Genomic DNA, 72089 nt, shown 5'->3' on the forward strand with positions numbered 1-72089 from the left:
AGTCAAAATCGGGAGTTCTGTGTTGAATCTCGCGGATGCATCAAACCCGTTCAAGGAGGGAGGAGTTCATCGCGGTTCCTTTCATCGTTGTCATGGAAAATGTCCCGGATGCTGTTTATCATCTCGTCTGAATGTGAGAATTGGAGGTGGTCATTCTGAAATTGGAATTTCATTTTTCCTCTGTTTCGTGAGTACATCGGCCTTGCATAAAAAGAGCTCCAACTAGCGCGGCATCTGTGTATTGAAAATCCCAGCTGGGTAAAATTTGAGAGTACAGTGACAATTGTTTTTTTCTTTCTTCATTTCTTTTGGGGTTACGTTTTTGAGATCTACTGTTGTGGTGAGTGACTGTGCAAATTTAATTATTTGATTATTTAAAGGAACACACAAAAAGAAAAAAATACACAGAGACAAAATAGTTCTGAGGAAAACAAATAAATACATTTGTTGAGTTCATTTTTCTTTCTTTGAATATTTGTCATTTCCAATTTGGAGGTAAACACAAACATCAAGTGAATATCTGAGATCTGGGTGTCGTGATTAATAGGAATAGTATAATTTAGAAATGTGTCTCTCTCCAGGTTATTGTTGATTTGTAAATTTCCCTAGACTTAATTCTCACATTTGAGCCACATTTATTGGAGAGAGGGCTACACATGAACTAGTGTTTCTGCATCATGTAATGACATTGTTTTATGGCAAGAGACCTTTCCTGGTTTCAGGCCCAAGTTGTAGATGCACAGTAGAACTATTATCTGCAAACGTCTTCACTTGTTTACATCTGAAACAATCACAGTCCTGCCCTGACATCTGAGCATATTGACCAGCTTATCTTTCTTCAGAAAAACCTTGACATTAAATAAAAAGACAAATATAAATACAAATCAAAGAAACCTGTAAAATCCAAGTTTAAAGGTTGTGAGAATGTACAACATCTGTAAATATTTTATTGTTTATATTTGTTTTGTTTTCTTTAGGAATCCTGCAAGCACTTTATTTTTTCATTGATATTAAGCAGATATAATTCTTTTGTTCAGATCAACATGTTAGGACGCTGCATGCTACAACTGTAAACTGAAACTGTGAAGCTTTAAAGGCAGGGTCTAAAAATATATATGGTCTGTTTATAACATTTAATACATTTAATTTAACACATTTAATACATTTAAGAAATCCTGCAAGCACTTTATTTTTCCCCCTTTATTCATACTGCACATAAAGTAGTTCAATCATATTGAATGTGTTCTGTGTTCTGGTTAAATAATAATTTTTTTTTTGCTAAGGTTTGCATATGGTGGTGTTCTTGACAGCTTCCCTAAAACTTTATCCTATAATTAAAATAAGAAATATCCCAATATATCGCCTTGCTTACAATATCGCAATGTATCGCAACACATCGTTTCGCAACCCCTTATCGTGATACGTATCATATCGCCAGATTCTTGCCAATACACAGCCCTAGTGTATAATACATGACTTGACTATATATATATATATATATATATATATATATATATATATATATATATATATATATGTCAAGTCACCTTTATTGTCACATTTCTTTATTGTCACACCTTTATTGTCACAGCGAGCTCCAGAAATTGCAGAACCATTTACATACAGTAGTAAGAAACATAAATAGAACAATTTACAAACAGGTTAAAAAAATGTGCAAAATGCTCAGTACCATTTGAAATGTGCAAATGTGGAAAGAATGCAATGTGCTCATGTATAGTCAGTACCCACAGTGTACTACTAGACATATATATATATATATATATATATATATATATATATATACCCACACATATATGTATGTATAAGTATGAATATGAATAATATATATAAGTATTATATACATGTAATATATGTATCATGTAAAGTGCAACAGACTGTATTGATACAGAAATGTCCTGTGGTACCGATAGCTTATTGTCCGATAAATTGTTATTTTAAATTAAATGCAGTGTGTGTGTATAGTCCCGTGTGTACTGATGCAGTACGAATGCGGTGTGCGTATGTGTGTGTATAGTCCAGTGTTGAACTGTTGAATATTGTGGGAGTATGCTGTATGCTGTTAGTTATGGTTGTTAATTAGATGTATATATAGATAATATAGATGTATATATGCATAATGACATTCCTTTTGTACAGCTATCTGTCATACCAGTAAATACTGTAACATACTTGTATAAAAAAAAAACAACAACAAAAAAAACCCGCTATATTTACCCTTATTCAGTTATATGTACATATTACTACACCTTCTGTATAACCTCATTTCCTTATTTATTACCCTGCCACTTCTGGTTAGATGCTAACTGCATTTAATTGACTCTGTACATGTACCTTGCACAATGACAATAAAGTTGAAATCTAATCTAATCTAATCAAATCTATTTAGCATTTTTTGTAGCCTTCCACTAAACCATAATGTTGAACAGTCTTACTTTGTTTTCAGGTCATTTGAGAGTTGTTTTAAGGCCTCCATGTTGCCGCTCTTCAGAGGAGAGTCAAAATGAACAACAACTTGCAATTGGCCACCTTAAATACCTTTTCTCATGATTGGATGCACCTGATTATGAAGTTCAAGGCTTAATTTGGAATTGTGTGTTCCAGTTAAATCAGTGCTAAGTAGTTACAGGTAAATTACAGGTATTAAAATTAACCAAATTTATGCATCTGTCTAATTTGGTTTTGAGGCATGTTGCACATTTACTGTTCATCTAATAAACCTCATTTCACTACTGAAGTATTACTGTGTCCTTCAGTTATTTAGTAGATCAAAATTAAATTGCTGATCCAAAACACCCAAATATGTATAAATGAAAATTGTTAGGGGTTCCTAAACTTTTGCATACGACTGTAAAACTACAACGAATCAAATAATCAACAAATAATACAAAACCTTCTCCAATACGCCCAGGTCCAAACCCTACTGCTCCACCCCTAACCACCTCGTTATGGAATAAAAACACTGTCAATAATAATCGTACGTAATTCAAAGCATTTGTGTGTAAATTTTAATTTTGCGGAGTTGGATCCCAAAATTTACGGCCACGACAGTTTACAGATACGAGATTTTGTGTGTTTGTTCAAATACAACTCCAAAATGTACGACTGTGACAGTTTACACACAAAGCTTGTTTTCACAACACCTCTTTTTCACACACGAAAACGGTCTGCGAAACAACTGTCAAAAATACGTCATCACGTTCACAGGCATTACTATCCGAGGGAAGATCAATCGATTCCACAAAATCACGCTACAGACTGCAGTGATGACCTCCTAAACAGCTGTATTCTTTAAGCACCTAATGTAACCTTACTCTGAGAGCTAATCTTACTTACTATAGTTAACCTATATCTGTAATATTACTCCTCTCTGTTATTAGTGATAACTAACCCTTAAACATGTCTGAATTTGGAAGGAAAAGCCAACTTACCTGAGACGATGAGCAGTGTTGTAATGTAACGGAGTACAAACACGTCGTTACTGTACTTCAGTAGAAATGTCACGTATCTGTACTTTACTTCGCTATTTAAATTTATGTCAACTTTCACTTTTACTCCACTACATTTCCGAGATAAAATATAAACTTTTACTCCGTTATATTCCCACTAAACATCTTCATTACTACAAAATAGAATCAGAAGAAATGTGTGTGACTGCAATAAGAAAGGTTTGGTGTATCACTGCTCCTAGATTGCATTGCACGCTGTACGGAGAAGCACAGGTACGCGCAGCGTGCACGCGCAGTCAGAGCTGGAGGCGTTTATCTATAACATTAATCGGAAAGCTGCAAATACAGCAACCAGTGAAATTTCGCTATTCTTATTACCAGAGTTGTAGCACAAACAAAATATTAATGCAAACAATCCATACAATACTAAATAAAAATAACATTTATTGATTTGGTCTTTGTGAATATTTGTTTATTAATGACGTCATTCATCGGACACACTGTTTGTAGAGAACACACACACACATGAACTGATCTGATTCAAGACTGACATCATTACATCATGCATAACATTTTGGTGTCCACTTTTACCATTTAATAATACCATAATAATACCATAACTTCTGGCTTACTATGTAGTCATATAATATAAAACTCTTCTTGTTTTAAATTCTCACTGAGGGCTAAAACCCCTAAAGATGAAACCCTAGAACTGCCCCTGATCTTATACCTACCGAAAATCACTGAAATTTTACTTTTACTTCAAATACTTAAGTACATTAAATATCAGAAAATGACTTTTGATACTTAAGTACAGTAAATATCAGATACTTTAAGACTTTTACTTGAGTAATATTCTAAAAGGTGACTTTCACTTCTACTAAAGTCTTTTTCTAGTATGATACTTGTACTTTTACTCAAGTATTGCTTTCTAATACTTTATACAACACTGACGATGAGCGAGCGCTTGGCTGCTGATCCGCCATTTCGCCAGTGGTTTAAAAGAGGGCGGGGCGCATGCGCACTTCGTGGAATCGATTCATCTTCCCTCGGATAGTGATGCCTGTGAACGTGATGACGTATTTTTGACAGTTGTTTCGCAGACTGTTTTCGTGTGTGAAAAAGAGGTGTTGTGAAAACAAGCGTTGTGTCTGTAAACTGTCATAGTCGTACATTTTGGAGTTGTATTTGAACAAACACACAAAATCTCGTATCTGTAAACTGTCGTGGCCGTAATTTTTTTTTAAATTTACACACAAATGCTTTGAATTACGTATGATTATTATTGACAGTGTTTTTATTCCATACCTCGTGCGCTTAGATAACGGTTAGCACATTTTTTAAACGTTTTTTTTTTTTTTAAACGTAATCATTTTAAATGTCCTTTTTTTTTTTTACAAACGTCAAAAAACAATTGTAATCAATGATAGATAAATAAAAGAGAAGAGACTGAAAACAACATCATTCATCACGTAATTATGAGGAAACGATGATAACATTGTTAGCATAAAGAAATTTGTTGTGTTTAATCGTGAGGGGACGAAACTACAAGTCGTGCAACATTAAAAGAAGAAATAAAAACATTGTATGTTCAAGTAATTCGTGTAATTCGCACTTTTTAAAATATCCCTTATGCTGTAAAACACTTTATTATACGATTATAATGCTCGTTCGTTCGTTCCAGTTACTGCACTTAACTATTTCATTAACATTAGTTTCAATTCGTATACGGTTGTAAATATAAGGATTAAAGTCTTATTTTTATTACACTTACCTCACCTTTATCGTCCAGATCTGACAAGAAGCTCAATTAACCTTCGACCAACGACATGCACCGTCCTCTAAACCACAATGTATCCATCCGAGCAACTGTGTGTGCGTGTGTGTGTGTGTGTGTGTGCGTGCGTGCGTGCGTGCGTGTGTGTAAATATATATATATATATATCCATTTTTTCAAATTTATATAAATGACAATTTCTGCTTTCTTGTACTTTCGTCTCTGGTCCGTATTTCATGGTCAGCTATTTAAGAATAAATAAATAATTAAAATAAGATAAGGGACTTTTCATAGGAAGGACACTATAACTAGTTCCGTTTGGGTCGTGAGTTGGTCGTCGGCGCTACTTTTTGACGTTGAAGAAGGTGGCACGAGCTTAAAAACAAAGATGGCAGCCATCCACCAGATGACGCTCAAACACAGATAAATACAAACCTACAGCACTTTTGCTGGGAAACCTCTTACGGGTCGCCGTGACGTGCACGGCACGGAAGACAAAGTGACCACTAGGGGATGACCCAGAAACAAGCTTCAATTCAACTTTAAAGCATCAAATCCTCCAAAAACACGAAAAAACCTATTTACCTAGTAAAGTTTATACTCTCAATAATTTTAAGCCCACACACAAAGCACAATATGATTCACAGCCTTCATACAATTAGAAAAAAATTTTGGACAAAACTGACCTAGGTGGCGCTAGACCGGTTTTTCCCTTACCTTTAGACGCGTCTCTTTCTTCACTGGGGTAATATATTCCAACACAAATAATCCACAAAAATCCACACAGGTCCAAGGAATTGAAATCTGTAAGCCTTTTAATCCAAAACGCTCTGGTCGCGCTGCAAATATTCCGTTAGTGTTCTGAAAACTGGAAACAGAAGTGCGCCATCATCTGGTTTTGCCGCTCTAACTTCTAATTGGGGTATTCAAAAATTTTATATTCATATTTATAGCCCAGGTCCTAACGAATCAAATAAGCCCTCATTTGAGCCAATCGGTGCTTGTATGGCAGAGATAGACGGCTGAGAAGCCAATGGTGGCATGACCTCATTTTTTGGGAACCCACTTTGACTGACAATTACTCCTTCCAATAGCAATGAAATGGGCCGGGACCTATACAGCTGTTTAGCCAATAAGCAGACGATTCCAACGGTATATGACATGCCGTATGCTCTTTGCCTGTGTCTGCGTGAACTGGATGCGCAGAAGAATTCTTGCGTAATCCCTGACCTTTTGTCCCTCTCACAGCTCAGGGTGACAAGTTACAGGCCTGTTTTCACACCAGAGTGATAGAGAGAGAGTCTAGGCTTATTTATGGCTTGTCAGACTGAGCCTGCAGCCTTTTATTTCAAAGTTATATAGTAAACAAGTACACAAAAACGCTGCACCAGACGACCAGGGCCAGAAAAATATTCATATAAAATCCATTTTTGGGTCTTTTGACTTGAAATTTTTTTGGTGAAAGCCAAGACATGTGGCTATGACTCTCAGTTGTTGTTTTGTCCCTAACATGTTCCAGAAAAATAAGATTAATCAGTTGATCAGGTAAACAACCCAGGCAGACATGAAAACCTGCATTCTAACCCCTGTAACTTTGTGTCAGTAAGGCCTAGAATCAGTCTGAAACTAGAGAATCTCTTCTTTCCAATGAGACCAGGCTCATCCCTGTGTGTCAAAGTATGTGGGAGCTGTACCACTTTTTGTTGGGCAAGTCATATAGGCGGAGATCCTTTTAAAAAGATGCTAGTTTCCAAGATTAAAAGTAATTTTCATTTTTAGTTATGTAAAAAAAGTTTCTTACTGACTGTAAGGAAATACTATATTACTGACCATGTTGGAAAAGACATAACCAAAATAAATGACAAAAAACTGTTATTTTCCATCAAATTCTTGATGTTTAATCCTAAGCTTCTATTACTGTCTGTTTGGACTTTCCAGAACATGTTTTTTTTCTGGCTGAACTCGAATACTCTAATACTTTGTGCCAACATGTCTATATTGTGGATTAACTGCAATGAACTATGAAACCACCTCAAAAACAATTCAATATCTGAGGAATGTTAAATCGGTGAAGCATTACCAGTAAAAGCAATAATAAAACCAAACCAGAAAATTACAATTAAACAGCAACATAACACAACATAGCCTTCTTTTATGGGTACTGTTTGGGACAACGTATTACATAAAATAAAATAAAAAAAATAATAAATGTTTAAACATAAAGCTCTTGAAGGTCAAGAAACTTCTTGAAGCTCAGCTCAGTCCCGATGAGGCCAAATCTCTCATACGATATGCACCAGAACATTGTAATTTCTAGCCCTATAACATTAGAGATGTTTGCTTGCATTTGAGACATTTTTGGCTCAGATTAAAGAAATAAATAAAAACAATGTTTAAAACAACGGAAATGTGTAACATGGCCTAAATGTGTCAGTAGCCAAAGCAAAACACATTATGCAACAACACAGACAACTAGAAACAAGCAGTTGTTCATATTTTTACTATTATGTCCCTTGTGTCATGCTGGTCATAGATGAGTCCTTTCACTGCACCCACATCTCAGGACGAGGAAAGGAAAACAACAGGGCTACCAGATACTTTTTGCACAAATAACATAATGAACACAAGACACACAAAACTCTCTCTAAAAACGATTCTAATTTTGTATTCCTCAGTAGGACACCTTCATGTATCATTTTTTTTAAATATACCATGAATAGCTGTGGAATAGCTGTGGTATAAGAAGAATAAAATACTTTGCTAGACGCGGTTATAGGAAGATCGCAAACATTTGTGAGGTAATAGTGACCACATCATTAACCCAGCATCAGTGATTACTTTCTTATAACAATTTGTATTGCGTAAACAATATGGGCGTGGCTTATCTTTAGGTGCTGCTGATTGGCTGGCGCGCACCGTTAATGCGACTGTCTCCGCATGCCGGCTTTTTAGAAATTCAAAAATAGAATGGAGGCTACGTTTTCAGGCTTGGACTCTTCATCTTCTTCGTCATACAACGTGCCTGTTTTTTCCCCGCGGCGAGGTGACGTGCGCGAACGCAGACGCATGCAGTCCATCAACGACAGGTTTGAAGGTTTGCGCTCGCACATCCCGAAACTGCCTTATGAGAAACGTCTTTCCAAAGTGGACACGCTACGCCTCGCCATCAGCTACATCAACTTCTTAGCTGAACTCGTGCAGGCCGACGCGCCGATTCGGAACTCACATGAAAGTCCAAAGCAAACCAAAAAAGTCATCATCTGCTACAGAGGAACAAGTGAGCATTGTTCAGACATGACCACACTTAACATGCATACGTAATTCAGTACTAAATATTTATTGCACGGACTGTGTGGGATTCTCCACTGTGTTTATATTACTATATAAATATTTCTTCTTCTTCTTCTTCTTCTTCTTCTTCTTCTTCTTCTTATTATTATTATTATTATTATTATTATTATTATTATAAATTGTTTTTTTCTTTCCAGGGTCTCCTTCTCCTGATGACCCAGATCACGGCCTGCCCCCTCTAGCCGGTCACACTTTGTCCTGGAAGGATGAGAAGCAGAACATCATTCGCAGGGCGAAGGTCTGGACCCCGGAGGACCCCCGCAAAGTGAGCTTCAAATCCGCGCTCACTAACATCGAGAACGAGCCTCCGTTTGAGCTGGCTGAGTAAATCCTGTTAGTTATCGGACTGTGTGGGATTCTCCACTGTGTTTATATTACTGTGTAAATATGTATTATTATTATTATTATTATTATTATTATTATTATTATTATTATTATTATTATTATTTCAGCTGTCCAGTCTGAAATTGAACTTAGAGCCTCTGGCAATCACTGTGTAGCTCATCGTTATTTAATTGTTGGTTAATTGAATTTTCTGATAATATATTTTTTATAATTTAACGTTGATTTCCACGAATGTCCAACGAGACAGAACCTAATTTTTTATAAAAGTGAAATGTACCATGTCTCATATGGTCTATATTTATTATGATGAAGATCCAATAAATTCTCCTATTGATTCATACAAGCCTGCCTTTTTTTCTGTTTCATTCTAACCTGTCATCAGTAATAAATAATACATTATACGTTTGGAAACTACACAAAATTAAAAATGGTTGTTCCTCATGTGTGTACAGTGTTGTTATCAGCCACATCCTGTTTCATTAGGAAATGTAACTCTTCTGTGCTTATAAAGAATAATAATGACAACACAACTGAGATTTAAGAACAAAAACACTTATTGAGATAAATGAGTTATAAAATAATAATATGGACAAACACAACTGTGATTTGAAGATAAAGAAAAAATAGTTTGTCTGTGTGAAAAAATAGACATTAGTGATTTACAAGAGATAACTTTTTATCTAAAGAAGAAATAGATGTTCGGTTTAGAAAAAAAGAAAATTGGTGTAACAAATTTATTAAAGCGTATATTAATTACTCATTAATAATGAGACAACTGGTTTTGTAAAGCATTTAATAAAGAATGTATTAATTGTTTATTAAGAAAGACAAAACAACTATGTTTTTGTGAAAGTGTTAAAGATAACTATTTAGTTTTTTTCAGTTGCTAACAAGCATTGTTCAATACCGAAACCACATTTTCAAAACTCTTCACACAGTCTGCATTACCAGCACCAATGTGTGCCAAATAGTTAGTCTCACCTTCTAAACTCAGACCAACAAACACTGACAAAAATTCTCATTCAGAATACAACAGGAAGCTTTACATAATTGATGAATTTTTCGTTTTTAAAGTTTCAATGATTTTCCACATAAATCAGTTCTTCATATAAAAAACAGTAACACAATGTCATTATATTGAAAGCATTTGTAACACGAATGAATCAGAAATTAATCCATTTTTATATGAATATAGTACTTTTGAATTACAGTTTTTTACAATGGCTATGACAGTTTTTTCAATACATTTAACAAGTTTCCTAAACTCTTAAAACACCAACACACCTAAAACACACAATTGGAATTTCATTATTAATTTCATGCTCAAAATCACACATTGTAAACTAAACCCTAAAACTCATTTTCAAAATACAATAATAAACTAACACAATACACCATGTCAACAAAACACTGCAATCATGTTTCAAAAGAAAATAATTATTCAAAACACTAACACATGTTCTCTTCCAACAGGAACATTTAGTCAATCATAACACAATGACAAAAACACTATCATCAGCTGAAATTACAGAAACTGCATTATTTTATGTGTCAGGTCTGTCATGTGTCAGGTCTGCCCTTATATGTGTCAGGTCTGTTCTTATATGTGTCAGGTCTGTTCTTATATGTGTCAGGTCTGCCCTTATATGTGTCAGGTCTGTCCTTATATGTGTCAGGTCTGTCATATGTGTCAAGTCTGTCCTTATATGTGTCAGGTCTGTCATATGTGTCAGGTCTGTTCTTATATGTGTCAGGTCTGTCCTTATATGTGTCAGGTCTGTTCTTATATGTGTCAGGTCTGTCCTTATATGTGTCAGGTCTGTTCTTATATGTGTCAGGTCTGCCCTTATATGTGTCAGGTCTGTTCTTATATGTGTCAGGTCTGTTCTTATATGTGTCAGGTCTGTCCTTATATGTGTCAGGTCTGTCATATATGTCAGGTCTTTCCTTATATGTGTCAGGTCTGTCATATGTGTCAGGTCTGCCCTTATATGTGTCAGGTCTGTCCTTATATGTGTCAGGACTGTTCTTATATGTGTCAGGTCTGTTCTTATATGTGTCAGGTCTGTCCTTATATGTGTCAGGTCTGTCATGTGTCAGGTCTGTCCTTATATGTGTCAGGTCTGCACTTATATGTGTCAGGTCTGTCCTTATATGTGTCAGGTCTGTTCTTATATGTGTCAGGTCTGTTCTTATATGTGTCAGGTCTGTCCTTATATGTGTCAGGTCTGTCATATATGTCAGGTCTGTCCTTATATGTGTCAGGTCTGTCATATGTGTCAGGTCTGCCCTTATATGTGTCAGGTCTGTTCTTATATGTGTCAGGTCTGTCCTTATATGTGTCAGGTCTGTTCTTATATGTGTCAGGTCTGTCCTTATATGTGTCAGGACTGTTCTTATATGTGTCAGGTCTGTTCTTATATGTGTCAGGTCTGTCATTATTTGTGTCAGGTCTGCCCTTATATGTGTCAGGTCTGTTCTTATATGTGTCAGGTCTGCCCTTATATGTGTCAGGTCTGTCCTTATATGTGCCAGGTCTGTCATGTGTCAGGTCTGTCCTTATATGTGTCAGGTCTGCACTTATATGTGTCAGGTCTGTCCTTATATGTGTCAGGTCTGTCCTTATATGTGTCAGGTCTGTTCTTATATGTGTCAGGTCTGTCCTTATATGTGTCAGGTCTGTCCTTATATGTGTCAGGACTGTTCTTATATGTGTCAGGTCTGTTCTTATATGTGTCAGGTCTGTTCTTATATGTGTCAGGTCTGTCCTTATATGTGTCAGGTCTGTCATATATGTCAGGTCTGTCCTTATATGTGTCAGGTCTGTCATATGTGTCAGGTCTGCCCTTATATGTGTCAGGTCTGTTCTTATATGTGTCAGGTCTGTCCTTATATGTGTCAGGTCTGTTCTTATATGTGTCAGGTCTGTCCTTATATGTGTCAGGACTGTTCTTATATGTGTCAGGTCTGTTCTTATATGTGTCAGGTCTGTCATTATTTGTGTCAGGTCTGCCCTTATATGTGTCAGGTCTGTTCTTATATGTGTCAGGTCTGTTCTTATATGTGTCAGGTCTGCCCTTATATGTGTCAGGTCTGTCATATGTGTCAGGTCTGCCCTTATATGTGCCAGGTCTGTCATGTGTCAGGTCTGCCCTTATATGTGTCAGGTCTGTTCTTATATGTGTCAGGTCTGTTCTTATATGTGTCAGGTCTGCCCTTATATGTGTCAGGTCTGTCCTTATATGTGCCAGGTCTGTCATGTGTCAGGTCTGTCCTTATATGTGTCAGGTCTGCACTTATATGTGTCAGGTCTGTCCTTATATGTGTCAGGTCTGTCCTTATATGTGTCAGGTCTGTTCTTATATGTGTCAGGTCTGTCCTTATATGTGTCAGGTCTGTCCTTATATGTGTCAGGACTGTTCTTATATGTGTCAGGTCTGTTCTTATATGTGTCAGGTCTGTTCTTATATGTGTCAGGTCTGCCCTTATATGTGTCAGGTCTGTCCTTATATGTGTCAGGTCTGTCCTTATATGTGTCAGGTCTGTTCTTATATGTGTCAGGTCTGTCCTTATATGTGTCAGGTCTGTCCTTATATGTGTCAGGTCTGTCATGTGTCAGGTCTGTCCTTATATGTGTCAGGTCTGCCCTTATATGTGTCAGGTCTTTATTTGTGATACACCTTTTGTCATTGTCATTTCTAAGAATCCTGAGACATCTCCAGTTAGACTCTGTGGTACTCAGGAGATCAGAAGTCCTTGAAACTTACACCAATACCACATTTAACTGACTGTATATTACAATCACACCCCCAGTGTCACCCATATGAGGATGAGGTTCCCCCTTGAGTCCGGTTCCTCTCAAGGTTTCTTCCTTTACCAATTTAAGGGAGTTTTTCCTCGCCACTGCTGCCTGAGTCACCTCAGACTTGCTCATAGGGGAATAAATACATACACACTGTGAACTATATACATCTAATAATAATCTAGAATTTTTATTCTGTTAATTCTGATTTCTTTTATTATTCGTTATTTCCTTTATCATTAATTATGTTTACCTTCTGCTCTGTGTTTATGTTCTGTAAAGCTGCTTTGAGACAATGTCTATTGTAAAAAGCGCTATGCAAATAAACTTGAATTGAATTGAATTGAATTGTGATACACACTGGATCTCAATCTTGACAACACACACTACTTATTTTATACAAAAGTCCTATGAAATCAATTACAGACTGTTATTATTTAATATAAAATTACACGTCTAACTGATTAAGCTGATTAACTGTTTTGTTGCAGCCAAACCAACCTGTGAACGCTTGATCTGGTCTGATCTCAGAAGCTAAGCAGAGTCAGACCTGGTTAGTACTTGGATGAGAGACTGCCTGGGAATCTCAGGCGCTGTAAACTTTTGACAAAGACATTTATTTACTTTACTGTTTGAATTATTTTTTCTTTTCTTTTAAAACTACCTGACAGCAGCTTAAAGGAGTCTAGAGGCTGATGTAAATATATTTATGTAATACAAATGTATATAAAATATTAAATATAATGAGTGTTTTTATATAATTATGTGCTTTTACAGTAAATTCTGTGTGAAAGACTAGTGAGAAAGAACAAGAGGCCCTTATTCTACCTGTTACATTTGTACATGCTAGAAAGATGGGAACTTTAGGGATGTGTGTGTGTGTGTATCTGTGTGTGTGTGTGTGTGTGTGTGTGTGTGTGTGTGTGTGTGTGTGTGTGTGTGTTCAATAAGAACTGAAGATGGAATGTGGCCATGGTGAGGTGATAACTCAGGAGGAGACATCTTCAGTAACTAGGGAGGACACATGAACACACACACATACACACACACCTGGGGTACAAATAAGAGCGCTGATTTTTAAATAAGAGGGTTAGATTTTTAATTAAACATTTTTACTGAAATATTATAGAATGGGAGAAAGAAAGAAAGAAAGAAAGAAAGAAAGAAAGAAACCAGAAATAACAAAATATCAGAGGATCAAATTTAAAGTATTTTTTTAATTAGAGAAATAATTGCAATAAATAAAGCAATATATGTGGTGGAGACAGGAAAATAAAGTAAATTTATATAAAAACAAGATGCAACCAAGATAAAAAATGTCATGAGGAAATTAAGAAAGAAGAGATTAAAATATAGAAAAATAGATCAACTACACAAAAAAGAAGATTCCTTTAATGTTTAAAGGGATTTTAATAAAGATTTTAAAAGTGTTTGGTGAAAAGGGTTTGAAAAGAAGAGACTTTTAAAGGAAAATAAATAAATCAAGATCACAACTGTGAGTCAATCATCTGTGGAGAAACAAATCTGAGTTACAATTAAAGAGGTAAAAATAATGTGTAAACATCTGTAACACATGGATGTGTATTTGTGTAATCAGTGTGATGATGTGATGATATCTCTGTGTTGTGTGTAGATGCTGAAGGATTTGACTTTGGATTGTAAAAGATGTTAAAGTGTGAAGTTGTAGCTGAGAGGATAAAAGGATGTGATCAGTCACAGTTATTGTTATGGATCTTCTACATCTGAATATGAATGATTCAGCTCCCAAACTGCTGGAAATGTGGGACGTGTTCTAAAGCTTCACCACCATAACTGCTTTATCCTGGAAAAAAGGTCTGAGGAGAGACTCCTGTCATACACCAGACCTGGTGAGTTTATTACCCTTAATGCTGAAAAACACAACAGGACAGAATTACAGACACATTTAAACACATTACTTATGAACAACAGAAGCATAAATACACACATTAGATGTGACATTTTACAGCACACAGTGAATATTACACAATATCATACAGTAAAGAGACAGTAAGTCAGTAACTCACTGTAGTGTCTCCAGTTTACAGTGTGGATCCTTCAGTAGATCAGAGAGCAGCTTCACTCCTGATTCTCCTGGATTATTATAGTACAGATCCAGTTCTCTCAGGTGTGATGAGGAGTTTGACCTCAGAGCTGAAGCCAGAGCAGCACAACCTTCATCTGTAATACTGCAGTTAAACATCCTGCAAGAAAGAAAACCTTCTCACACTTAACACACTCAGGTTTAGTATTGAAAACATGAACTACACAAAATCTTTATATACAGTACATTTACTCTCCATCTCACACACACAACAATGACAATATATCAGATCACTACAATTACAGTTACCACAGAGGAGAACTGGATGTTGTAGTGTTTATTAAAACTGTGTGTGTGTGTGTGAGTGTGTTTGTTTGTGTGTATGTGTGTGTTTGTTTGTGTGTGTGTATATGTGTGTCTCTGTGTGTGTGTGTGTGTGTGTGTGTGTGTGTGTGTGTGTGTGTGTGTGTGTGTGTGTGTATATGTGTGTCTCCGTGTGTGTGTGTGTGTGTGTGTGTGTGTGTGTGTATGTGTACCTCAGTATCTCCAGTGTACAGTGTGGATCCTTCAGCCCATCAGAGAGCAGCTTCACTCCTGAATCCTGCAGTTTATTGTAACTCAGGTCCAGTTCTCTCAGACTGGAGGAGTTTGAGCTGAGAACTGAGGACAGAACTCTACAGCTTTCCTCTGTCAGATCACACCGACACAGACTGGAAGAGAAATGATGAAATATCAGAACACTGATCTCAAACACACAAACACAGCCATAATCCAGCTAAAGTTGAAGCTGTAACAGAAATGTCAGTGTGTTTGTGTCACACACACAAATCAGAGGACAGGACACCACATCAGCACATTTACAGGAGCAGGGACGTCTTTCTGCACTCCACAATCTCTCAGCTACAATTTATTATAAGACCATTAGGTCATGTACATAACACACACATGTGAGAGCGAGCAGCCTACAAACACTACACTCTGATCTGTGTTCAAGTTTCTACACCCAACACTGCAGATACAGTGCATTTTATTACAGAACATAAAGAATTATACAGCTGTACACTACCAGGTAATAACATGACAATACTAGTCGTACTTTACACTCAGTTATATGTTGGATTTCACAGAGACACTAAAACAGTTGGTGTGTATTGTTCTCTGTGCTCGTACACGTACAAATCTGTCATCTCCAGACCTCTGATTTTACACACACACTGGTTCAGGTGTTTGGTGTGGACCTGAATACAGGTGGAGTGTTCACATACGTCCAAACACATCCAAACTAAAGAGAAAGGTTTTTAACGATTCTTGATCATGATTTGTATTTTTTATAAAATATAGATGTGTAAAAATCTCTCATCGATCATAAACAATGTAAATAAAGGATATTATAAAGAACATTGTACTGTTTACTACAGATGTCACTGTTACTATTTCAACACAACTTAGTGAACCCTTCTTTCTCCACAGAGTAAATGGGATCATGTCTTTCATGCCTCCACAACTGAGAAGTGAACGTGGGGTTTTCTTCTCAAATCTGAGCTCCTTCCCTGTTTACAGAGTGACGTCACATCAGCACGACTGCACACAGCATCAGAAATAAACAAAGTCAAACTTCTTACCTTTAAATGAGTCACACTGTATATACACAAGTATTAGCTTTAGATGGATCAACATACAGACATTCGTTTGTTCAATCTAAAACACTGACTATACACATAGCAGGAAATCTAACCCACCTTGTAGGTACAAATCTAACACAACATTACTGTGTGTCACTAAAGGATTTGTGTAGGTGGGCTTCAGGGGGCTATAAGTGACATGGTAGAATGTAGTGTACCAATGTGTAATATTTTATCAGTACATAATGATGAACAGAGAACAAAACCAGTCTGTTATTAATGTTGTACAACAAAAATATAGCTTCACTACAGCTGCTTATAAATACAAACACAGTCCACAGCTTAATGTCTCCAAAATCCACAGAAAGTTTCCAAAGAACGAAACCTGACGTCTCTTCAACAGTAACGGTGATAAACCTGACCGACCGTCACGTGCGACCGTCTTTGTGTTCACCGTCTGTTTTTACCACATCCACCATCTTCTGATGCAGTGAACCAGACAAAAAACTGTCTATAATTCAACCACAACAGATTAACAACAATCACGACCCAAGAACAAGAATGTGATCACTCATTAACCACTGATGATGCCATCGCTCACATCCTGCACTCTTCTCTCACACACATTGACAGCAATAATAGGAACTATGTAAGGCTATTATTTATCGACTATAGCTCAGCTTTCAATACTATAGTCCCCATCAGGCTGGCTTCTAAACTCATGGACCTCGGCCTGAATTACTGTATACATATTTTTTATATTTTATTCTTATATTTTCATTGTTTACTTTTATCTCAGCTCACTGAAAACGTCTGTTCGATTAGAAAACATGAACCTAGTGAGAAGAAAGATGGAGACACCTGAGACATTGTGTGAAGCATTGTTCAGCCAGAGTGTTTGTGTAAAGACGATTAGAGGAACTATTAACACACATTAATCCAAACAGTGCAGTTCAGTGTTACATTAAAATAATAAACCATGCAGTAATACAGTTATAAATAAAAATACTCACTCAGCTTTTCTGGAGGCTTTGACCACTGGCAGCAGCTTCAGAAGACCTTCATGTGATCGATCATATTTCCTCAAATTAAACACATCCAGCTCCTGTTCTGAGGTCAGTAACACAAACACCAGAGCTGACCACTGAGCAGGAGAGAGTCTGGTTCCACTGAGACGATAGACACCTTCTCCACCGTAAGTTTGTATTTCCTGCACTAGAGAATCATCATTCAGTTCATTCAGACAGTGGAACAGATTGATGGATTTCTCTGGAGATGGATTCTGCCTGATCTTCTCCTTGATGTACTCCACTGTTTCCTGTTTGCTGTGAGATCTGCTTCCTGTCTGTGGCATTAAGTCTCGTAAAAGAGTTTGATTGGACTCCAGTGAGAGACCCAGAAGGAAGCGGAGGAACAGGTCCAGGTGTCCATTCTCACTCTGTAAGGCCTTGTCCACTGCACTCCTGAGGAGATCAGACATGTTTGACTTCCTGAAGAAACTTTTAAGATCTTGCTTTTTCATATAACGTGTCTCAGCACAGCACAGTTGAAAATACTAGTAAAAAAATGTACTTTACTGCATAGTTTTTTTTTAAAAAAAAAAGAGTTTCACACCTTATCTTTTTTAAATGCATTAACAAATCGAAATATTATAAAAGTCTCTGGAAAAGAAAACAAAATCATTTCTAACAAATTAAGCACACACATTATTTGTTTATGAAATAAATTGATTATGGATGTATGAATGGGAAAAGAATATCTATTCATTATTAAAAAAAAACAAAGAAAAGTCCTTAAACTTGAGCCAGCAGCTGGATTTTAGAGATACAGTAGTGACGACAGCAGATTCTCAAATGCCAAAAGCTCTTTGCATAGATACACACAAACATGCAGTCATTTTGTTCCATTCCTCTGGATGAACATAAACATTACTCCTTTTCTCTTCAGATTTAGTAAAGTGTTTGTCTTGTGGGGCGACTTGTATGTTTTATGGAGGAATGTGTCATGCCCGTTTTCCTGCTTGAGGCCATGTCGTAAATTTTCTCTTTCATGAGTATGCCTCATTGCAATTACTTTATGATTAGCCATGGCCTGTGGGTGATAATATTCATGCTGTGCAGGTTTTGAGGTCTGCCTCCCTTTCTGTGTGAAAGACCGATCCTTCTCTCCTCCCTTTTCTTTAATCAAGGCCGACTTTCTGTCGTATTTTAAAGACCAGCCAAGGATGAGTTTAAAGCCGCCTTATGGCCATTGCCTTCACACACAAACACACACACACACACACACACACGTCAGCATAAACCAGACAAACCAGTTAGACCAGTGTCAGTAAGAGTGAAAGTCAGCAGCTCCATTTTGTGACGAGTGAACAGTAAAAGATTTGAGGAGTAAAAACACAGTGAGTATCTAAAGCTCTAATATATAAACACACTGAAGTGACACTAGATACAGAAGAGTTTTGTGGGTTTGTACTGAAGCTTTAATGTACACAGGTTGTTTTATAACTTGATAGCGTGACTATTTCCTGTAAGTGAACTCTGTGCTGATTCAGGGTTTAATTTAACACACCGATGTTGGAGTGAAGTAAACGTGTGTCCTGCTGTAATCTGGAGAAGGAGACATGACCTCCAACATGAGTGTGTCTGGGAAACAGGACTTAAAGAAAGACGAGAGGTGACTTACTTTTACATTCACCAGTAATAAATACACACCGTCTAATGGGAACACATCTGTATCTCTAAACACTCACTAGTTAACACAGGAAGTCAACTTTAAGGTGTTTAATAGCAGTGAATATATCACTGATCTGATCTAAGAACAGTTTAGACAAATCATTCACTGAGAGAAGAGTAAAAAGGACGGTGTAATGTGGAGCATAAGAGCAGCAGAGCTTTGTGTCAGTGAACTCTACAGGCTTTAAGACCCAGCTGAGTCAGTTAGCTGTGATTGGGACTCCTGATATCAGTGTAATTCCTGACTTATGAAGCCTGTCTCCTGTTTGAATAAGTGTACAGACTGGATCTGAATTAAAAAGATGGAATTATTGGTGTTTAATGATGAACACATTGTTTAACAGTGCTGAGTATTAATTATTTCTGATATTTCTGTTCTAGAATGATGAAGGGAAAGAGATCAGACTCACCAGAACCCAGCTGTGTGTCCATGAAGAGTGACCAGTCAATGGGACAGCCACTTCTCTTCAGCAACAGAGACAGTTCTACTGATGTGAGGTCAGTATAGTGAGGTGTTTTACAGCAGTGTTCCACCTGATCAAACTCACTCGTCTCATTATGAAGCCCTTCATGAGCTTTATCAGGTGTTGAAGCAGTAAAACACTAAACTGTGCAGTGCTGCAGCTCTCGGACTGGCAGTGAGGAAAAGTGCTTTAAGAGTTCAGTTCAGTCTGCAGTCCCTGAGCTGGATGGTCTGTGGTGCTACAGAAGAACATTTACACCTGGGACATTAATGACAATATAAAGATTTTATTCTTTTATTCAAACATTTGTTTCTAAACATGTTGGTGTCAGTTAGGAAATCCTGAAATCAGTGTATTGTGTTAAGAGGATAGTGTTAAATATCTGTGTCTGTATTTATTAGTGTGTGATTTGTGCAGCTATGAATACATATAGTCCATATTACATGATGGGTTTTGTTTGTTCACAGACCACAAAAATCAAACATCAGCACAAATCAGCTGGACTCTATATTCAAGGTGTGTTCAATTCAATTCAATTCAAGTTTATTTGTATAGCGCTTTTTACAATAGACATTGTCACAAAGCAGCTTTACAGAACATAAACACAGAGCAGAAGGTAAACATAATTAATGATAAAGGAATAAATGAATAATAAAAGAAATAAGAATTAACAGAATAAAAATTCTAGATTATTATTAGATGTATATAGTTCACAGTGTGTATGTATTTATTCCCCTATGAGTCTGAGGTGACTCAGGCAGCAGTGGCAAGGAAAAACTGCCTTAAATTGGTAAAGGAAGAAACCTTGAGAGGAACCGGACTCAAGGGGGAACCTCATCCTCATATGGGTGACACTGGGGGTGTGATTGTAATATACAGTCAGATAAATGTTGTATTGGTGTAAGGTTCGGGGACTTTTGATCTCCTGAGTACCACAGAGTCTAACTGGAGATGTCTCAGGATTCTTAGAGTCGGCCTCGGCTCAATGGACGTCCAAAGGCTTCGTCCCACAGAGGACATTGGGAGCTGGTACAGTGTCTGGATGCCTCGGGATGGGTACAAAGAGAGAAGCAGTGGAAAGGGATTAACATATCTGCTGTTCATAAAAATGTGCAGGTCTGATGTATTGGTGCATGATATTATGGGATGTATTATGTGTACGCCTGACTAAAGAGATGAGTTTTTAATCTACATTTAAACTGGGAAAGTGTGTCTGAGCCCCGAACACTATCAGGAAGACTATTCCAAAGTTTGGGAGCTAAATAAGAAAACGCTCTACCACCTTTAGTAGACTTAGATATTCTGGGAACTAGCAGAAGTCCTGAGTTTTGTGATCTCAGAGAGCATGAAGGATTGTAACGTGTTAGAAGACTAGTTAGATACATGGGAGCTAAACCATTAAGAGCCTTGTACGTAAGTAGCAGCAGTTTGTAATCAGTTCTAAACTTAACAGGTAGCCAGTGTAGAGATGATAACATTGGGGTTATATGGTCATACTTTCTTGTCCTAGTGAGAACTCTGGCAGCTGCATTTTGGACTAACTGTAACCTATTTATTAAAGATGCAGGACAACCACCTAGTAATGCATTACAATAGTCCAGTCTAGAGGTCATGAAGGCATGAACTAGCTTCTCAGCATCACATACAGACAGGATGTTTCTCAGCTTGGTGATATTTCTAAGGTGAAGAAGGCTGTTTTGGTAGTATGGGCGATATGATTTTCAAAAGACAAGTTACTGTCTAATAAACACCAGGTCTTTCACTGTCGAGCTACTTGTAACAGTACATCCCTCTAAATGGGAGTTAAGTTGTGAGAGTTTCTGTGCACTGGTTTTTGGACCTATGAGTAGTATTTCTGTCTTATCGGAGTTTAACAATAGAAAGTTGCAGCTCATCCAGTCTTTTATCTCTCTAAGGCACTGAGTTAATTTGGACACTGTGGCTATTTCATCTGGTTTTGATGAGATATATAACTGTGTGTCATCAGCATAACAATGGAAACTAATCCCATGTCTTCTAATAATGTTCCCTAATGGAAGCATGTATATAGAGAAAAGCAGAGGTCTGAGAACTGATCCTTGAGGGACCCCATAATTAACTGGTAATAAACTGGAGGATTCACCATTTAATTCTACAAAATGGTATCGAATCAGACAGGTAGGATCTAAACCAGCTTAAAGCCTGACCATGAATACCTGTGTAATATTGTAAGCGATCTAGAAAAATGTTGTGGTCTATAGTGTCGAATGCAGCACTAAGGTCAAGTAGAACTAATAGTGACATACAGTCTTGGTCCGAAGCTAAGAACAAGTCGTTTGTAACTTTAAGAAGTGTGTGTGTTGTGTTTAAAGTGTGTAGTGTGTGTTGTGTTTAAAGTGTGTAATGTGTGTGTTGTGTTTAAAGTGTGTAATGTGTGTGTTGTGTTTAATGTGTGTAACGTGTGTGTTGTGTTTAAAGTGTGTAATGTGTGTGTTGTGTTTAAAGTGTGTAATTTGTGTGTTGTGTTTAAAGTGTGTAATGTGTGTGTTGTTTTTAAAGTGTGTAGTGTGTGTGTTGTGTTTAAAGTGTGTAATGTGTGTGTTGTGTTTAAAGTGTGTACTGTGTGTGTTGTGTGTAATGTGTGTGTGATGTGTGTGTTGTGTGTAAAGTGTGTAATGTGTGTGTTGTGTTTAAAGTGTGTAATGTGTGTGTTGTGTGTAATGTGTGTGTAATGTGTGTGTTGTGTGTAATGTGTGTGTAATGTGTGTTGTGTTTAAAGTGTGTAATGTGTGTGTTGTGTTTAAAGTGTGTGTTGTGTGTAATGTGTGTGTTGTGTGTAATGTGTGTGTTGTGTTTAAAGTGTGTATTGTGTGTGTTGTGTTTAAAGTGTGTAATGTGTGTGTTGTGTGTAATGTGTGTGTAATGTGTGTGTTGTGTTTAAAGTGTGTAATGTGTGTGTTGTGTTTAAAGTGTGTAGTGTGTGTGTTGTGTTTAAAGTGTGTAGTGTGTGTGTTGTGTTTAAAGTGTGTGTGTTGTGTTTACAGTTTTTTTTGGATTGCTTAAGCACGATTTTCAAAACATGGCCCGTGTTTTCAAAACACTACACACAATTAGCACAACCACACACACAATTAGCAAAACACTACAGATCCCTTGCATAATTAAACACTCTTGTAAAAACTATACACTTCTGTTTCAAAACCACACTTTGTTACCATATGAAACACACACGTTTCACATTACTATACTCTGTTTGCACGAGTAGGCTACATCAATAAAGTACAAATATAATGTAAATTCACCAAACACTACACAAGACCAATGTTGCAGATTGAAGAAACTCATTTATTTGTCAACAAGCCCAAAATGTTGACATGTACTGTAAGTTTACTGTAAAAAATACAAACAAAAAAAAACCTAGACATTGTCTCTTCGCCTAGTTGGATCTGGCCAGAGAATTTCATCAACATCGCAGGCAATGTTGTCATTAGCAGGACACCTTGGAAAGAAACGTCGTGAATGACGAATCCATCCTTGCATTGCTGCTACCTCCATCTGGTCACAGGCCTCCTCCATGGCTTGGATGAGGGGTACCTCAGCCTGGAGACTGAGATCATAGACCTTCCACCGCCATGCCGAGAAAAACTCTTCTATAGGGTTGAGGAATGGAGAGTATGGTGGAAGATATAGGACGGTGAAATGTGGATGTTGCTGAAACCAGTTGTTAACCAGAGCAGAGCGGTGGAAAGACACATTGTCCCAAACAACAATGTATTGCATATGATCGATTTGATTTGCTGCTGTTATCTTGTGCAATTGGTCCAAGAATGTATGTATGAGTGCTGTGTTTTAAAGGCCCATATGGACATGGCGGTGGAGGACTCCATTCTGTGTAATGGCTGCACAGAGTGTTATATTACCCCCACATTGCCCTGTGGCCAATGATGTTTCTTCCCCTCCTTCGTGTTCTCGCCAGGTTGAACCCAGCCTCATCTACGTATATGAACTCATGCTGGATCTCCTCTCCATTCATTCGTAAAACTCTCTGAAGAACAGGGTCATGCAAAATTGTGTAGTTTAGTGTAGATCTAGTATACATATTACAGTACAGTAAAAGATTATGAGACAGTATGCAAGAACACAAAAAAAAGTGAATACATACCTCTGCAGAATCATGCCGCAGTCGTTTCACCCTTTCGGAATTGCGCTCGAAAGGCACTCGATGAATTTGCTTCATTTGAATATGTTTATTTTGTAGGATGCGTGCCAGTGTTGATGTTGAGACCTGATGGATATTGTTGAAACTGGTGTGGTTATTGACGATGTTAGCTTGGAGCTGATTGAGTATTATTGTTAGGCGAAGTGAGGGAGGCGGAAGCCGAGGCACCAGCAAAACAGAGTTTAATGAAAGAATACGCAGAGTATACACACTGGAAACAGTAAACAATAACGGACGCTGGAATGGAGCAAATGTCGTGCTTATATAGGCCAGTGAAATGAGGAGCAGGTGTGGTAATCAGTACGCTGGTGATGCGCTCCGCGCAGGCGGGGCGTGCACAGGAGAAGAAGCTGGGTGCTCCCTGACACCACCCCCTCCCCCAGGGGTGGCACCGGACACCCTGACCCGGCGACGAGGCCGGCCCCTCGACCGGGGCGCCGGGCAGCGTGGATGTGAAGCATGGAACTCCACCAGCAGCGCCGGATCCAGCACGTCTCGCCGAGCCACCCATGACCGCTCCTCTGGCCCGTACCCCTCCCAGTCCACCAGGTACTCGAGGCGACCCCTGCGCCGCCTAGAATCCAGCACCTCCTTCACCACATAGATATCGGGCTTGTCCACGATCTCCGGTTGTGCGGGCGCCGCGGGGCCACCTGGGGGGCGAGACACAGGAGAGGCACAAGGTTTGAGCAAGGACACATGGAAGGTAGGGTGAATGCGGTACCTTGGCGGCAGTTCTAGCCGATAGGACACGTCGTTGAACTGGTCGGCGATTTTGAAGGGCCCAATGAACCGAGGGCTCAACTTGCGGCAGGGCAATCTCAGTTTCAGGTCCTTGGTAGATAGCCACACCAGGTCCCCGGGACGGAAGCGTAACGCTCAACGCAACTGGGTGTGTGCAGATTCCCACACCCTACTGCTCTCCCGGAACCATGAATCGACTGCAGGCACATTGCTAGGCTCGTCCGACCAAGGGAACAGGGGTGGTTGGAACCCCAACACACACTGGAAAGGGGTAAGTCCTGTAGTGTCCTGGCGGAGCGAGTTCTGGGCATACTCAGCCCATGGCAGAAACCGACACCACTCCTCTTGATCCTGGCTGCAGTAGGTCCTCAAATAACGGCTCAGTTCTTGGATCTTTTGCTCGGCCTGGCCATCAGCCCTCGGTCTGAGACGATTTCCTCGGGGAGTCCGAAGTTCCGGAAAACGTGATGGAACAGGGCTTCGGCTGTCTCGAGGGCGGTCGGCAGGCTCTTCATCGGGATGAAGCGGCAGGCCTTAGAAAATCGGTCTACCACCACCAGGATGCAGGTGTGGCCCTCTGACCGGGGCAAATCAGTCACAAAATCGAGTCCTAGGTGAGATCAGGGGCGCTGAGGGACAGGGAGCGGCATTAGCTTGCCCACGGGCAGGTGGCGTGGGACCTTGGAAATGGCGCAGGTGGGGCATTCCTGCACGTACCGTGTGATCTCCTCTGTCATGCAGGGCCACCAGTATCGAGCCTTGACGAGCTGGACCGTCCGTTTTCCACCCGGGTGGCCTGTGCCCGGTCCTTCATGGACCGATTTGATGAGATCGCATCGGCAGGAGGTCGGGATGAAGACACGTCCATCTGGGCATCCCGCAGGCGTGCCTCGTGGAGCGATGCCGTGCGAATCTCATGGTCGATCTCCCAAACGATGGGCCCCAGGATGAGCGTGGGAGGAAGGATGGGTTCCGGGTCACTGGGTCCCTCCGGCCCGTACATCCGGGATAGGGCATCGGCTTTGCCGTTGAGTGTACCGGCCCGATAGGTGATGTGGAACCGGAACCTGGTGAAAAAGAGGGCCCAGCGTGCCTGTCAGGGGTTAAGCCTCTGTGCCTCTCGTAGGTACTGGAGGTTCTTGTGATCGGTGACTACGGTGAATGGGTGATCGGCTCCCTCCAGCCAGTGTCTCCATTCGTCCAGGGCCAGCTTGATGGCCAGAAGCTCACGGTTGCCAATGTCATAGTTCTGTTCAGCTGCGGAGAGCTTGTGGGAGAAGAAGGCACACGGGTGGAGCTGAGCAGGGGTTACCGATCGCTGGGAAAGAGTAGCCCCCACTCCAGTAGAAGACGCGTTGACCTCGACCACGAAGGGCCTCCGGGGGTCTGGGTGACGCAGAACAGGAGCGCTACAGAAGCGTTGTCGAAGCTCGTGGAAAGCCTTCTGAGCCTCCCTGGTCCACCTCAGGGATCGGGCGTTACCCCGGAGGAGTGAAGTGAGGGGGGCGGTGATCCGGCTATAGCCCTGGATGAACCGGCGATAAAAATTCGCGAAACCCAGGAAACGCTGGAGCTCCTTGATCGATTCAGGGACGGGCCACTGTCTCACTGCCTTTACTTTTCCTTCGTCCATCTGTATCCCCTCTGCACTGATGATGTAGCCCAGGAAGAGAATAGTATGGTGGTGGAACTCGCACTTCGAGAGGTTCAGGTAGAGCCGGTGTGAGCGCAGTACCTCCAGGACGGCACGCACATGTCTCAAATGTTCCTCCCGATTTCGGGAGTAGATCAGGATGTCGTCTATGTAGACCATGGGATGTAGACCATGACGAACCTCTGGAGATAGGGCCGAAGTACCTCATTCATGAACCTCCACCCGGGTGGCGCCGATCATAGCCCCTTGGACTTGCGCCGGAAGCTGGGAGAGACAGTGCTCCTTACAGTAGGGACTCCACTCCAGTATGTCACAGGGATCCCAGGAGCACCTGGGCGCGTGCCTTTGTAACCATGGTCTCCCCAGGATCACGCTGACGGTGGAACACTCCAGGACCAGGAACCTGATCTCCTCCCGATGGAATAGCCCCACTTGGAGTGTCACCATCGGGGTGCAGTACTTCACCCACCCCTTTCACAGCGTGCGTCCCTGGATGGTGTGCACCTCTAAGTCCTGGGAGCTCCTCTCTCGGGGGAGGCGTAAGCGGTCGAGGCAGGCCTGGGAGATGAAGTTCCCCGCTGAGCCGGAGTCAACTAGGGCAGGTACAGAGATAGATATAGCGGGGGTTAGAAGAGACACCATGAGCTTGGATAAGGGTGAGATGTCAGTGGGAAGCTCAACAGTACTCACCGCAGCATGATCGGGACGTGTGGGGCACCGAGTGATGGAGTGTCCTGGCGATCCGCAGTACAGGCACCTTCCCATAGCCAGGCGGCGGTCGCTTTCTCTCCGGGTCAGTCTCTGGGAGCCCAGCTGCATAGGTTCGGTGTCTAGGGCGGCAGTTGCGCCTTGCAGCGCGCCTGGTTGAGTAGGAGTGGTAGTGGGATGACAGGCTGCCAGGCGCTGAGAGAGCCCGATGGATTTCTGAATGAAGCTCTCCAGCCCCACTGTGTCCTCGTGCACTGCCATGGCCTGCTTGATCTCAGGATTCAATCCCTGCCGATAAACGCTGAGAAGTGCTGACTCGTTCCAGAGACTAGATGCCGCCAGGGTGCGGAAACGGAGGCTGTAATCTGAAATGCTGTCGTTCCCTTGACGTAAGCTGAGCAGCTGGTCGGCCGCGGTGAGGACACCGGAGGTGGCGCAAAACACCTCCAGGAAGTGAGCAGTGAACCCAGCGTAAGACTGCGTAGCCGGGCTAGCCGCGTCCCACAGTGATTGTGCCCAAGCCAGCGCTCTCCCGGAGAGGAGGGAAATGAAGAATGCTACCTTGGATCGTTCGGTGGGGAATCGCTGTGGTTGCATCTCAATATAGAGATTCACCTGGAGCTGGAAACCGCGGCATTCGGAGGCTTCTCCGGAAAAGGCAACCGGAAGTGCCATGGGGCTGCCAGTGGAAGCGGGAGGGTTTTGTCGAGCCGCGGAGGAAGGGAAAGCGGCTCGGAGCGCAGCAATGAGGTCCCGAACCGAATCGGAAGCCGTGCCGGGTTGTTGATCCATCGCAAGGTAAGAGCCGGGCGGATCCTGTTCTCTGTCTTTCGGTCCGTTATTCTGTTAGGCAAAGTGAGGGAGGCGGAAGCCGAGGCACCAGCAAAACAGAGTTTTGCTGGTGCCTCGGCTTCCGCCTCCCTCACTTTGGAAACAGTAAACACTGGAAACAGTAAACAATAGAAACACTGGAAACAGTAAACAATAACAGACGCTGGAATGGAGCAAATGTCGTGCTTATATAGGCCAGTGAAATGAGGAGCAGGTGTGGTAATCAGTACGCTGGTGATGCGCTCCGCGCAGGCGGGGCGTGCACAGGAGAAGAAGCTGGGTGCTCCCTGACAGTTATAGCATTGTTGGCCAAAACCATGTTTACTATCTCCCTCTCTTGCTGTTCTGTGAACACAGGAGGACTTCCCCCTTGTCGTTCCTGACCCTCAGTCCTATGTAGGAAAAAAAAAAACAGTATACAATAGTACAGTAATTTCACAGGAAAAGGTAACAGAAGTGTTGATAGTGCATAGACTACAGAACTGTGAGCAGTTACTGAAACTATGCAGATGTTTTTGATATGATGATATTTTTACAATACACTGTACCTATTTTCCAGTCGAAATGTTCTTATCACACTTGCCACTGTGTATCGGCTTAGATTTGGCTGTACTTGCAGTCCAGCCTCCCTCAGCCTCAGGCCGTGGGTGACAACGTGGTCAACCAGTGTTGTGTGGATCTCATTTGTCAGATTCGGTCCTCTTTGAGCACCTTCTTGTCTTCCTCTTCCTCTTCCTCTACCTCTACCTCCAGCATGGCCTCCATCTCTTCCTCTGTTGATTCCTCCTCCTCCTCCTCCTCCTCCTCTTCCTCCTCCAGCATGGCCTTCATCTCTTCCTCTTCCTCTGTTGATTCCTCCTCCTCCTCCTCTTCCTCCTCGTCCTCCTCCTCCTCCTCGTTGTCTTACTCTTTCTCTGATTCTTTCCATTGTGCTTGAAGACCGATGAACTTGCTGCTTTTTATAGTGCTTATACACCTGATTGGTGTGTCTACAATTAAGCAAACAAGTATTTACACACCTGATGACTGTGTTGAACCGACTGGTTGGACGCTGCAGTAATTTGACAGTCAGTGCTTTGGTATTGCAAGGAAGTGACTTCATGATAGATTTTTGTGTGTAATGTGTGTTAAGTGTGTTTAGTGTTTTGCAAATCACTGTGTGTAGAGTTTTGCAACAAGTGTGAGGTTGACAATGTGCTTATAGTTGTGCAAATATGGGCTGATGTTTTGCCTCTTGAGTGTAAGGTTTTGCTAATAGTGTACTACTGTTAATTTTAGTGTGTAAGCAATCCAAAAAAACTGTAAAGTGTGTAATGTGTGTGTTGTGTGTAATGTGTGTGCTGTGTTTAATGTGTGTGCTGTGTTTAAAGTGTGTAATGTGTGTGTTGTGTTTAAAGGGTGTAATGTGTGTGTTGTGTTTAAAGTGTGTAATGTGTGTGTTGTGTTTAATGTGTGTAATGTGTGTGTTGTGTTTAAAGTGTGTAATGTGTGTGTTGTGTTTAAAGTGTGTAGTGTGTGTTGTGTTTAAAGTGTGTAATGTGTGTTGTTTTTAAAGGGTGTAATGTGTGTGTTGTGTTTAAAGTGTGTAATGTGTGTGTTGTGTTTAAAGGGTGTAATGTGTGTGTTGTGTTTAAAGTGTGTAATGTGTGTGTTGTGTTTAATGTGTGTAATGTGTGTGTTGTGTTTAAAGTGTGTAATGTGTGTGTTGTGTTTAAAGTGTGTAATGTGTGTGTTGTGTTTAAAGTGTGTAATGTGTGTGTTGTGTGTGTAATGTGTGTGTTGTGTTTAAAGTGTGTGTTGTGTTTAAAGTGTGTAATGTGTGTGTTGTGTTTAAAGTGTGTAGTGTGTGTGTTGGCGTTTAAAGTGTGTAATGTGTGTTGTGTATAAAGTGTGTAATGTGTGTGCTGTGTTTAATGTGTGTGTTGTGTTTAAAGTGTGTAATGTGTGTGTTGTGTTTAAAGTGTGTAATGTGTGTTGTGTTTAAAGTGTGTAATGTGTGTGTTGTGTTTAAAGTGTGTAATGTGTGTTGTGTTTAAAGTGTGTAATGTGTGTGTTGTGTGTAATGTGTGTGTAATGTGTGTGTTGTGTTTAAAGTGTGTAATGTGTGTGTTGTGTTTAAAGTGTGTAATGTGTGTTGTGTTTAAAGTGTGTAATGTGTGTGTTGTGTTTAAAGTGTGTAATGTGTGTTGTGTTTAAAGTGTGTAATGTGTGTGTTGTTTGTAAAGTGTGTAATGTGTGTGTTGTGTTTAAAGTGTGTAATGTGTGTGTTGTTTGTAAAGTGTGTAATGTGTGTGTTGTGTGTGTTGTGTTTAAAGTGTGTAATGTGTGTGTTGTTTGTAAAGTGTGTAATGTGTGTGTTGTGTTTAAAGTGTGTAATGTGTGTGTTGTGTGTAATGTGTGTGTTGTGTGTGTTGTGTTTAAAGTGTGTAATGTGTGTGTTGTGTTTAAAGTGTGTAATGTGTGTGTAATGTGTGTGTTGTGTTTAAAGTGTGTAATGTGTGTGTTGTGATTAAAGTGTGTAATGTGTGTTGTGTTTAAAGTGTGTAATGTGTGTGTTGTGTGTAATGTGTGTGTTGTGATCCCTTGTCATGTCTTGATGTGCAGCAGCATTATGGGTAATCAGTTGTATGAGTTTTAAATGTGATAATAAAAAGAGACTTTTATTCTTGTGATAAAATAAAAGTCTCTCTCACTGTAACATGATAATATTTAGATCTGTTCCTGTGTGTTTCTAACCAGGAGCTGGAACACAAAGTCATCACTCTGATAAAGAACGAGCTGAAGAGGTTTAGGAAGCTCCTGAGTCCAGATTACCCAGCATGCACTGAGAGGGAGGGGGAGGATGAGGAGGATCTGCACAGTGTCAGAGACGGAGCGCTGAAGATCACACTGCACGTCCTGAAGAACATGAACCACCCAGATCTCGCTAACACACTGCACAACAGTAAGAGCTCTGAGTCATGACTTTATTCCATCAGCTTCACTTTAGAGAGAGGAAATAGTTTTAGATGTGAAGACTTTTAGTTTTACATTTAATTTTAATATCATGTTGTATCTGTTCATGGTCCAGCTTCAATAATATTTAGTCCATCAGTCAGGAATTAATAGCAGCGTTTGTATGATTTTGCATTATAACTATTTATTACTAAACTAGATATTACTTTGTTTATTAGAACTCGCCTCTGTGTATCAGACAAAGTTGAAGTCCAATCTGAGAGAGAAGTTTAAAAGAATTAATGAAGGAATCTCACAGCATGGAAGCTCAGCACTTCTGAATGAGATCTACACTGAGCTCTACATCACAGAGGGTTGGAGTGGAGACGTCAATAATGAACATGAGGTGAGACAGATTGAGGCAGCGTCCAGGAGACCAGCAACACAGGAGAAACCCATCAAATGTAATGAGATCTTTAAAGACAAGTCCATCAGAACTGTGCTGACTAAAGGAGTTGCTGGAATTGGAAAAACAGTCTCTGTGCAGAAGTTCATCCTGGACTGGGCTGAAGGAGAAGTAAATCAGGACGTCACCTTCATGTTCCCACTTCCCTTTAGAGAGCTGAATCTGATGAAGCAGCAAAATCTCAGTCTGATGGAACTTCTTCATCACTTTTTCCCAGAAATAAGAGAACTAGAATCAATAGACTGTGACTCCTACAAAGTGGTGTTGATCTTTGATGGTCTGGATGAGTGTCGACTTCCTCTAAATTTCCAGAAAAATGAGATATTCTGTGATGTGACAGAGTCAGCCTCAGTGGATGTGCTGCTGACGAACCTCATCAAGGGGAATCTGCTTCCCTCTGCTCTCCTCTGGATAACCACAAGACCAGGAGCAGCCAATCAGATCCCTCCTGAGTGTGTAGACCAGGTAACAGAGGTACGAGGCTTCAGTGATCCTCAGAAAGAGGAGTACTTCAGGAAGAGGATCAGTGATCAGAGCCTGGCCAATAAAATCATCACACACCTGAAGTCTTCAAGAAGCCTCTACATCATGTGTCACATCCCAGTCTTCTGCTGGATCTCAGCTACTGTTCTAGAGAGAATGTTGGGTGGAGCAGAGGGTGGAGAGATCCCCAAGACTCTGACTCAAATGTTCACACACTTCCTGATCTTTCAGATCAAACACAAGGACCAAAAGTACCATCAGAAACATGACACTGATCCTCAGCAGACCAGAGAGACTATCATGGCACTGGGAAAACTGGCTTTCCACCAGCTGGAGAAAGGAAACCTGATCTTCTATGAGGAAGACCTGAGAGAGTGTGGCATTGATGTCAGAGAAGTGTCAGTGTACTCAGGAGTGTGTACCCAGATCTTCAGAGAGGAGTTCGGGCTTCACCTGGGGAAGGTGTTCAGCTTCGTACATCTGAGTGTTCAGGAGTTTCTGGCTGCTTTATACACATTTCTGTATTTCATCTCAAAAAAGAAAAATGTGTTAGTGAAGCAAGATCTTAAAAGTTTCTTCAGAAATCCAAACCTGTCTGATCTCCTCAGGAGTGCAGTGGACAAGGCCTTACAGAGTGAGAATGGACACCTGGACCTGTTCCTCCGCTTCCTTCTGGGTCTCTCACTGAAGACCAATCAAACTCTTTTACGAGACCTAATGCCACAGACAGGAAGCAGATCTCACAGCAAACCGGAAACAGTGGAGTACATCAAGGAGAAGATCAGGGAGAATCCATCTCCAGAGAAATCCATCAATCTGTTCCACTGTCTGAATGAACTGAATGATGATTCTCTAGAGCAGGAAGTACAAACTTACCTGAACAGAGAAGGTTACAGTCTCAGTGTAACCAGTCTCTCTCCAGCTCAGTGGTCAGCTCTGGTGTTTGTGTTACTGACCTCAGAACAGGAGCTGGATGAGTTTAATCTGAGTAAATATGATCCATCACATGAAGGTCTTCTGAAGCTGCTGCCAGTGGTCAAAGCCTCCAGAAAAGCTGAGTGAGTATTTTTATTTATAACTGTATTACTGCATGGTTTATTATTTTAATGTAACACTGAACTGTACTGTTTGGATTAATGTGTGTTAATAGTTCCTCTAATCATCTTTACACAAACCTCTGGTACTTTTACAGAAGATTGTGTCACTTTTTACACTAACATGTTATATCTGAACTGAGGGCTGGGCCACATGGACAAAATCTTATAACATCATATGAGGCATTTTATAGCTTTTATATATGAATCATGAAAAATTAAGTGTTCTCTAAAATTTATGTAAAAATATCTCTACAAAATAACTGCATGCATTTAAGAACTAAAGACATTTCTGAACTAAACACCAGTGAAAGACTTTTTCTGTTCTGTTTATATTGAAAGTGACATTTAACAAAACTCTCACAGATGAGAAAAACATCAGACTGACAAAATGGGATCAATATGGATAGAAACTATAAAAAGTAAATATTAAAACACTCTAATGTCCTTCAAGTATGTCTTTATGTTGAAGTTCCTCATCTTTTGTTGTGTGTGACACAGTGTTGTGGGGAGATTCACTCTGTCATGGCTTTTTTACTCAATTGTTCTTTCTAATAAAAATAAAATATAAATGCTTTTTAAAACTTTAACCCAATACGAAGGAAAAACAAAAGTCTCCTTCAGTCTGCACTACTGCTAAACTTTACCAAGGACTGAGCTCTTGGTCAATAAAACATCAACCATCATTTTGGACCTCGACACATTGGACAAACGAAGTGGGAAAATGTTCAGCTTTATCTTCTTATTATGTTAGAAACAAGCTAGGCAGCGAACTCAGATGTGTGATGAAGATTTTCTTTCTCTAACACTGACTTGTTTGTAGAGGATGGAGTTTAAATGGGACTTATATGAAGACTTTTATTTTGATGGGGTTCTTTGTTCTTTGCTTATCAAGTGTACAAGCAGGTAAAAAGAGAGAGGATGAATAATGTGTCACAGGTGAGTGTAGTGTCGTGACCGCTGTTATTAAAAAGTCCTGTTTTGTTCTACTTGGAGCTCGACAAAGACACCAAACTGTTAATGACCACATTCTTGTTCTTGGGCCGTGATTGTTGTTAATCTGTTGTGGTTGAATTATAGACAGTTTTTTGTCTGGTTCACTGCATCAGAAGATGGTGGATGTGGTAAAAACAGACGGTGAACACAAAGACGGTTGCACGTGACGGTCGGTCAGGTTTATCACCGTTACTGTTGAAGAGACGTCAGGTTTCGTTCTTTGGAACCTTTCTGTGGATTTTGGAGACATTAAGCTGTGGACTGTGTTTGTGTTTATAAGCAGCTGTAGTGAATCTATATTTTTGTTGTATAACATTAATAACAGACTGGTTTTGTTCTCTGTTCATCATTATGTACTGATAAAATATTACACATTGGTACACTACATTCTACCATGTCACTTATAGCCCCCTGAAGCCCACCTACACAAATCCTTTAGTGTAACACACAGTAGTGTTGTGTTAGATTTGTACCTACAAGGTGGGTTAGATTTCCTGCTATGTGTATAGTCAGTGTTTTAGATTGAACAAACGAATGTCTGTATGTTGATCCATCTAAAGCTAATACTTGTGTATATACAGTGTGACTCATTTAAAGGTAAGAAGTTTGACTTTGTTTATTTCTGATGCTGTGTGCAGTCGTGCTGATGTGACGTCACTCTGTAAACAGGGAAGGAGCTCAGATTTGAGAAGAAAACCCCACGTTCACTTCTCAGTTGTGGAGGCATGAAAGACATGATCCCATTTACTCTGTGGAGAAAGAAGGGTTCACTAAGTTGTGTTGAAATAGTAACAGTGACATCTGTAGTAAACAGTATAATGTTCTTTCTAATATCCTTTATTTACATTGTTTATGATCGATGAGAGATTTTTACACATCTATATTTTATAAAAAATACAAATCATGATCAAGAATCGTTAAAAACCTTTCTCTTTAGTTTGGATGTGTTTGGACGTATGTGAACACTCCACCTGTATTCAGGTCCACACCAAACACCTGAACCAGTGTGTGTGTAAAATCAGAGGTCTGGAGGTGACAGATTTGTACGTGTACGAGCACAGAGAACAACACACACCAACTGTTTTAGTGTCTCTGTGAAATCCAACATATAACTGAGTGTAAAGTACGACTAGTATTGTCATGTTATTACCTGGTAGTGTACAGCTGTATAATTCTTTATGTTCTGTAATAAAATGCACTGTATCTGCAGTGTTGGGTGTAGAAACTTGAACACAGATCAGAGTGTAGTGTTTGTAGGCTGCTCGCTCTCACATGTGTGTGTTATGTACATGACCTAATGGTCTTATAATAAATTGTAGCTGAGAGATTGTGGAGTGCAGAAAGACGTCCCTGCTCCTGTAAATGTGCTGATGTGGTGTCCTGTCCTCTGATTTGTGTGTGTGACACAAACACACTGACATTTCTGTTACAGCTTCAACTTTAGCTGGATTATGGCTGTGTTTGTGTGTTTGAGATCAGTGTTCTGATATTTCATCATTTCTCTTCCAGTCTGTGTCGGTGTAATCTGACAGGGAAAAGCTGTAGAGTTCTGTCCTCAGTTCTCAGCTCAAACTCCTCCAGTCTGAGAGAACTGAACTGACACACACACTACTCCTATTGTACAGTGAGGACAATAAATTAATTTCTCTGCTGTTATCTGTCCTCATGGAGCTGCTTATAGACCTGTTTCTGTTGTTCGATGGGAGCAAAACTATTCAATTAAATTCAAGTTTATTTGTATAGCGCTTTTTACAATAGACATTGTCACAAAGCAGCTTTACAGAACATAAACACAGAGCAGAAGGTAAACATAATTAATGATAAAGGAAATAAGGAATAATAAAAGAAATAAGAATTAACAGAATAAAAATTCTAGATTATTATTAGATGTATATAGTTCACAAAGTGTATATATTTATTCCCCTATGAGCAAGTCTGAGGTGACTCAGGCAGCAGTGGCAAGGAAAAACTGCCTTAAATTGGTAAAGGAAGAAACCTTGAGAGGAACCGGACTCAAGGGGGAACCTCATCCTCATATGGGTGACACTGGGGGTGTGATTGTAATATACAGTCAGTTAAATGTTGTATTGGTGTGAGGTTCATGGACTTCAGATCTCCTGAGTACCACAGAGTCTAACTGGAGATGTCTCAGGATTCTTAGAGTCGGCCTCGGCTCAGTGGAGGTCCAAAGGCTTCGTCCCACAGAGGACGTTGGGAGCTGGTACAGTGTCTGGATGCCTTGGGATGGGTACAAAGAGAAAAGCAGTGGAAAGGGATTAACATATCTGCTGTTCATAAAAATGTGCTGGTCTGATGTACTGGTGCATGATATTATGGGATGTATTATGTGTACGCCTGACTAAAGAGATGAGTTTTTAATCTACATTTAAACTGGGAAAGTGTGTCTGAGCCCCGAACACTATCAGGAAGACTATTCCAAAGTTTGGGAGCTAAATAAGAAAACGCTCTACCACCTTTAGTAGACTTAGATATTCTGGGAACTAGCAGAAGTCCTGAGTTTTGTGATCTCAGAGAGCGTGAAGGATTGTAACGTGTTAGAAGACTAGTTAGATACATGGGAGCTAAACCATTAAGAGCCTTGTACGTAAGTAGCAGCAGTTTGTAATCAGTTCTAAACTTAACAGGTAGCCAGTGTAGAGATGATAACATTGGGGTTAAAGGTCATACTTTCTTGTCCTAGTGAGAACTCTGGCAGCTGCATTTTGGACTAACTGTAACCTATTTATTAAAGATGCAGGACAACCACCTAGTAATGCATTACAATAGTCCAGTCTAGAGGTCATGAAGGCATCAACTAGCTTCTCAGCATCAGATACAGACAGGATGTTTCTCAGCTTGGCAATGTTTCTAAGGTGAAGAAGGCTGTTTTGGTAGTATGGGCGATATGATTTTTAAAAGACAAGTTACTGTCTAATAAACACCAGGTCTTTCACTGTCGAGCTACTAGTAACAGAACATCCGTCTAAATGGGAGTTAATTTGTGAGAGTTTATGTGCACTGGTTTTTGGACCTATGAGTAGTATTTCTGTCTTATCGGAGTTTAACAATAGAAAGTTGCAGCTCATCCAGTCTTTTATCTCTCTAAGGCACCGAGTTAATTTGGACACTGTGGCTATTTCATCTGGTTTTGATGAGATATATAACTGTGTGTCATCAGCATAACAATGGAAACTAATCCCATGTCTTCTAATAATGTTCCCTAATGGAAGCATGTATATCGAGAAAAGCAGAGGTCCTAGAACTGATCCCCCCATAATTAACTGGTAATAAACTGGAGGATTCACCATTTAATTCTACAAAATGGTGTCGATCAGACAGGTAGGATCTAAACCAACTTAAAGCCTGACCATGAATACCTGTGTAGTTTTGTAAGTGATCTAGAAGAATGTTGTGATCTATAGTGTCGAATGCAGCACTAAGGTCAAGTAGAACTAATAGTGACATACAGTCTTGGTCCGAAGCTAAGAACAAGTCATTTGTAACTTTAACAAGTGCAGTTTCTGTGCTATGATGGGGCCTGAAACCTGACTGAAACTCTTCAAGGATGTTGTTCTCCTGTAAGAAGGAGCTCAGTTGAACAGACACAACCTTTTCTAGTATTTTAGACATAAACGGGAGGTGTGAGATAGGTCTGTAATTTGGTAGTTCATTAGGATCTAAGTTAGGTTTTTTTGATGAGTGGCCTAATAACTGCCAACTTAAAAGACTTCGGGACGTAACCTAAAGATAACGAGGAGTTAATGATATTAAGAAGAGGCTCACCAGCTTTATGTAACACTTCTTTCAGTAGTTTAGTTGGGATGGGGTCTAGTGAACATGTTGTTAATGTAGCTGTAGTAATAAGTTTATCTAACTCTTCCCGTCCTGTACTTGTAAAGCTGTGTAAAGCCTTAGGTGAGATTGTGTCACTGGTTGCTCTCGTATGTTGAGCGTCACCTATTTTATTCCTGATACTTTCGATTTTATCAGTGAAGAATCTCATAAAGTCCTCACTACTGAAATGTGATGGAATAGTGTGTTCAGATTTCTGATTTTTTGTTAAACTAGCCACTGTGCTAAATAAAAACCTGGGATTGTTCTGGTTATTTCCTATGAGTTTGCTCAGGTGCTCAGAGCCCTAGCAGCTTTTAGAGCCTGTCTATAGCTGGACATACTGTCCTTATACGCAATTCTAAAAACCTCTAATTTAGTTTTTCTCCATTTCCGTTCGAGGTTACGGGTCTCCCTATTGAGGGTGTGAGTATGACTATTATACCATGGTGCAAGTGTTTTATCTCTAACCTTATGTAATCTTACTGGGGCAACAGTGTCTAATGTGCTAGTGAATATAGCGTCTATGCTGTTAGTCATTGCATCTAGGTCGTTTGAGTTTGAGGGTACATTAAGAAGTCCAGACAGATCAGGCAGGTTATTTGTGTATCTGTCTTTAGTGGTCAGAATAATAGTTCTACCGAGTCGATAACGTGGTGAGACACAGTTAGTCTGTACTACTGGTAGTGTGTACAGTATGACGTAATGGTCTGTGATGTCATCACTTTGAGGTATGATATCTATATCAGTGACATCTATTCTGTATGATATTATTAAATCTAGCGTGTGGTTACGTCGATGAGTTGCACTAGTGATGTTTTGTTTGAGCCCAAGTGAGTTTAGTAAGTCCATAAATGTGAGTCCTAAAGCGTCGTTTGTGTCGTCAACATGAATGTTAAAGTCTTCTACAATTAATGCTTTGTAAAAGTTAACTAATAGGTCTGAGAGAAAATCTGTGAATTCTCTAAGAAAAACTATGCCTGAAAAATGTTTGTAACACAAAGTAAAAGTGTGTACAATGTACACAGATCTACACACTGAACACACTGTAATGAAGCAGTAAAGGACAGTGTGTTAATGTGTAAATGTTCTCCAGCAGAACTTTCCCCAGAGCTGCTGAACACACTGTATGAACATCTCTCTGCTAGAAATAAAGAGACGTGTTTGTTCAGAGTGACGTCTCTGTTATTATCTTCTTACAGAAAGTTAAATACATCTCAGTCTCATATGAGCTGAGACACATGGATCTGTCCAAGAGCAGTCCAACTTTATACACAGATGTTCATGTTATATTTTTATCCTGATATTAGAACCTTGTGTTCAGGTCCACACTTTATTTCTCACTGATGGAAACACCTCAATTCACTATCAGAGAAATAAATCAAACACTTCATCATTTCTCTTCCAGTCTGTATCAGTGTGATCTGACAGAGGAAAGCTGTAGAGTTCTGTCCTCAGTTCTCAGCTCAAACTCCTCCAGACTGAGAGAACTGGACCTGAGTCACAATAAACTGCAGGATTCAGGAGTGAAGCTGCTCTCTGATGGGCTGAAGGATCCACACTGTACACTGGAGAAAGTGAGGTATACACACACACACACACACACACACACACACACACACCATCCACGCACACACACACACAGGACCAAATGTGTACATTATGAGTTCTGCATGAGGAATAAAAGACAAAATCCAGATGTAAGTTAATGTCATCATCTCATGGGTAACAACAACTTTGTCAACAATGTCTTTCTTAACAAAGACCTGCTGCAGATATTTTAATATTGAACATACTGAAATGTGCTGGTCTGTTTTTCATCATGACATTATTCAGTATTCCACAACACTAAACTTGTCCTGGTAAAGCTGCTTGTACTTATGGGCAACATAAATGACCCCCTCTGCCTATGGCTGAATGCAGTGTAGCTGTAATGATGGGAGTTGTGATTTCATTCATAGGTTCATCAACATTGATATTATGTTCCTTAAACACATGCTGTGAGAGGAACTGACAGACTTTACATAGTAATGCAGTTCATCTAAAAACACCATCAATAGCTGAAGAAGGTTCATGTACAAGATGTTCTAGTTTTAATAACATTGCACCTCAATTCTGAACAACCAAATCAGGCAAGTCTTCATCCATTTCACTGCAGTCATCATGTACTAAATTATTACTGACATCACCAGTCAGCATCTTCAGGCTCCTGTAATTGTTCAGAGATGTTACTAGGCCAAGATTAAGGTAACTTAGTGAATGTTGGTTGTGTTTTTATGTGATTTAAAAGTTCCGTAAATATTTGACTGGAAATCACAAACAGAAAACATGCAATGGACGTTTCATTCTTCTTTAAATGGCTGTTTATGTGAGAAAGTCATTTCTTTATGAGGAAAGTCCACTGTACTCAGTCACAGACAGTGACCCCTTTTGCACCTTTAACTCTTCCAAGGATGTGGAAAGATTTCTGAACTTGACATCAGAGCAGAGCATCGACCTCCAAGCTAACCATGGACCACTAACAATGCTTTGTATGTGGAGCTGCAGCCTTTTACAAAACTTGCTCCATACTGCAAGCCGGCCATCCAAAATGCAGCTGCACGGCTTGTTTTCAACCTGCCAAAGTTCTCGCATACCACCCCGCTGCTGCGATCCCTCCACTGGCTTCCGGTAGCTGCACGCATTCGATTCAAAACACTGATGCTGGCCTACAAAGCCAAAAATGGACCAGCTCCCTCTTACCTCAAAGCCCTCATCATTCCTCGCACTGCACCCCGTAACCTCAGATCTACAGCACTGCTCGACTGGTTCCACCATCTCTCAGGGTAAGAGACAAGTTTTTTACAAGACTCTTCTCTGTTCTGGCACCAAGGTGGTGGAATGAACTTCCCCTAGAGGTCCGGACAGCTGAGTCACTGGCTATTTTCAAGCGGCGGTTGAAGACCTACTTATTCAGGAAACATTTCAACTAGCACTTCTTTCCTTATCCTTTGCATTTAAAAAAAACAAAAAAACCCTTTGACACTTTTTCATTGTAACTTTGAACAAAAGTTTTAAACTCATGGTATCTTAAGTCTGTAACCTTGTGAGCAGCATTAATGTATTCAGTGTTAGAGATTTAAGCACTTATGTACGTCGCTCTGGATAAGGGGTCTGTCACATGCTGTAAATGTATATGTAATGTAAATGTAATACTGAACTTTAGACCAGCCAGGTCTCATACATCATAGTGCAGTGAATTAACTTTTCTTTTGTCTTTTATTCATAACATTTGTTAGTTCAGGCTGCTATAGGTTAATGCCTAGCTTTGGCCTGATACAATAAGAATGCTTGATACACTCATCTATAAGTGTTTAATAAAGGCCTGGACTGGTTCTAGCACACTGGGCTGACTGGGCTTTACTGGACCTGCTAGCTGGGGTCACTATAGAGTGGAGAACTGATCAGCTCCTTATAAACACTACAGTAAACTGACTTTTTATTGAACCTTTGTAATGCTCAGCTCCATGTACATTATGATTTGTGTCACTCAGTTCAGTACTCATAACATTAGTAAGCAGCTCTCAGCTAAACCATGAATGCTATTGTTAAGGTAGCTAGTTTATTTTGGTCATTCCATTGTACTGTATTTCACTGTATGTAGTTTTATTATACAGATCTACCTCTTACAAGTTATTGGTTAGTTTACACTGTTGGACTGGAACCTTTTTGAGTGGTCCATATTGGTCACAGTCCAGTTTGGGGTTATTATGTAGTTTACATTTCTGTTGTTGTTTGTGTTTTTTATGTTCTGACTTGTCTTTTGTGTGTGTGTGTGTGTGTGTGTGTGTGTGTGTGTGTGTGTGTGTGTGTGTGTGTGTGTGTGTGTGTGTGTGTGTGTGTGTTGTTTAGTGCCGAACAGCAGCTTGCTCAGTTATGTTGATTCACTCACCTTATATATTGTTTAAAAGCACTGTCTCATTTAACCCTCCTGTTTTCCTTTCCTAATACAAATTAGGAGCGCTGAGTCAACTTGACCTTGTCTGTTTTGACTGCTTATAAAAAATGAAGTATATATGATAGCCATTTTTTTTCTTTTAACTTTAGTCTAACTTGTTTCCAACATATTAACATATATTTTGCAAAGATTTTTTTTTTTGCAAAGATTTTTTTTTTAATATTTGGTATAATAAACCTCATTAGTATGCAAAAACGCCTAATTTTTAGTAAAAAAAAAAAAAAAAAAAAATTTGAATTATTTTCACTATAGAGGCACAAAAGTTGATGCACAATTACAGACTGGTATATTTCAAAGCCAGGAGATTGTTCTGAAACCATTTTGACCATTTTTAATGTCAGCAAATAATAAAACCAAATTGACTTGTGTGTTTATAAATCAAAAATGATAAAATGATCACCTCTGTGTGATCAACCTTACATTTGTGAAAATTTTACACTTGTAATGTCTATATTGTCTGTGTGTGAATGTACTGTATGTGTATGTGTGCGTGTGCGTGTGTGTGTGTGTGTGTGTGTGTGAAGCTTGTTGGTAAAGAAGCAATTTCCCCCAGCTGGACAAATGCATATAACAAGTATGAAATATTTATAAATGAGTAGCTTTTGTTTTTTCTGGAGGCCTAATGAATTGCAATGCCCAATGCTTGTGTGTGTGTGTGTGTGTGTGTGTGTGTGTGTGTGTGTGTGTGTGTGTGTGTGTGTGTGTGTGTGTGTGTAGCATCATGTTGGTAGATCATATTTTGCCCTCTACTAGGCAAGGGCATAATAAAAGTGTGAAATATTTACAAATATGTAGCTTTTTTTTTTCCTGGAGGCCTAATGAAATGCAATGCCCTATTTGTGTATGTGTATGTGTGCATGTGTGTGTGTGTGTGTGTGTGGTGTGTGAGTGTGTGTTTTGGGTGCGTGTGTTAGTGGACATTTTGTGTGCATTTTTGTGTCTGTATGTTCATTGTGCTGAAAAAGGCAAAAGTTTGACCTATTGCCCCACTAAATGTGGCCGGGTCCAACTGACCCCCCGGTTTAATGGTACAAACAAATGGATCAACGAAAATAGACAAAATTTTACTTACAAAGATCATAATTTTGAACAATCCTGGTAAATTTCAGGCAAATATGTGGAAGAAAACCCAAGTTATGACACATTAAGTTTCCAGCAGAGGTCAAAATTGCATCAAATAGAGGTTGAACTCCTCCTTGCTGAAAAAATCACGTTTGTTAAAGTTTATGACTGAATTTGATGAATTTATTAGCCCTATCAAGCCATTAACTACATCCCATAATAACATACAGTCCTCCACAAAGTTAATCTGTTAATATGTGTAAAGATAAATCTGTTAAACTACAAAACCTTGAGGAAATAAGATTAGACAGTCATGTAGAACTCCTCGTACTCTAAAACACATTTTGTTGTTCTGCTTTTAACGACATTATACAAATGTTTTAATCTTTAGGATCTTTTATGGAGATTATTGATAAAGTAACATTTGAGATTAAAAATGTTTAGCACAAATTAATTAAAAACATTCATACAGATGCTCAAGTTGTAAAATGTTCCTTTTTTTTTAAATCTGGATTCAGTTACTGTTTGCTCCAACATTCAACATCCGTCTCACAACCCTGATCACCAGCTGGTTTATTTTAATTCTCTCTCTCTCTCTCTCTCTCTCTCTCTCTCTCTCTCTCTCTCTCTCTCTCTCTCTGTCTGTATTAGAGCATGGACTCTGTCCTATATAGATGTAATCTGCATGGAACTCTCAACAGCCTGAATTAATGTTGTTAATGAGGCAATCAATGTCCTGGAAAATCTAATATAAAAACTTTAACACTTGTGCTTCCATCGCTCTCTCTTTATATTCTAAACAGTAAACTCATCCGACCATCAATCTATCCATTAGTCCATCCATCCATCCATCATCCACAAAACTTAATCGATCAAATGACTGTTTTATTAGAACAAATGTCTGATTAAACTGATGTAACTGATTAAAACATATACACATGTTCATTGTGAGATGTTAACATGTCACTGTACTGTAGACAAGAGAACATCTGAAAACATTTTTACAGGTGAAACTCTGTCACAACTGTCACGATGTGATGTCCAGTGTGAACAACCTTCATGTTATTAATGAGAATTATTACATTAATAATGAGAATTATTACAATAATTCAGATCATCAGTAATGTTACAAAATGAATAAGTTCTACAAATGTTTCAGTTGATGATGGTCTCAGTATTGGTGGGTTGTAATAGTTAGTTCTGTGGTGTCCTGTCCTCTGATTTGTGTGTGTGACACAAACACACTGACATTTCTGTTACATCTTCAACTTTAGCTGGATTATGGCTGTGTTTGTGTGTTTGAGATCAGTGTTCTGATATTTCATCATTTCTCTTCCAGTCTGTGTCGGTGTGATCTGACAGAGGAAAGCTGTAGAGTTCTGTCCTCAGTTCTCAGCTCAAACTCCTCCAGACTGAGAGAACTGAACCTGAGTGGCAATAAACTGCAGGATTCAGGAGTGAAGCTGCTCTCTGATGGGCTGAAGGATCCACACTGTACACTGGAGATACTGAGGTACACACACACACACACACACACACACACACACACACACACACACACACACACACACACACACTATATTAGTGATGTATAAAGTTTAGTCTGTAATACTCGACAGGGTTCATGCTACGTTTCCTTCAACAAACACAGTAAACAGAAAAGCTGTAATTTTTTTAGAGACTAAATAACACTAAACTTTCAGTTCTGTCATCTGTCCTTTTGTATAATTAGTACTTTTTATTATACTACGTGTGCTCAATCTATCAACTTTTAGTTCCTTCTACAAACACATTTTATGGAAAAACAATGATGGAGTAAATAAACCACCTCGGTCACTTTCATTACACACATGTGACTGTCTGTAACACGACTGCTGATGACGTAAACCAGACACATCTCTGAAACAGGATAAAAGATTATAGTCCTAATTAAGCTCTAATTGTAGGGGGCGTGTCCTCTGTGTAATCACCATAAACACACACAATTTATTAACAAAAAAACAGCAGTGTGCAATCAACATGACGGCAAGGCCGAAGCCGAGCAACAGAGCCGAGCGACGTCCTCAGCTGGGCAGAAGGTTCGGTAAAGTCCAGAACCGAGACAAACAGCCTGAGCGATGCCTTCAGACCAGTCGGGTAGAGGAACTCTGTCACAACTGTCACAATGTGATGTCCAGTGTGAACAACCTTCTTGTTGTTGTTAAAGGGGCAGTAAAACACGATTTCACTTTTCTAACTTTAGCTAGTGTGTAATGTTCCTGTTTGAGCATAAGCAACATCTGCAAAGTTACACCGTTCAAGGTTTTATGCAAAGGGAGATATTTGCTTTTAAAGAAATCCATTTCTAAGGACTACACGACATTCCTCCAGGGTTGGTGATGTCACTAACCCCGATATTTACATAAACCCCTCCTCCGTGAATTTAAAATGAGGGGGCGTGGCCATTTACATTTACGTTTACAGCATTCGGCATATGTTACATCTTCAACTTTAGCTGGATTATGGCTGTGTTTGTGTTCTGATATTTCATCATTTCTCTTCCAGTCTGCGTGACTGTAATCTGACAGAGGAAAGCTGTAGAGTTCTGTCCTCAGTTCTCAGCTCAAACTCCTCCAGTCTGAGAGAACTGAACCTGAGTTACAATAAACTGCAGGATTCAGGAGTGAAGCTGCTCTCTGATGGGCTGAAGAATACACACTGTACACTGGAGAAACTGAGGTACACATACACACACACACACACACACACACACACACACACATATACACACACACACACACACACACACACACACACACACACACACACAGAGTTTTAATAAACACTACAACATCCAGTTCTCCTCTGTGGTAACTGTAATTGTAGTGATCTGATATATTGTCATTGTTGTGTGTGTGAGATGGAGAGTAAATGTACTGTATATAAAGATTTTGTGTAGTTCATGTTTTCAATACTAAACCTGAGTGTGTTAAGTGTGAGAAGGTTTTCTTTCTTGCAGGATGCAGGACTGCAGTATTACAGATGAAGGTTGTGCTGCTCTGGCTTCAGCTCTGAGGTCAAACTCCTCATCACACCTGAGAGAACTGGATCTGAACTATAATAATCCAGGAGAATCAGGAGTGAAGCTGCTCTCTGATGTACTGAAGGATCCACACTGTAAACTGGAGACACTACAGTGAGTTACTGACTTACTGTCTCTTTACTGTATGATATTGTGTAATATTCACTGTGTGCTGTAAAATGTCACATCTAATGTGTGTATTTATGTTTCTGTTGTTAAAATGTGTCTGTAATTTTGTCCTGTTGTGTTTTTCAGCATTAAGGGTAATAAACTCACCAGGTCTGGTGTAGGACAGGAGTCTCTCCTCAGACCTTTTTTCCAGGATAAAGCAGTTATGGTGGTGAAGCGTTAGAACACGTCCCACATTTCCAGCAGTTTGGGAGCTGAATCATTCATATTCAGATGTAGAAGATCCATAACAATAACTGTGACTGATCACATCCTTTTATCCTCTCAGCTACAACTTCACACTTTAACATCTTTTACAATCCAAAGTCAAATCCTTCAGCATCTACACACAACACAGAGATATCATCACATCATCACACTGATTACACAAATACACATCCATGTGTTACAGATGTTTACACATTATTTTTACCTCTTTAATTGTAACTCAGATTTGTTTCTCCACAGATGATTGACTCACAGTTGTGATCTTGATTTATTTATTTTCCTTTAAAAGTCTCTTCTTTTCAAACCCTTTTCACCAAACACTTTTAAAATCTTTATTAAAAGCCCTTTAAACATTAAAGGAATCTTCTTTTTTTTTTGCAGTTGATCTATTTTTCTATTTTTTTTTTCAAAGAGGAAAATATATTAATAATAATAATTATAATGACAATAATAACGATGAAGACACACAAGACAAAATGTAAAATTGGGTATGAGGAAGGTGACAATATCAACAGTAATAGCAATAATAATAATAATAATAATAATAATAATAATAATAATAATAATAATAATAATAATAATAATATTGAAAAATCCAATTAATAAGAAATAGTAATAATAGTATTAGCAGTAGTAGTAATGATAAATATATTTACAAATATACTCCTTTCATCCAGAATGAAGGGGAGGTTAAAGGATCAGAAAGAGGACCAATAGAACTAGTAGTAGTAATAGCAATAATAATGCTTCTGCAGCCATTAATAGTAATGATAATAGTAGTACTTATAATAATAATAATAATAATAATAATAATAATAATAATAATAATAATAATAACAGTAATATTGATACAACTATTAATGATAAGGTATTATAAAGCTGCCGCTGATAACCCTCATGGCCATGGCATAGCATAGACCAACGCAGGCGTCATATTACAATGGGCTATAATATTACATGGTCCCAAAATCCATACCCATCCCAAGCCGTCCCGCACATGCCACGCTTACCCTGTTTGTGTGTGTGTATTTTTTTTTTTTTTTTTGTGGAATAAATATGGCTGCTTTCATTGTTATACTCTATTTTTCTATATTTTAATTTCTTCTTTCTTAATTTACACATGACATTTTTTATCTTGGTTGCATCTAATTTTTATATAATTTTACTTCTTTTTTTCCCTCTTTCCACCATTTATTTTGCTTTATTTATTCATTTTGCCCCCTCAAGTTCTTTCTCCTCCCTTTTTTATATTTTTGTCTCTTTGGCCAATTCATTCTCTAATTTTGTAAAATGTACTTTTACTTGTTATTTCTCTTCTCTCTTTTCTTTCTTTCTTTCTTTCTTTCTTTCTTTCTTTCTTTCTTTCTTTCTTTCTACAATATTTAATTAAAAATCTTATCATTATCACTAAAACATTATCTTCCTCATTCATTTAATTTTTCATTCATTTCTAATGTTTTCACTCATTAGATCCTTTAGTTCTTTTCTCTCTGTATCTGATTTAATAACCATCCCATCTGCCATATGGAGTTTGCTGTAAACAGTCACTGCAAGTCCCATCATTATTATTTCTTTAAGCTTCTTTAAAATTCTTTTTAAAGGATTAAATAATTCTTTCTTTTCTTTTTTATCTGTTGGGTCATGTACATTTACTAAACTGACAAAAAGGAGAGCTAAAACTTCACTGTGTAGAGGCAAATTCTACTGTTTCAGCGCTCTTATTTGTACCCCGTGTGTGTGTGTGTGTGTGTCTGTGTGTGTGTGTGTGTGTGTTCATGCATCCTCCCTGGTTACTGAAGATGTCTCTGAGTTATCACCTCACCAAGGCCACATTCCATTTTCGAGTTCTTATCGAGCACCTGCGCGCACACACACACACACACACACACACACACACACACACACACACACACACACACACACACACACACACACACCTAAAGTTCCCATCTTTCTAGCCTGTACAAACCTAACAGTTCGTATAAGGACCTTTTGTTCTTTCTCACGGAATTTACTGTAAAAGCACATAATAATTATATAAAAACACTCGTGATATTTTAAGTTTCCTCTACACGAGCCTCTAGACTGCTTTAATCTGCTGTCAGGTAGTTTAAAAAGAAAAAACAAAGTGAAATGGAGGAGAGCTTCACTGTCCTGACTGCTTTCACTGAATAATAAAATGATGTTACAGAATTCAAACAGTAAAGTAAATGAATGTCTTTGTCAAAAGCTCGCAGCACCTGAGATTCCCAGGCAGTCACTTAGTCATGTAATTTTCTATTAAATAATAACAGTCTGTAATTGATTTCATAGGACTTTTATATAAAATAAGTAGTGTGTGTTGTCAAGATTGAGATCCAGTGTGTATCACAATGACAAAAAGTCTAAAACAAATAAACATCCCATAATAACCTGTTAAAATGTCCAGCAATGTTTACAGTGTTAAAAGTCTTATACAATATTTATTCTTCTGCATGAAGTGTTTTCTGTAGTGTGGGTTTATCATTTTATAATAAAGAAATCTTTATACACTGATGATACTATTCCATATTCCTGATAACCAGTACAATAAAGATTAAAGGCTCGGCTCAATCCTCATAGCAGTGTTTAACAATATACCAACACTCTTTTGTTGGAACCTTTCTGTGTGTCTGTCATTTCTGGTCCTATTAAATATACCAAGTCCTTGAATCCTGAACTGATTACTCTGTGAAATCTAACCCTAGACTGGCTCTTAACTCTGTACATCTGTGTACATCATGTCATGTTCAACCACAGCTGTGGATCTGGAGTCTATCCCAGGAATACTGGACATGTGACAAGAATCCACCATGGATGAGATAATATCAATCACAATGAAGTGTATTATAGTAGATAAATAAATCTTGTGTTGTCTCTCTGGCTGTTCGGGATGTAACTGAACATTAATACATCATTTGGATTAAACAGACACAGTGACCAAGAGCATCACTACCAGAGATATTATGTGACGATGGCTGGGGGAGTTTGTGCTCTGTGGTAAAGTGTTTAGGCTTCACAGCTGACATTAGTGATGATAGTGGAGACAGAAGCTGACCAGTAGGGCTGAGGGGGGAAAAATCAATTCACCAAACTATTGCAATTCTTTTTAAAACAATTCTAAAATCGATTGTTTTACACCAGAATCGATTTTCTTATTTTACTTTTCCTAAGAGGTGGTGGAGGGAAGTTACCAATTTAATTCCAGCAAATGGCGCAATGTATTTGTTGTTATCTATAGTATATGACATCATGTCAGTTTCAAGCTGGGGCGAGAACTAAAACCCTGGTGGATGCAGAAGATTCTCTTTGAAGATTCATGCTGCACCTTCACGGTTTAAATATCAAGTTTGGAAACACTTTGGATTTTACACACTGCTGCAAAAACTGCACCAGACATGACTAAAACTGTATGTAAACACTGTCATATACTGATTCCATATTGTGACAATACGACCAACTTGAGTGGCCAACCTGCTCGTCACCATCCAGAGGTGAATGTCGAGCTAAACACCAAACAATCTGCAGCAACCCAGCTGACAGTGTCACAGAGTGTAATGCACATTTTTACTGCAAACACATTCGTCCGTATAGCGTTGTGGAAAATGCAGGTTTTCAAATCAGGTATAGTATTGAATCAGCAGGTAAGGGTATCTTTCCAGTACTTCTAACCAGGTACCCAGTTTAGTGCAGGTGAACAGATCAGGTCAAGTGTGTGATCATGAGAGTGGGTGTGAAAGTTTACATGTTGCATAAGTTAAAGTTTTCCAGTATTGACAGAAGTTCCTTGGTTTTAACAGAATTATTGTCTACATGGGCGTCGGAACCGTTATGTGTGGGTGGGACAGGACACACCCACTTTTTAAGACCAATAATATTGGACCCACCCAGTTTTAACGTCTCTATTCAGCGCATATGTCTTTTTTTAATTACTTTTCAGAGCGCCACCAGTCAAATCCATTCTGCTTGAGGAATGCCCTAATAAATTAAACTCCATTCCACATTTTACCTACAGCTTTGACCACGCTGCTGCGTCCTGAGATCCATGGGCGTCGGAACCATTATATGTGGGCGAGACAGGACACGCCCACTTTTTATTTGCTTCCGACACCCATGATCCTAACCTGGGTTATTATACACAATCCTAACCTGGGGCCTGTTGCACAAAATAAGAATTAAGACATCCAGGATAAATGACTGAGCTGAGCTCAATGAAGCCAAAACCAGTGCTTCCGGGCTTAATTGGATGCACAAAGACGATGCCAGGATGAGCAGACATGGATTCATCAAGCCAGGTGAAACCAATCCTGGATATGTGCGCGCTCACGGCTCACTCAAACAGACCCGCCACCGATCACAGATTCACTGAGTCACCATGGCAACTAGAGCGGCGTACTTGTCCCCGCCACAGCAATTACACACTCACCTCTCCGCTGAAACATCACAATTACAATCCAAGTAGTTAATTCACATCTCCAAAAATGCAGTTGTACTCTGATTAGGAAACAGTTGAATTTTTAATTGAAATGGACTGCAGATATGAGTGAAGTTGTGTACAGTAACTCCATCACACTGAATAAGGCTTTGATAAATTATTATCAAGCGTTACGTTATTACTACGCTCACTAGTACGGTTTAATCTTAGCCATTGTACTCTGCTTATTATGTTGTCCACAGATTTTTCTGTGTTCTCCTGCTTTTATTAATGTAAAGCTGCTATGAAACAATGAAACAATTGTGAAAAGTGCTATATAAATAAAATTGAATTGAATAAGTAGATGAGCTAATAATAATAAATCACTTTAATTTATATAGCACCTTTGAAAAGAACCCAAAAAAAGCCAAAAATGGCGTACGCCAAAAAAAATCCCTATTTATAAAACGGTGCGTACGCAAACCTGTAAGCAATGTTCCCTTTATAAATCACAGATCACCTGCAGATGTGCGTATGTGAACCAGCCTCAAGTCCCGCCCTGTACACGCCCATTTTTAACCATAAATAGTCAATGCAAATCAGTGCGCGGGCACGAGAGTGATCGTTATAATGAGTTTCCTCTGTGTGTTTAATAATGGTGTGAGGAGCAGCGTCTCAGGGGTAGTCACTGTCACCTGCAGGTTCTAATTATATTAAAAACTAAATTGTTTTAATTATTTTAAAAACAAAATTGTTACATTTTCTACTTTTTAATATTGTTAAACTCACCAAGAAGCCAGCCATCACGTACTGCGCCTGCATTTAGTCTGTTCCCTACACTGTTATGTGTCTAGATAAAGGTATCATGTGTTGAACCAGGCCAGCGTGCCACAATGTTTGTGAGGGTCGTGTTGGAGTCACATATGATTTGCACATTAATAGAATGCACATGCTTTCTGTTAACATAAGCAAATTCATTTTCAGATGGTGCCCTTATAGCAACATGAGCGCAGTCAATTGTGCCGATTACATTTGGGAAACCAGACATTGCTGCAAATTGCATTAGAATTTCGGCCTGTTCTCACACAGTGTAGGGGAACCTGATGTATCTCACACAGTGTAGGGGAACCTGATGTACCTCACACAGTGTAGGGGAACCTGATGTATCTCACACACTGTAGGGGAACCTGATGTATCTCACACAGTGTAGGGGAACCTGATGTACCTCACACAGTGTAGGGAACCTGATGTATCTCACACAGTGTAGGGAACCTGATGTATCTCACACACTGTAGGGGAACCTGATGTATCTCACACAGTGTAGGGGAACCTGATGTATCTCACACACAGTGTAGGGGAACCTGATGTATCTCACACAGTGTAGGGGAACCTGATGTATCTCACACACAGTGTAGGGGAACCTGATGTATCTCACACAGTGTAGGGGAACCTGATGTATCTCACACACTGTAGGGAACCTGATGTATCTCACACACTGTAGGGGAACCTGATGTATCTCACACAGTGTAGGGGAACCTGATGTATCTCACACAGTGTAGGGGAACCTGATGTATCTCACACACTGTAGGGGAACCTGATGTATCTCACACAGTGTAGGGGAACCTGATGTATCTCACACAGTGTAGGGGAACCTGATGTATCTCACACACAGTGTAGGGGAACCTGATGTATCTCACACAGTGTAGGGAACCTGATGTATCTCACACAGTGTAGGGGAACCTGATGTATCTCACACAGTGTAGGGGAACCTGATGTACCTCACACAGTGTAGGGAACCTGATGTATCTCACACAGTGTAGGGAACCTGATGTATCTCACACAGTGTAGGGGAACCTGATGTATCTCACACACTGTAGGGGAACCTGATGTATCTCACACAGTGTAGGGGAACCTGATGTACCTCACACAGTGTAGGGAACCTGATGTATCTCACACAGTGTAGGGAACCTGATGTATCTCACACACTGTAGGGGAACCTGATGTATCTCACACAGTGTAGGGGAACCTGATGTATCTCACACACAGTGTAGGGGAACCTGATGTATCTCACACAGTGTAGGGGAACCTGATGTATCTCACACACAGTGTAGGGGAACCTGATGTATCTCACACAGTGTAGGGGAACCTGATGTATCTCACACAGTGTAGGGAACCTGATGTATCTCACACAATGTAGGGGAACCTGATGTATCTCACACAGTGTAAGGGAACCTGATGTATCTCTCACAGTGTAGGGAACCTGATGTATCTCTCACAGTGTAGGGGAACCTGATGTATCTCACACACAGTGTAGGGGAACCTGATGTATCTCACACAGTGTAGGGAACCTGGTGTATCTCCCACAGTGTAGGGGAACCTGATGTATCTCACACAGTGTAGGGAACCTGGTGTATCTCCCACAGTGTAGGGGAACCTGATGTATCTCACACAGTGTAGGGGAACCTGATGTATCGCCTACCCATATTAAGTATACCATTCCAAACGACAGATATTATGGCACTTAGAGACGGCTGTGATATACCAGACCTATAGGGTGAGATGATAGATTCCAATAGAATTATTTCATATATGAAAAGGTTTTAGACACAAAGTTGAGGATTACTTATAGTTTTTTTTTATATAAATAATTTACCTGTCTGCCAATTCCCACTGGAAACAGCCAGTTGTCAAGAACCCCAGAGTGGTGAGGACTTGTATTTGGACTGTGATGGCAATTAGACTGATCGTTAACACCTTGACAAAATCACAGAATTAATTTGTGGGCGAAAATTTAAGACAGAAATGTTATAGTGAACACATACTTCTTCATGACGCTTTTGTAATGAACACCGTAATAGTTAGGAACGATGACGAGTAGCGATTGTGCTTCATGACTGTATTTGTAGATTTTGACATTTTATGATATATGTACATTAAGGAAAATATTCCGTAGTTCTCTAATAAAAGGGTATTTCATGCTATTCTGTATCACATGAAGTCGCGCCATCTCCTACTGCGCTCCCGTTGTGGACAATGTGACTGTAAGGCAGCGCTGATTATTCATTCATTCATTCATTCACTCATCTTCTACCGCTTATCCGAACTACTCGGGTCACGGGGAGCCTGTGCCTATCCTCAGGCGTCATTGGGCATCAAGGAAGGATGCACCCTGGACAGAGTAGCGCTGATTATTACATTTTGAATTACGTTTGGATTTTACTAGATGTATATAGCCTAAAACATTCAGCACAAAAAAACACTGTCGGATTTAATCTTCATGATAATGTGGATATAACGTATGAAATGGAGTGAAAATTTAATGTCATCAATTTTTATAATTGTTCTTCTCACATGAATTTTCTACAATCTCACCATCTGTGTCGCCAATTCCCTTTGTCTCCAGAATGTGCGTACGCATGGCTCAAAGTTTGCTTAAAGGTGCGCACATCCAGCCCCGTTTTGTGCGTACGCACGCTTTATAAATGAGCCCCCTGGTCTGTGGAGGCCTGTTTCAATACCACAGACTGGGAGACACTCTTCAGCTCTCATGGTGAGGACACTAATGGTCTCAACCAAGGCATCACATTTTGAATGAATTTCTATGTGGAGAATACTGTACTGTCACGGTGTGACACGGTGAGACAAAGGCGAGTGAGGATCCAAATGCAGTTTAAGGATTTAATAAACAAAACACAAACAAACAGTAGGCAGGCAAAACAGATCGGGACACTGAACAGGAACAGAGAACGACACAGACCAAATACAAACACAAACACAAACAACGACCAACCACCGGGAAGTGAACAGACAGAGTAAATATAGTGGACAGGAGCCAATAACAAAGCAGAGACGATTAGAGACAAAGACAAGACACCTGGGGAAGAGATGGAATGTAATTAGTGTCCATGGTGAGCAATGAGTGGGCGGAGCAAAACAATTAACATCAGGGAGAGACGGCAGACAGAAACAAGGGGAAAACACAGACAGACACATTACAGCGCCCCCCCCCCCCCCCCCCCACGAGCGGCTTCCAGACGCTCCCAAGTCCACAACACCCAGTTCAGGCGGGTGGAGCGAAGGCGCAACCAGGGTGGGAGGGCGGGTCGGGTTCGTGTAGTGGTGGCGCCAGCCGAGCCGGAGGCCAGGGCGGCGCCGGCAGAGCAGGAGGCCAGGGCGGCGCCGGCAGAGCAGGAGGCCAGGGCGGCGCCGGCAGAGCAGGAGGCCAGGGCGGCGCCGGCAGAGCAGGAGGCCAGGGCGGTGCCGGAGGCAGAGCCAGAGACCAGAGCAGGACCGGAGACCAGGGCGGTGCTGGAGGCGGAGCCAGAGACCAGAGCAGGACCGGCGACCAGGGTGGCGCTGGAGGTGGAGCCAGAGACCAGAGCGGGACCGGAGACCAGGGTGGCGCTGGAGGTGGAGCCGGAGACCAGAGCAGGACCAGAGACCAGGGTGGTGCTGGAGGCGGAGCCGGAGGCCAGAGCAGGACCGGAGACCAGGGTGGTGTTGGAGGCGGAGCCAGAGACCAGAGCAGGACCAGAGTCCAGGGTGGTGCTGGAGGCGGAGCCAGAGACCAGAACGGAGTTGGCAGCCAGGGTGGTGCTTTGGGCCTATGAACAGGGACAGGAGGTAGAAGGGCTGGCAAGTCCAGCGAAGCAAAACACAGGAAAACAGAAACATGCATAGGTTCAGGCCAGGCAGAGAGTTCAGGTAGTTTGGATGTCGTGATGTCGACCGCGTTCTCTGACTCAGTCATTTAGGTCGACCCGGCTGAGTCGGCTGGTTCCGTCAGCTCGGCCGGTTCCTTCGACCCGGACGGTTCCGTTGACCCGGTCGGTTCGGCAGGTTCCGTCGACCCGGTCGGTTCCGTCGACCGGGTCGGTTCGGCAGGTTCCGTCGACCCGGTCGGTTCCGTCGACCCGGTCGGTTCGGCAGGTTCCGTCGACCCGGTCGGTTCGGCAGGTTCCGTCGACCCGGTCGGTTCGGCAGGTTCCGTCGACCCGGTCGGTTCGGCAGGTTCCATCGACCCGGTCGGTTCCGTCGACCCGGTCGGTTCGGCAGGTTCCGTCGACCCGGTCGGTTCGGCAGGTTCCGTCGACCCGGTCGGTTCGGCAGGTTCCATCGACCCGATCGGTTGCGTCGACCCGGTCGGTTCGGCAGGTTCCGTCGATCCGGTCGGTTCGGCAGGTTCCATCGACCCGGTCGGTTCCGGCGATCCGGCTGGTTCCAGCGACCCGGCTGGTCCAGCTGGCGGCTTAGGGATGCCGGCCGCCCGAGCCGACCTCATCGGGGTATCCGCCAGTTTGGAGACCAGCCGGTCAGCACGGACCTCAGCCGAGCTCGCCGGTATGGTAGCCATGGGAACTGGCTCAATCACGGGTGTGCACGGGACTGGTCTGGGCGGAGGCACTGTGGAGCATTCGGGCGTCCGTGGCTGATTCCACTCTGTGGCCCACGGACCCCAATGCTTGCTGCCCCCCCCCCCCAAAAATACTTACGGCCGGCTTCCGTCTCTACACTGCTCACGCTCAGCGCGGACCCGTCCAGGAGCAACGCCAAGTTGACGAACTCTGAGAATGTTTTTATCTCTCGAGTAGACGGCATCAGATACCGCAGAATGTCCTTTAGTCCATGCTTAAAGATATCCTTGAGCACCTTCTCGTCAAAATTGACCTCGTTGCACAGGTCCAAGAATACCTCCGTGTATTCCTCAACTGGGGCGTTCTCCTGACGTAGACAAAACAGGATTTCTGCTGGATCCATGTGGTTGGTCGTTCTGTCACGGTGTGACACGGTGAGACAAAGGCGAGTGAGGATCCAAATGCAGTTTAAGGATTTAATAAGCAAAACACAAACAAACAGTAGGCAGGCAAAACAGATCGGGACACTGAACAGGAACAGAGAACGACACAGACCAAATACAAACACAAACACAAACAACGACCAACCACCGGGAAGTGAACAGACAGAGTAAATATAGTGGACAGGAGCCAATAACAAAGCAGAGACGATTAGAGACAAAGACAAGACACCTGGGGAAGAGATGGAATGTAATTAGTGTCCATGGTGAGCAATGAGTGGGCGGAGCAAAACAATTAACATCAGGGAGAGACGGCAGACAGAAACAAGGGGAAAACACAGACAGACACATTACAGTACCATCTAGGAGGGTACAGTTTTTCTCCAATGACAAACCCTGGGTGACCCCTGAGCTCAAATACTAGAAAAGAGGGCTTTTACTTCAGGGGACAAAGCAGAGTTTAAGAGAGTTCTAAAGTAAGTCAAATATAAGATGAGATGATGCAAGGACAGCTACAGGAGGAAACTGGAGGAGCGATTAACCCAAAGCAATGTCTGTGATGTGTAGATAGGTCAGAAAGACATCTCAGGGCATAGACTGGAAAGGATTTCTAAATAGTGATCAGCTCTTAATAGATTCGACTTTGTTCCCACTCTGTTCTGTGTACAATATTCTAGAATTTCATATAATTTTATTTCTTTGGATATTATTTTATTTTAAACACTACTACTGCATATGGAGCTCATCTGTAATAATAATAAGCTTGATAATAATTATGGTTTTTGCTATGTCAATTTGTTGTTGTTTTACTAACAACTACTGTAATTTCACTTGATTTTGAGTCAGAGAATAGTTAAAGTTAAATATGAAGCCGTTCCACTTCATTCCTGAGGGTTTTCATGTTTCTGGCTTTTGTTCCTTTCAAAACGTTTGTGTTTATTGTCTTTGGTGTGGCCCTGATTTAAAAAAAAAAAACAACCAAACCAATTTTTAATAAAAAATAAATAATCTTTACTGGAAGATTTCACTGGACCCCCAGTGCCCAAACACTTCTACTGCATACGGAGCTCATCTGTATAGTTTCTGTAAAAAGAGCAATTTTTAGATACCAAAGCCATTATCCTGAAATGAAGATTTTTTAATATATACCTTTTAAAATGTAATGTTAAATCCACTATTGTTTTATAAAGCAGTGTTTCTTTTTTTAAATACGTGTTAAAATTCTCCATATGCTTGCATAAGCACTTCCAGTTCTGCTGGTGAGAAATATGCAGATTTTATCATCAGAAATATCAGCCACCGCGGCCGCACTCTTACATCTGAGCAGATGCTTTGTGTTGCCTTACGTTTCTGTACAAATGATATCCACCACCACAAAACAAAAAGAAAGAAAATGAATAAACTTTCTATGGTGTTCTTTATTTCCCAATTAATTAATCAATCAATCAAATAATTGAATAAAATTAAATAAAAATATAAATATATAAATAAAAATAAAATATAAATATATTTATATATATATTTATATATTTATATAAATAAAAATAAAATTTTATATAGTTTCAATACTTCCTAGAATTCACCTGTAACCATACACTCACCTTTAGCTTTTGTTTCAGAATCTCGATTTCAAGATCTGTCTTTTGAATCTGGCAGTCCGATTATACTAGTTCTTTGCTGCTTTTTTCTATATTTTTAATAAGATGAAGTCTATACAACTCCTTAACTGGCAACTGAAAATACAGTATAGAGTTACATTATGTAGTTCTAAAATTCTACAGAATTAAACTGTGGCATTTACTGTGCACCAGAAGTTCCTCCTGCTATTCTTCCACACTCTGGTGGGGGGTAGTTAGTTCATTACTAACTACAAATTACATCTTCAACAAGTCTAATTAGATTAATGTAATAATTACTATCTCTAGAAAGTATTGGTCTACTTACTTATTTGGTCTAATTACTTATTAATTACTTTCTAAATCCCAAATCAACATCAACCACTTGAACAATAAGGTGAGACAAGAAACTGCACTTCAAATGCCTTCACATAAACAATATACAACTGCATGAATTATACTTGAATTGACCAAAGTGTGTATCCAGAGGGAGAAAGTCTCATATACCTTTTAAAATTTGATGTTAAATCCACTATTGTTTTATACAGAAATGTTTTATAGTCTTTAATTAAATTACAGTATTTAGATTACTTAGTAATTAATTACACCCAACACTGTTTAAAAGTAATTAAATTGTAAACTTACACATTTCTGCACTTTCATAAACAGTTCTGCTGGTGAGCAATATGCAGACCACTTTTTGTCTGACTCTGTTGCCATGGTGACTCGTTATATCTGTGCGCCATTGATAATGGCTTTTTATAGTTGTGGTGCACACGTTTAACTCAGTGTCAGTCAATTTAGAGTTGATAAAACTAACTCATTTCAGCTGTTCTGTAACCGAAAACTCAGAGTTTCCCATCTCAGGGTTTGTTAACTCAGAGTTCAAGTTTAAACTCACAGTTGGTTGAACCTCCTTATTGAAACAGGCCCCATGTGTGTTTGCTTTATTTATTTGTTTGTTTGTTTGTTTATATATTTATTTATTTATTTTGTTTAAAGAATTTATTTTAGTATTATTGGCCTATTTAAGGGGATTAAGGTCATTAAATGGTCTTTTTATGAATTTAAGGACACATCATCAGTAGTGCACCTCAGATTCACAGGGTGTTTCGGCCTTTAGTCACTTTACGTCCCATGTCCAATCAGAAGTTTATCATTTCTAAAACTAAGTAGCGACCCTGTATTGGTTGATTGGTTGCACTATTTATTTATTTATTTATTTTCTATCATTTGCTTGTAAAAGATGAGAGTGGACGTGAAGGAGAGCAGAGTGAGAGTGAGCAGCTGGACTGAGCAGGTCAACTCCCTATGCCTGACTGGGCATATTACTGCTCACCTACCCATCCTTCCCACCATTTGTTTGGTGATTAGGCTGGGCAGGTGTGAAACTGATTATAATGAGTGTGTTTCAATTTTTAGGGTTGTGTAATCTATTTATTTATTCTCTATTGTATTTTGCTAGCTTTCACTTTCCTATTTTAGTTTTTCCTCTTTTTTTTGTTATTATTGTTACCACTATGATTTTGTTACTGTTATTGTTAATATTACTTGAGTATTTTTTCTATACAACTGCTATCTCTGCTATTTTCTAAGATATTTAAAATGCAATGAGGAAAATTTGAAGCTAATATGTTGTGAGTGCAGTGTGGTGCATGATGGACTGTTGGGTGATTGGTGATATTCACCAGTAGAAGACTTGGCCTCATTTAAGGTCTGTAGGCCTCAGACCACCACCCTGCATGCTGTCCTATTGGACCCAGGGAGGCTGAGTGCTTACTTGTCCCATCCAGGATGACTCTTTGTTAACACCACAAGGTTTCCCGAGTCAAATGAACAGGATCTGCGAACGGGTCCAACGTTGTCTTAGTAGACCCATGGAGGCTGAATATTTACCTTGGGTCTGCAAACGGGTCCGGCGGCTGCAATCTATCTGTCCGGGAAGCATGACAGGGCACTAGCCAAGCACCTCTTCATTAAGAGATATTAGCCTTTAATTCTGTTCTTTCTACAAGATCCAGAATCCTCTCTGTGCATGAGAAAATAGGCCCAGCCCATATTGTGCCGCTGTCAAATGGCGCCATCTGCAGTAATAACTATGGAATTGCATGCTTTTGGGTTGGGTTTTTAATATAAGACATGGAAATCCTAATTAATTTTTAATGATCCAATGCTAGGGAAATTTAGGGCCCAGATTGGTTAGGTTTAAAATTTAGAGTCCGTATTAGTGTATTTAGTCCAAATGGGAATGATCCTAATTAGGTTTTCGGTGATTTTATTTTGATTTAGGCTTCTAATATTGAGAATAATTTCAATTTCAAGTAGGTTCGGGTCAATTTATTTGTCTTTTAGGAATGCATGATAAATGTTTTAGAGTTTTGATTAGAGGTATTTAGACCCAAACTGCAATGTTAGTGAAATTTAGGGACAGGATTGGTTGGGTTTAGGTTACAGAGGCCGGTTTATTTAGATATTTATAGTCGTAGTTCCAAATTCAAGTAGGTTTTTATTTATTTATTTTATCAATCTATTTATTTATTTTTGGGTCAATTTTAGTTTTTTAACATGATCTGTTTAAAAATGGTTTATTTTGGGTTATTAGAGCCAGATTGTTAGTGCTAGGGAAATTTTGGGCCAAGATCTGGTTAGATTTAGAGTCCGGATTAGTGTATTAGCTCAGTTTGGTGTTATCCCAATTTAATTTTAGTGATTTATATTTTATTTTAGGGTTCCCGATTTAGAGTCTTAGTTCCAATTCAAGTTGAATTTGGGTCAAGTTTTCTTTGGGATTTTGACATATGAAAAATATTTTAAAATTTTGTTTTTGGATTTTAGAGCCAAATTGTAATGTTAGGGAATTAGGGCCAAGATTGGCCGAAATGAGTTTCCATCGTAGGATGGCTGGGCACTCCCTTAGAGATAGGGTGAGGAGCTCAGTCACTCAGGAGGAGCTCAGAGTAAAGCCACTGCTCCTCCACATTGAGAGGAGTCAGCTGAGGTGGCTTTCAATTCAATTCAATTCAATTCAATTCAAGTTTATTTGTATAGCGCTTTTTACAATAGACATTGTCTCAAAGCAGCTTTACAGAACATAAACATAGAGCAGAAGGTAAACATAAGTAATGATAAAGGAATTAACAAATAATAAAAGAAATAAGAATTAACAGAATAAAAATTCTAGATTATTATTAGATGTATATAGTTCACAATGTGTATGTATTTATTCCCCTATGAGCAAGTCTGAGATGACTCAGGCAGCAGTGGCAAGGAAAAACTGCCTTAAATTGGTAAAGGAAGAAACCTTGAGAGGAACCGGACTCAAGGGGGAACCCATCCTCATCTGGGTGACACTGGGGGTGTGATTGTAATATACAGTCAGTTAAATGTTGTATTGGTGTGAGGTTCAAGGACTTCTGATCTCCTGAGTACCACAGAGTCTAACTGGAGATGTCTCAGGATTCTTAGAGTCGGCCTCGGCTCAGTGGACGTCCAAAGGCTTCGTCCCACAGAGGACATTGGGAGCTGGTACAGTGTCTGGATGCCTCGGGATAGGTACAAAGAGAGAAGCAGTGGAAAGGGATTAACATATCTGCTGTTCATAAAAATGTGCCGGTCTTATGTACTAGTGCATGATACTATAGGATGTATTATGTGTACGCCTGACTAAAGAGATGAGTTTTTAATCTACATTTAAACTGGGAAAGTGTGTCTGAGCCCCGAACACTATCAGGAAGACTATTCCAAAGTTTGGGAGCTAAATAAGAAAACGCTCTACCACCTTTAGTAGACTTAGATATTCTGGGAACTAGCAGAAGTCCTGAGTTTTGTGATGTCAGAGAGCATGAAGGATTGTAACGTGTTAGAAGACTAGTTAGATACATGGGAGCTAAACCATTAAGAGCCTTGTACGTAAGTAGCAGCAGTTTGTAGTCAATTCTATACTTAACAGTTAGCCAGTGTAGAGATGATAACATTGGGGTTATATGGTCATACTTTCTTGTCCTAGTGAGAACTCTGGCAGCTGCATTTTGGACTAACTGTAACCTATTTATTAAAGATGCAGGACAACCACCTAGTAATGCATTACAATAGTCCAGTCTAGAGGTCATGAAGGCATCAACTAGCTTCTCAGTGTCAGATACAGACAGGATGTTTCTCAGCTTGGCAATGTTTCTAAGGTGAAGAAGGCTGTTTTGGTAGTATGGGCGATATGATTTTTAAAAGACAAGTTACTGTCTAATAAACACCAGGTCTTTCACTGTCGAGCTACTAGTAACAGTACATCCCTCTAAATGGGAGTTAAGTTGTGAGAGTTTATGTGCACTGGTTTTTGGACCTATGAGTAGTATTTCTGTCTTATCGGAGTTTAACAATAGAAAGTTGCAGCTCATCCAGTCTTTTATCTCTCTAAGGCACTGAGTTAATTTGGACACCGTGGCTATCTCATCTGGTGATGAGATATATAACTGTGTGTCATCAGCATAACAATGGAAACTAATCCCATGTCTTCTAATAATGTTCCCTAATGAGGGGCTTGAGCATCTGTTTCGGATGCCTCCTGGATGCCTCCCTGGGGAGGTTTTCCAGGCATGTCCAACCGGGAGGAGGCCCCGGGGAAGACCCAGGACACGCTGGAGGGACTATCCCTCTTGGCTGGCCTGAAAATGCCTTGGTATTCCCCCAGAAGAGCTGGAGGAAGTGTCTGGGGAGAGGGAAGCCTGGGCATCTGTTGGGAAAAATCTTGATATGTGCTCTTATTATATGAAGTGGCCAGATGTTGTAATAGTGTTGAGCTATATGAGTTATATGATATATATATAAAATGTTAGACGCTTTGAGACAAGAGTTAACAGAGATAAGGTGGTTTATTGGGTTTATTGAAGTTATAAAACTCAGTACTCCGAACTCTAAGAATCTGGGAAAGACAAGAAAAGGGGAACTTGTCCTTTAGGAGAGAACAGAGGAACTAAGGCTTAAAAATAACAATTCGTGTGCAGGCCCAGTCTGGACAAACAAGACAGACTGAGATCATAGTCTAGCAAACTTAAGGAGTCAGCATAAACAGATCTCCACATATATGCAGAACAATATTATAAAATACAAAAGCTTAGCTTAGTAATAGTGCAGTACACTTATCTAACAAAACATAATCATAAGTCAATTACCACTAATATATGATCCAGTTGAACCAGTAGTTTATTTTAATCAATACCCATAATCCTAACCTATGACCATAAACTTATGTCATAATCATATTCTAAATCAGAACTCCTATACCATAGGTGATAGAGTATCATCATTGATCACTTTATATGTAGAGATGTGATTAATGTAGGTATTAATATAGGTGGATATCTCATACATAGGTTTTTGTGTATGTCACGGTTGTCGTATTCATGTTTATGTATGTGTATATGTATACAGGCGTATGATCAGTGGAAATCACATACAGACAAAACATAGAAAAAGACAGAGAAAAACTCACTCATTGTAATTGTATAAAGGGAGATTGGGAGATTGGTCCACGGGACATGTCTTCTGTGTGATACGTGACAGGGAAGAGTACAAGAAGTTCTCTGGAGCACATTTTTAACAACAGTTTTGACAACGCAGCATGTTTTTTAACAATAAGGCAGAAGTACTACAACAGAAAAAACAAAAGGCCAGACTTGATTTTCGGTAAAAGGCAGACTTGTTGTCGGGGAAATGAGGGGTGTCACGGGGCGATTCTGTAGAGTCAGGGAAAAACCCAGACAGGTTAGGTGGATTGACATAAGAAGGTATAGACACACCTAGAGGTGCCAGGGTATATATTGAGGAGATTCCTTTGGAGGGGGCGCTCTTGCTCCTGCTTGCTTGCTTTTTTGTGTTTGAACTCTTTTGGGTGGCATGGGGATGCGCTGTTTGGGTTTTTCTTTGATACTTTCGACAGAAGTTTTTCCTCCTTGAGCTCTATGGAAGCAGAGGCTGATCAGCACCAATAAAGAGTTTTGCTCATTCTCATCCAGGTCTGGAAAGTCTTCTTATTATTCAAATTCAAATAGTATTAAGTACAAAGTTTAAAGTGTGATTAATTAATTAGTATTAAATATTAATAAGTATTAAGTATTAATAATTAAGTATTATTAATTAGTATTAAGTATAATTATTTTAGCATTAAGTGTGAAAGACTACTATTCACTATTATCTATTATTGACTATTAATTTGGCTGTAATTCACCCCTGGGATATGTCCACTTGGAGGGGGGCTCTCCAAAATTTCCGACACATCCCTGCCTAGTCTGCTGCCCCTGCAACCCGGCCCCGGATAAGCGGTAGAAGATGGATGGATGTATTATGTGTACGCCTGACTAAAGCGATGAATTTTTAATCTACATTTAAACTGGGAAAGTGTGTCTGAGCCCCGAACACTATCAGGAAGACTATTCCAAAGTTTGGGAGCTAAATAAGAAAACGCTCTACCACCTTTAGTAGACTTAGATATTCTGGGAACTAGCAGAAGTCCTGAGTTTTGTGATCTCAGAGAGCGTGAAGGATTGTAACGTGTTAGAAGACTAGTTAGATACATGGGAGCTAAACCATTAAGAGCCTTGTACGTAAGTAGCAGCAGTTTGTAATCAGTTCTAAACTTAACAGGTAGCCAGTGTAGAGATGATAACATTGGGGTTATATGGTCATACTTTCTTGTCCTAGTGAGAACTCTGGCAGCTGCATTTTGGACTAACTGTAACCTATTTATTAAAGATGCAGGACAACCACCTAGTAATGCATTACAATAGTCCAGTCTAGAGGTCATGAAGGCATGAACTAGCTTCTCAGCATCAGATACAGACAGGATGTTTCTCAGCTTGGTGATATTTCTAAGGTGGAAGAAGGCTGTTTTTGTGGTATGGGTGATATGATTTTCAAAAGACAGGTTGCTGTCTAATATAAAACCCAGGTCTTTCACTGTCGAGCTACTAGTAACATTACATCCCTCTAAATGGAAGTTAACTTGTGCGAGTTTCTATGTAATGGTTTTTGGACCTATAAGTAGTATTTCTGTCTTATCAGAGTTTAATAACTGAAAATTACTGCTCATCCAATCAGAATCAGAATCAGCTTTATTGCCAGGCGTGTTTTCACTTGAGAGGAATTTGTTTTAGTGACATAATCTCCACAATGAACAGACTGACATATGCAGTAAAGATGAAATTGTATATACACATTTACAGGAGTGAAATGTGCAGTCTAAATAAACATATGAAATATACATATGCAAATATAGACAATTTGTATGTAAAAATTTGCAAGCGTGAGAAATGGGCAAATGAAGTATACAATATATACAATTTGTATGTACACATGTGCAATTGTGAAATGTGCAGTTGAAGTAAACATTCAGAAAATATGTATGCATGTATGTACAGAGTGCAAGTATGAAATGTGCAATTGAAGAGTGGGGATAGTTGTGCCAATGATTCGCTCAGCAGTCCGGACTACCCTCTGTAGTCTTCTGAGGTTGCATTTTGTGGCTGAGCTGAACCAAACAGTCACTGAGGTGCAGAGGGTGGATTCGATGATGGCAGTGTAAAACTTTCAGCAGATCCTGTGGCAGGTTGAACTTCTTCAGCTGACGAAGGAAGTACAACCTCTGCTGAGCCTTTTTCACTATGGAGTCTATGTGAATGTCCTACTTCAGGTCCTGGGAGATTGTGGTTTCCAGGAATCTGAATGACTCCACTGCTGTGACAATGCTGTCCATGATGGTTAGTGGGGGGAAGAGCAGGGGAGTTTCTCCTGAAGTCCACGATCATCTCCACTGTCTTAACACTAGAAGTCCCAGAGAGTAGCCATTTGGCTTTTCTACCTATAAAACCCGCAGGACAGCCGATGCGCTGGAAGGCTTTAGGCTAATATCCTTAATCAGCTGTGAACAGTTGCTTTTGTTATGTAAACAATGTGGGGCCATGCTGAGCCACTTCAAGGAAACTTGTGTTTCACTTTGCCATCTTAGGGAGAAATCAACACACATGTTTTTTTTTCCTTTGTTGCTGAGATTTATTGATAAAAATAGTACAAAATAAAATAAAGAAACCAACCATTTGTACACATATTTACAAATAATATTAAAAAGTGAGTGAGTACATTCCAGCAATCACTCACAATCCTGGCACTGCCATGGTATCTCCTGTCTGCATTTACCACATGTGTATCTGTAGCAGTGAACACATCGCACAGTGGCATGATTGTTCTTGCATTGGTGTTTGACCTAACACATGGCTCTTTTTCCAGGGCTAGGTGTGGAGGGTTGTGTACGAAGCAATTGTTCTTTTCGTGCCTTCTTCGCACACATATGAGAGTTAGCCAACTCTCTTGCAAGCTCCACCAGGAAGTCCACCCGTCTTTCCTGCCTTCCGGTGCATGCTTGATACAGCACATGTGCATTCAGTGCTGCCATGTCAATCATGTTGTAGAACTTGGCAACTGGCCAGCGCCGTGTCCCTGTGCAGACAGTGTACTCCCGCACCATCTGGTCCATCACATCCACACCGCACTTTGTGGTGTTGTAAAGGGTGACAGTGTTTGGCTTCCTTTTGGTGGTATTATCAGTCTGAATCACGCTGTGCATGCTGCTAAGAATGTAGACGGTCTTCTTTTACATTTTTACATTACATTTACGGCATTTAGCAGACACCCTTATCCAGAGTGACTTACAACTGAGCAACTGAGGGTTAAGGGCCTTGCTCAGGGGCCCAGCAGTGGCAGCTTGGTGGACCTGGGGTTCGAACCCGTGACCTTCTGATCAGTAGCCCAACACCTTAACCACTGAGCTACCACGTCTTCTTCCGTTTGGGCGCATACGCCGTCAGCGTAGCAGCAGTGGTTGAAAACACCTAATAAATAAGATAAATTGTTATTTTCATAGCACATTTGCAAACAATGACACAATGACACACTTGGCAGTGTTGATTCTAAAAATTAGAAACAAATATACATAGAACCACAAAAGACCTGCAACATACCTGAGTGGTGAATTCATTGCGATCTGTGTGTCTAGCGGATTGAGGGATTTCCCGGCAAATCTTGTTGACTGTGCCGAGGATGGTGGTTTTCCGGCTAAGAAGTTTATGCGCAAGTGACAGCGATGTGAAGAAATTGTCCGTGGTAACATTTCTGCCCTTGTCTAGGAATGGTTCCATCAGCCTCATCACTACATTTTCAGACAGTCTCTCTCCACTGGGACGACTAGGGTCCTTGCCAAGATATGGGAGGACATTACAAATGTACTTGGATTTTAGGTCGCAAGCCACCCAAAACTTGATCCCAAACTTGTCAGGTTTAGTTGCAATATACTGCAGGAAACAGCAGCGGGTCTTTGACGAGAAAAGCTGTTCATCAACGGTGATATGTAGACCAGGGTTGTAGGACGTGATGCAATTGGTGACAAATGATCCCCACACACTGGAAATTGCAGCAAACTTATCAGTCTTTACCCGATCACTCCAGGTGGACCTGTCATCAAAGCGTAGGTGTCGCATGATGTCTTGGAAGCGGTTTCGCGGCATTGTTCCAATGATATGTGGGTTTCCCAGGTTTGCTGACCAGCAGTCACGTAGTGATGGAACCTTGGTAAGCCCCGCAAGATGACAATTGTACATGCCATTAGTTCAGGGAGGGCCATGAACCAATGAACATGCTCCGTTTCCTGTGCATGTGAATAGTCCATTCTTGAATGCTATGAAGCATGTCAAGAGTGATGAAACACAGGAAGCTCTGAAGACGACTCGAGATACTTTTCCAGGCCTTAGCTGTTGGCTCTCCATCTGCAGCGTACGCTTTGATTGGGGTGAAAGGGAGACGCGTCCCCACCTGTTCTTCACGCCACACTGTGCCATCTTTCGCTGTCTCTCTCTATCCACCTCAGCACAAAAGGAATTAGCAGCCCTCCCTCCCCCACACATACAAACAAGCCACCAGCAACCATTCACACACACCCCCAACCCCCCTGCAGATTGCTCAGGTAATGACCATATTTACACATGAGTTGATGCTAATGATAGCCAAAAGACTAGCCAGTTAGCATCCATTTGGCTAAAGGAGGGTTACAAATCTCTGGGACTTCTTCGTGTTCAGCTTCAGGTTGTTAAGGCTGCACCAGACAGCCAGCCGCTCAACCTCCAGTCTGTAAGCAGACTCGTCACCGTCCTGGATGAGGCCGATCAGTGTGGTGTCGTCTGCAAACTTCAGGAGCTTGACAGATGGGTCATTAGAGGTGCAGTCATTCGTGTACAGGGAGAAGAGCAGTGGGGAGAGAACACAGCCCTGAGGGGCGCCAGTGCTGACGGTGCGGGTGCTAGATTTGAGTTTACCCAGTCGCACTAGCTGCTGCCGGTCTGTCAGAAAGCTGGTGATCCACCGGCAGACAGAAGAGGGCACGGAGAGCTGGGTTAATTTGGGCTGTAGGAGTGATGGGATGATGGTGTTGAAAGCTGAAGTCCACAAACAGGATCCTCACATAAGTCCCTGTTCTGTCCAGATGCTGCAGAACATAATGCAGTCCCATGTTGACTGCATCATTCACAGACCTGTTTGCTCTGTAGGCAAACTGCAGGGGGCCCAGTAAGGGTCCCGTGATGTCCTTCAGATAAGCCAAAACCAGTCTTCAAATGATTTCATGACCACAGATGTTAGAGCCACAGGTCTGTAGTCATTAAGTCCGGTGATTTTGGGTTTCTTTGGGACGGGGATGATGGTGGAGCTTTTGAAGCATGAGGGTACTTCACACAGCTCCAGTGACGTGTTGAATATCTGCGTGAAGATGGGGGCCAGCTGATCAGCACAGGCTTTCAGACAGGCTGATGAAACACTGTCTGGGCCTGGAGCCTTTCTTCTCTTGGTCTTCCTGAAGACCTGACACACATCATCTTCACTGAACTGGATTGAAGGTGTGACTGATTCGGGGGTTATGGAAGGTGAGAATTGGGCTTTTTCAAACCTACAGTAGAACTCATTCAGGTCGTCTGCCAGTTGTTGATTCACCACAGTGCTGGGGAAGGGGGGTGTCGTGTTGTTGGTGATGGCTTTCAGACCTTTCCACACTGAAGCTGAGTCATTGGAGGAAAACTGAATCCGTAATTTTTCTGAATAATTCCTCTTTACCACTCTGATCTCCTTTTCCATTGTGTATTTGGCCTTTTTGTACAAGACTCCATCTCCATTTCTGTGAGCATCCACTTTGGCCTGACGGAGCTGGCTGAGTTTCGCAGTGAACCATGGCTTGTCATTGTTGTAGGTTAAGTAAGTTGTGGTAGGAATACACAAATCCTCACAAAAACTGATGTATGATGTTACAGTCTCTGTGAGCTCGTCCAGGTCGGAGGCAGCAGATTTAAAAACAGTCCAATCCGTGAGAGCAAAAACAGTCCAATCCTGCTCTGCTTCCTTAGTCCATCTTTTTACAATCCTTAATACAGGTTTAGCTGTTTTTAGCTTCTGCCTGTAGGTCGGTATCAGATGAACTAAGCAGTGATCAGAGAGTCCTAGAGCTGCCCGGAGGACAGAGTGATATGCATCCTTTATTACAGTGTAACAGTGATCCAGTGTGTTACTGTCTCTGGTGGGACATGTAACATGCTGTCTGTATTTAGGAAATTCACGTGAGAGAAACGCTTTATTAAAGTCCCCAAGTATTATTACTACAGAGTCTGGGTGTTGTTGCTCACTCTCTGTGATCAGATCAGCGAGTGTCTGTAGGGCCGAGCTCACGTGCGCTTGTGGAATGTAAACACTCACCAGAATGAACGAGCAAAACTCCTGCAGCGAATAGAATGGTTTGCAGTTAATGAAGAGGGTTTCAAGATCTGGACACCACATCTTCTTTAACACGGTTACATCAGAACACCACCTTTCATTGATGTAAAAACATGTCCCACCGCCGCTCGATTTCCCCGTTGATTCCGCGTCGTGGCCCGATCTAAAGAGTTCAAAGCCCGGCAGACTTAACGCACTGTCCGGAATAGAGTCGTGCAGCCAGGTTTCCGTGAAACAGAGTGCAGCAGAGTTCGAAAAATCCTTATTATTCCGGGTTACCAGAAGGTGTTCGTCTGTTTTGTTGGATAGAGCGCGGAGATTTGCCAGATGAATGCTAGGCTGCAGTGTTTTTAAACTCGTTTCACGAGTGCGCCGGCGCACTTTCCCCGTCTGCGTGTCCTGAAACGCTTTAACAGCGCAGCCGCTCTGCCAACTACGATATTCAGCAAAACATCAGAATACTCAAAAACCGAAAAAATATCTTGTGGTGTGTGCTGCCGTATGTTCAGCTGTTCATCTCTGGTGAAACTGATAGGGTTTTCTTGACAGAGAACAGGAAAAACTAACAAAAACAGAACAAACGCTGTGGAGCTAAGCACTGAGGCTGCCATTCGCGGTGCCATCTTGGATCTAATTTATAGAAATTGGATCTTTTACTTCTCTAAGGCATTGAGTTAATTTGGACAATTCAGTTATTTCATCTGGTTTTGATGAGATATATAACTGTGTATCGTCAGCATAACAGTGGAAATTAATCCCACGTCTTCTAATAATGTTCCCTAATGGAAGCATGTATATCGAGAAGAGCAGGGGTCCTAGAACTGATCCTTGAGGGACCCCATAATTAACTGGTAATAAACTGGAGGATTCACCATTTAATTCTACAAAATGGTATCGATCAGACAGGTAGGATCTAAACCAACTTAAAGCCTGTGTAATTTTGTAAGTGATCTAGGAGAATGTTGTGGTCTATAGTGTCGAATGCAGCACTAAGGTCAAGTAGAACTAATAGTGACATACAGTCTTGGTCGGAAGCTAAGAACAAGTCGTTTGTAACTTTAACAAGTGCAGTTTCTGTGCTATGATGGGGCCTGAAACCTGACTGAAACTCTACAAAGATATTGTTCTCCTGTAAGAAGGAGCTCAGTTGAACAGACACAACCTTTTCTAGTATTTTAGACATAAACAGAAGATGTGAGATAGGTCTGTAATTTGATAGTTAATTAGGATCTAAATTATGTTAATGAGTGGCCTAATGACTACCAACTTGAAAGACTTAGGGATGTAACCTAAAAATAACGAGGAGTTAATAATATTAAGAAGAGGCTCACCAGCTTTATGTAACACTTCTTTCAGTAGTTTAGTTGGGATGGGGTCTAGTGAGCAAGTTGTTGATTTAGCTGTAGTAATAAGTTTATCTAACTTCCTGTCCTGTACTTGTAAAGCACTGTAGCTGTGAGTGTAGAGCTTTAGGTGAAACTGAATCCCAAGCTGCTCTCACATGTTGAATATCACCTATTTTATTCCTGATACTTTTAATTTTATCAGTGAAGAATCTCATAAAGTCCTCACTACTGAACTGTGATGGAATAGTGTGTTCACATTTCTGTTTTTTTGTTAAACTAGCCACTGTGCTACATAAAAACCTGGGATTGTTCTGGTTATTTTCTATGAGTTTGCTCAGGTGCTCAGAGCCCTAGCAGCTTTTAGAGCCTGTCTGTAGCTGGACATACTGTCCTTATACGCAATTATAATAACCTCTAATTTAGTTTTTCTCTACTTTCGCTCGAGGTTACGGGTCTCCCTCTTGAGGGTGTGAGTATGACTATTATACCATGGTGCAAGTGTTTTATCTCTAACCTTCTGTAATCTGATGGGGCAACAGTGTCTAATGTGCTAGTGAATATAGCGTCTATGCTGTTAGTCATTACATCTAGATCGTTTGTGTTTAAGGGTACAGTAAGAAGACCAGACAGATCAGGCAGGTTATTTGTGAATCTGTCTTTAGTGGTCAGAATAATAGTTCTACCGAGTCGATAATGTGGTGAAAAATGTTCTAGCTCCAGTTGGACTTTGCTTCATGAAGCATTCGGACATTCTGAGGAGATGCCAACTCCAAGTGGTTCTAGAGGACAACAACCTCTTAATCAATACACAATTATCAGATTGTACATTTATAATCACACTAGTGATGGCCAGTTCGTGAACGAATTGTTCTTTTGAACTGGTTCTTTTTAGTGAACTGGATGAACCGGTTCACCAAATCGGACTAATTCGTTCTAAACAGTTCGCGTCTTGAGTCAGCGCTGATCCACAAGTTACTAAAGTTACTCACTTTCGGTCGTCTGACAGTCGGTCCGACTGTAAATAAACTAAT

General features: G+C 40.4%; 3 protein-coding genes across 3 annotated transcripts; 2 read left to right on the forward strand and 1 right to left on the reverse strand.

Moving 5' to 3' along the window:
- The first annotated feature begins 7995 nt into the window (after positions 1 to 7995).
- Positions 7996 to 9183, forward strand: LOC125146016 (pancreas transcription factor 1 subunit alpha-like). Its single transcript, XM_047821562.1, has 2 exons — positions 7996 to 8521; positions 8733 to 9183. Exons 1-2 carry the CDS (start codon positions 8212 to 8214, stop codon positions 8921 to 8923), a joined length of 501 nt encoding a protein of 166 aa, XP_047677518.1. The 5' UTR covers positions 7996 to 8211; the 3' UTR covers positions 8924 to 9183.
- An 18797-nt stretch (positions 9184 to 27980) lies between these two features.
- On the reverse strand, positions 27981 to 28981 carry LOC125145978 (transcriptional activator protein Pur-alpha-like). The gene is made up of 2 exons (XM_047821143.1): positions 28306 to 28981; positions 27981 to 28149 (listed from the first exon to the last, which is right to left on the reverse strand). Exons 1-2 carry the CDS (start codon positions 28857 to 28859, stop codon positions 27981 to 27983), a joined length of 723 nt encoding a protein of 240 aa, XP_047677099.1. The 5' UTR covers positions 28860 to 28981.
- A 1521-nt stretch (positions 28982 to 30502) lies between these two features.
- LOC125145979 (NLR family CARD domain-containing protein 3-like) lies at positions 30503 to 48896 on the forward strand (the record flags this gene model as incomplete). Its single annotated transcript, XM_047821144.1, has 4 exons — positions 30503 to 30701; positions 30931 to 32698; positions 45165 to 45217; positions 48856 to 48896. Coding segments are annotated over 4 exons (2061 nt in total), but the record flags the coding sequence as incomplete, so codon positions are not given.
- Between the last annotated feature and the right edge of the window lie 23193 nt (positions 48897 to 72089).

Source organism: Tachysurus fulvidraco, chromosome 12 (genome assembly GCF_022655615.1).
Source record: "Tachysurus fulvidraco isolate hzauxx_2018 chromosome 12, HZAU_PFXX_2.0, whole genome shotgun sequence".
NCBI lineage: Eukaryota > Metazoa > Chordata > Actinopteri > Siluriformes > Bagridae > Tachysurus > Tachysurus fulvidraco.

Bases quoted from the DNA above. Each gene is read 5' to 3' on its own strand.
- LOC125145978 (XM_047821143.1), bottom strand. From the start codon at position 28,859: ATGAAGTCACTTCCTTGCAATACCAAAGCACTGACTGTCAAATTACTG. The intron at 28,150-28,305 runs GTACAGTGTATT...TTTCCTACATAG, and splicing joins ACATTTCGACTGGAAAATAG to GACTGAGGGTCAGGAACGAC.
- LOC125146016 (XM_047821562.1), top strand. From the start codon at position 8,212: ATGGAGGCTACGTTTTCAGGCTTGGACTCTTCATCTTCTTCGTCATAC. The intron at 8,522-8,732 runs GTGAGCATTGTT...TTTTCTTTCCAG, and splicing joins CATCTGCTACAGAGGAACAA to GGTCTCCTTCTCCTGATGAC.